The sequence below is a fragment of the Ostrea edulis genome, chromosome 8, assembly GCF_947568905.1.
Source record: "Ostrea edulis chromosome 8, xbOstEdul1.1, whole genome shotgun sequence".
NCBI classification, from domain to species: Eukaryota; Metazoa; Mollusca; class Bivalvia; order Ostreida; family Ostreidae; genus Ostrea; species Ostrea edulis.
Window position 1 is genome coordinate 37,366,340 of NC_079171.1, and position 60,948 is coordinate 37,427,287.

Here is a 60,948-nt window from a genome sequence, read left to right on the forward strand (position 1 = left end):
TTAGATAAAGAATATTTTCATGAAAATCGTTTATCGGAACTGTCTATATAATGCAAAGACCGACCTGTGTAAAACTTGTGTATTCTACGCAAATTACAAGGTCCTTTTTTAAACCACAATAGAGGTCAGCTAATCCGGGTATTTGAAATTAACATTCGCACAGAAGGTATGAAAATCGGCGGGGGCAATTGAAATATAAAAGGTGTTTATATATTTTGTCTCTCAAAAATGAATGCAGTTTAGTCTATAGGTTTAACGTAGTTCCACACTCCTGTGACGTCATAAGATTGTGCAAAGTCAATAATTTAATGACTGGAACATAAATTTTTTTGGAATCTTTTTCAATAGTTATTGTAAAAAATCTTGTTAGCCATAAAATATTTCAAAAGTCTTAGTTATATTTGAATAGTCAATGATGCGTTTCAAAATATTGACTCCAAGGACAATAACTCTGTTTTCATTAAATTATTTATCAAGTCCATTATGCAATAGATTTCCTATATTTTTTACAAACATTTTACCAAGGTGATAAGGAATTATTATCTGTGTCTTTTCATGAAATTACATAAAATTTTAATCCATGAGTGGTTTTGAATAGCTGAGTTGTATGGTGCCAGACTTAGGTTGGGTTTTTTTTTTGGGGGGGGGGGTATACATACTCTGGAAGCTATATATTTGAAATTATTAAGGAAAGGTATGGATTTTTTTTTCATAAATAACTATAACAGATGTACATCTACTAATATAAACAGAAAAAATGATATGTAAACCATGCTATAAGGAAATTGTGTCCATATTTGTTTGTTTTTTAACATTTTGGAGAATAAGGCTAATTCAATAATTTTGCACTTATTATACTAAAACTTGATGAACATATTGAAAATGACATGTGTTTTAGTTATTGACATGTTTCCTGATAAATAAATGCAATTTAAAAATTTTGTTGTTGTTTTTATTTTAAAATAACAACAGATAACTGTTTCCAATGAATTTCATAAAAATCTACATAGGGGTACATTACTTCAGTAGTGTCTGTTATGAAAATAAATCTGGAAATCCTTAACTAATTTGCCTTTTCTCATTACTCTGCATGTTAATCTATTGATTCCAAACAAAACAATGCTACCTAAACCCCAAAAATCCAGGACTAAGGACCCACCTTAAAATTAAGGCAAATGCAACAACCTAATTAAAATTGGATGTTAGATCCACTCGCATATCTGTTAATCATTACTGTAGTTAGTCATTATTTCTTTTATCTATTCATTTACATGATTTATTTCTCAATCTTTTTCGATCATATTTTGATTGTTTCTTTTTGTTTTGTATATTCCCTTATTATCCAAGGTGACAGGTTCTTATCGACTATCACGATTCAACCTCCTCCAGCCCGAGAATATGTTCCAGTCTTACGAGAATTTTTTAAATCATTTTATCTGTTGTCATACACGTATGTAAAAATGTATAGGTTTATTCAACATCTGTCTTTGAGAAGAGGCCTGGAATATACAAATTGCACACGTGTTTAACGGCACTCAGGTTGAATGTACAAAATTAGCTATACAGACGCGACTTTTTCAATGAATTTGATAGAGCAATGAATAAATAAAGTTGAATTATAAATATTCCAAGACGATACAATTTATGCATCTTTTTCCTTTATTTCCGAAGTAAAAACGATTCATTTCCTTTTATTCCAACGTGTTCGTAAAGTCATTCAATCATTCCTTGTTTAAGCTAACCCCAAGATGAAACAAATAATGCCAAAAAATCAAAGCGTGCAGGTCATGCCTAGCGTTTCGTGCAGACCGTTCACAACCCTCTCCCTGCCCAAAAATATTTCAATCTTTCCTGACGGGAATTTTCTTTAAATCATTTTATCTGTTTTCATACACGTACACATGTATATAAAATGTATTGGTTTATTCAACATCTGTCTTAAGGAAGAGGCCTGGGATATACAAATTGCAAATGCATTTTAACGACACCCAGAATGCATGTACAAAAATAGCGAAACAGACACGACCATTTCATATTCAGTTTCAATGAATTTAATAGAGCAAAGAATCAATAAAATTTGATTAATCAATATTCCGTGACGATATAATTTTTGCATATTTTTCTTTTATTTCCGAAATAAAAAAAGAGAATTCATTTGTTTTCATTACAACGTGTTCATAATTTTTGATCTAATAAACAAAAATGAAATTTACTGCGTCGTACATGGGCAATAATTTTAAAATGAATCATCATTTCTTTTTCAACCCTTTTTTTAAATATCTAGAATACTACAATTATATTGAAACTATCTGAACCAAATAATACCGAAAAAAATCAAAGCTTGCAGACCACGCCTACCGTTTGGTGTAGACAGTTTACAAAGCGTGCAAGCAAGGCCTACAAAGTGGCCGGTGTTTCGTGCAAAGCGTTTCGTGCAAAGCGTTCACCTTTCTGTGCAGACCGTTCAGCGTTTTGTGCAAAGCGTTCACCGTTCCGTGTAGATCGCTCAGTGTTTCGTGCAAACCGTTCACCGTTCAATGCAAGAATCGTTTCGTACCGTCCCATGCAAGTGGTGTACTAGTACGCTTCAGGGTATGTAGCAAGACATTAACACATGATACAACACAATACAACACAATATAAATGTCTGTATTTTTGTGGTAGTTAAGACATCGCTATCGTTGCCGGTAACGTCCTTTGTAATTCCGTCCACGCTTCCTTGTGTTACCAAAGTATCTAGTCAGCACCATATCCCATGGTTCAGTGCGACAGACAACATTAGCAACATCACTACATGTAACATCCCTACAACTTTAAAAACGATAGACAAAATCGCTATAACATTCAATAGCGAGACAGACAACATTAACAACATCACTATAACATGTATATATAATGTATAATATTCAGCATCTGTCTTTGGGAAGAGGCGTGCAAAATACAAATTGCAAAGACACTCAGAATGAATGTACAAAACTAGCGAAACAGACGCGACCATTTCATATTCTGTTTCAATGAATTTAATAGAGCAATAAATCAATAAAATGAGATTAATCAGTATTCCGTGACGATATAATTTTTGCATATTTTTCTTTTATTTCCGAAATTTAAAAAAATCATTTGTTTTCATTCCAGCGTGTTCATACCAAGTGTAAAGCCTTTTTCGTTATGAACACTTTCACTTTATTGTCATATGTACTCATATGAAATTCACACGTAGTAAGAAACTGCAATAAATAAACAAATTCTGAATACAATGCCAATGAAAAAAATCATACACATTGTTATGAATTCTATAAACCCAGTTTGAAGGTACAAGAGAGAAAATTATTGAACATCAATAAGCCTAAGTTTAGAGTTCACATCTAGACTGATGTACTGGTATTTGAGCAGGAAATGTAACATAATGTACTACACATTGACAATGTTAAATAAAATGTGGCTTATGCTGCCGAAATGACTAGATTTGGAAAATTAAATACTGATATCATGACGTAGCACATAAGTATAACAAGTGCAACAGACATAAACATGTGATAACCTAACTATGACACTTGTGCGCTACCATACATATATAAGATCAACGAACATGTAAACATCACAATTCCTATTTTGTGAAAGCAATGAAAGAACAACATGAAAATTATTTAAACCCAATATAAACACAAACAATATGAGAAACTTACTCTATGTGGGGGTAAGTTGTGCAAAAATGGTGAAAAGGCACCTCTATTTACTAAAACCGCCATGCAGTGATTCTTCAGTTGGGCGGAAACAGTTACTAAACGTCAAATTGGCAACGGACTCAATCCTGAAAATACATACCTTGACTATAACGAACAAAGAAAGACAACTCAATGTTGTGACATTACATGAAGTCATTGATCTAATAAGCAAAAATGAAATTTACCGTGTCGTATTATCATTTCTTTCTCAACCTTGTTTTAAAAATCTAGAATACGGCAATTATATTAAACTTATTTGAACCAAATAATACCAAAACAAAATCCTAGCGTGCAGACCCCGCCTACCGCTTCGTGCAGACCGTTCACAAAGCGTGCAAGCCACGCCTACAAAGTTGTCAGCGTTTCGTGCAAAGCGTTTCGTTCAAACCGTTCACCGTTCAGTGCAAGAATCGTTTCGTACCGTTCCGTGCAAGTGGTGTGGTAGTACGCTTCAGGGTCTGTATCAGAATATTTGATCTCCTATTGTGGCCAAACTCTATCACCGGGGAACATGATTTGAATAAACCTGAATCTATACTACGGCAAAAAGCTTTCGTGCAAATTTCACTTTTTCTGGTCCGGTGGTTCTTAAAGAGGTTCGAACATGACATTTGGCGTAATGTCATTTTTTGGAAACTGTATTCGCAATTTCTACTTTGAGGGGAATTGGGAAACTGAAAAGAAAACCTGGGGTTGCAATGTTTGTTATTGAGCTACAGTGTTCTAAACATGGCCTTTTTGCACTTCAAATTTATTCAATTAAACTTGATTTGTCAGTTGGTATCAACACAATATAAGAAAAAGAAATCAATCAATACATGAAATAGACTACATAATCATGTCTTCTAACACTACAGATAAAAAAGTTTAATACTAGTAAAGGAAATAAATAATTACCTTTTTGCACTTGATATACGAAAAAATTCATGATATCAAATTTGAGATACACAAGTAGTAATGTAAACTAGAATTTCACATAATTTTCAAAGTCTTGTTTTCAAATTTAAAATGGAACTAAAAAAGTGGGAGTTGGAGACCAATTTTTTTTATTGGCGAAAATGTTGAATTTTTATACAAAATTGCGAGTAAATTAACTTAAACTTTTTTAAGAATCGGTGTTCTATTTGGAAAAATATATCAACCACATTAATAAATTACAACATTTGAACTAGTTCCAAGTCTCAACTACCTGTATCATAAATTATAAAACTGAAATACACGTATAGGAGTATGAAAATAGAAGATATAATAGATGAACCAGAAACTGTAATATCACGCAGATTTAGAACTTTTTGATTAATCAACCCTTCCGTTACAAAATATAGTCACTGCAAAACCCTTTCAAAATCTGAATCGACACATTTTTTTCAACTGGATAGGGTTCAGTAATAGATGTGTAATGTATTAGCACCAATGGGATCAGTATTGAACCAGTAGATACTTAGTTGTAGCATCCTGCACAGTTGTACTCGAAAGCTCGGGATCTATATTCCTTTAGAAGATTTTTTAAAGATGTTCTTTATATTCGGATATAAAACTCTGATCCCCTATTATGGCATAACCATCCCCCAGGACCATTATTTTAACAAGCTTGATTCTACACTATGTAAGAAAGTTTTCATGTAAATTTCAATTATTCTTCCTCGGTGGTAGATTTTTAAATGTCCCCTCCCTATATTTGTCTTTAATTATTACCTCCCCTTGGAAAGAGGTATGGCCCTTCATTTGAACAAATCTCAGTCCTGTTCACCCAAATATGGCATATACCAAGCTTGATTGAAATTATCCCGGTGGTTCTGGAAACAAAGATGATAAAAGTGAAAATTTTAAAGATAGACGGACGGATATACCAATGACAAAAAGTGATCGGGAAAGCTCACTTGAGCTCTCAGCTCAGATGAGCTAAAATGTAAAATATTACTTTAAGTTAGTTGCCACTGTCATTGAATATTTGATTTTCATTAAAAAAAGCGATGGAAACTTACTAAATATATTTCCCGAATGAGTAACCGAGGAATACGACACTTGACGCAATTATTCAACCCCATTTCATTCGCAACAACTATGACATCACAAATATTGCAAATTCTGCATACCTTACACACTTCAAATATTTTCCAAGCATTAAAACATATTCATAAAAAACAATTGAACTAGTATATAACTATAAATTCAAAAACGGACCCTGGACAAAACAGAGGAGGGATCAGATTTAAAGGAAGAGTAAGATTTCCCTATTGACCAGTCATGTTCGCCGTGAACTCCTATATCGGATCAATCCATAGTCAAAATGGGTATGTAAAGAACAACCTAGCAATTGAAATGAGACAGGTCAGACAGTATCTGATCCAGTGATCGCTTGTAATTGCAAATAAGGCTACTATAACGACCCTAGAATTTGTGAAATGATGACTTTAAACCCGTAATATCAAATTGTTTGTTAATACACTGCCTCAATCTGAAAATTTACCATACGCACTACATGATATCTAAATCCGCAGGGCACACATATGATAATATAAAGAACTCTTAGCCAGTGGAGTAACCCCTAGTGAACTTTTTGTATAAAACCATCTAATTCATAGGACTGTAAATTATCTGGAAATCAAACAAAATTCTTCAAAATTCAGTAAGCAATTCCTTTATATCCTAGCGTTAAACGGATATATACCTCATCTGAAATCAATATTAAAAGCCGTTTATAAAACTCTTTTCACCGTGACAGACAGCTTGTAACATTAGTATAATCAATTTGTATACTGTATAAGACACAATAATCGTTTTCCCTTAAAGGCCGGCAATTGGGTATAAAAATCCCAATCGTTGAAAATGGTAAGATATGAATTTTCTGATTACATTCAGATTGCAGCACTTATTTTGCAAAAATAAAGATTAAGCTGTTGTAGTGAAATTTTAAAATGGGTATGCTTGTTCCCCTCATAGCTGTGCATATATTGGCGATATCTATTTTAGATATAAATTCTCATGAAGTTTTAATTTTGGCTTCAACAATTTGAAGCAGGGCTAAATTTGTATTTCAAATTAGATATTGGCAGTTTGTGGGTGTGATTATCTTTTGATATTGTTTAAACCAGATGTTGACTCACATGTTGTACGAATATTCGTGTCTAGTTCTAGATAAGAGGATTTGCATCAAAGGAAACATGTAATCAAATCACTGTATAACGTGGGGAAAAAAATACTTACTCACATGTCATCGGTACAACCAGATTTTAATTTTTAATTATATATAATCACATTCCTTTAAAAACTTGGTTAACTTTATGAAAATAACTCATTAGGACTGTTCAGTCTGATCGCTGTTTTAGAGTTATGCAGGATTGCCGGTAGCTTTTTCTCGAATAATATCAAGCATGATGTTTGTCTAATTAGGCAACAATCTCCTAGGCCAGTTGTGTAACCCCCATTGTCTCTCACCAATAATGACAAATGTCTAATTGATCAACCATCACTCTAAAATTACTCTCAATCTGGACTCTTACATGTGAACATTACAATGCCAAAAGAGACAATCACAGATAGTAGGTCACCAAATATTTTATTCCCATTGGAAATAAGCTGATTTAAGCTTTTATGGGTTATGCTTAGGTTAAGATATCATCATTTGTCATGTTATTCATACAGTCACTTATTCTTTAACTGTTATAACCACATAGTGCCATAGATTATATTAGACACATTTAATATTCCAGTCAATGGGTCGAATGAACATGAGTTACAGTACCTATACTGGATTCCTAAACTACATAAAAACCCTTACAAACAAAGATACATTGCTGGATCCAGTAAGTGCTCTACTAAGCCCCTATCTTTCCTCCTCACGAAAATGTTAACAGCTGTGAAGGAGAAACTTCAAACTTACTGTGCGACTACATATGCCAGAAGTGGTGTTAATCAAATGTGGATTCTAAAAAATTCTAAAGAACTTTTAGTAAACTTGAAATCACAGAATTTTCCCCAAATCAATAGCATTAAAACCTATGACTTTTCAACACTATATACGACCATTCCTCACGATAAATTAAAGACTAGACTTTTTGACATCATAGACAGTTGCTTCTTCAACAAAAATGGAAAACGGAAATATTCTAGTGATCAGTCATTCAAAAACTTACTTTGTTAAACACCACGCTGATTCCACGCACAAGTACTCTGAAGTTGAAATAAGAAATATGCTAGAGTTCCTCATTGACAATATCTTCGTGGTCTTTGGTGATCAGGTCTTCAAACAGTCTGTTGGAATTCCCATGGGCACGAATTGTGCTCCTTTGTTAGGTGACCTGTTTTTATATTCATATGGAGCAGAATTTATTCAAAACTTCTACGTGAGAAGAAAAAATCTCTCGTTGTGAACTTCAATTCGACTTTTAGATATATCGATGACGTTTTGTCTATTAACAATGATAGCTTTCATTCATATGTCGATTTGATATATCCCTGTGAGTTCGAAATAAAGGATACAACAGAGTCGTCCACTTCTGCTTCATACTTAGATATTTTATTGAAAGTAGACATTAACGGCAAACTGACAACTCAACTGTATGACAAACGGGATGATTTCAGCTTCTCCATCGTCAACTTCCCATATTTGTGTAGCAATATTCCATTATCACCTGCATATGGTGTTTATATATCTCAACTGATTCGATATGCAAGAGCTTGTTCTGGATATAGTCAGTTTTTAAATCGAGGTAAGCTTCTGACAAACAAGTTGATGGTACAGGGATTTCAAAAGTCTGGATTGAAGTCAGCATTTCGCAAATTCTATGGTCGTTATAACGATCTAGTTCCTCAATACAACCTCGCATTTGGGTCAAATGCTGTCTGACGTGTTTCATACCGATTGTTAAGCCGTTCTTGGCACACTGATTTTGACTGCGGATAACTCCGTTTACCTGATCAGGATATAGGCCTCACGGCGGGTGTGACCGGTCAACAGGGTATGCTTACTCCTCCTAGGCACCTGATCCCACCTCTGGTGTGTCCAGGGGTCCGTGTTTGCCCAACTATCTATTTTGTTTTGCTTGTAGGAGTTATGAGATTGATCACTGTTCGTTATCTTCACCTTGCACCAGGTTTCAATTTGTTATTTCAAATTTGCAATCATGACATTCTGTGATATTTTATACCTGAATAAAATGAAATGGAAAAAAATGGACAAAGCGTTTCTTAATAATCCTCCAATGTACATGTCCTCCATTGCACAGCTACACTTCCCACCCCCAAATTCTTCTCATAATTGAATACCCAAGAGGAAAATCATAAGTATTATATCATATATACCAATATGTGTGTATATCATAAAAAAACTACATGTTTTAAAAGACATGGATAAAACAATGATTAATTCATTTTGTAGTTCCTAGGGTGAAGTTTGTTAAAGTATAAACATATCCTTTCAATGTCTCACAGATCGAGCAGAGTGGTAAAAACATGCGGGAAAACTTTAGTTTATTTTGATATAATCATGCCAGTCTCCTTGTTCAAAATATCGTCTGCTACAGAGCACGTGTATAGTCAAGCATCAGACTACTGCTTATTCTGATAACACTGCTAATCCCTGCCCTCTTGCGATATATGCTTAATTGCTGCTAGAGTGTGTAGATTTTTCTAGGTTACTCCCAGCCTTTAATTTCATTTCTTTCTTTTTTATTCATCAACCGTTTTGAAAAGCTGTTGTACTTGACCTCTGATAAAAACAGTTAGAAACTGCAAAATATGTCCTTGATGAAAAATTATACCTGCTATGTAATTGTTGTCAACTTTATCGTGGTAGTTTGATTTTCAGTCTGATATCCCAATTTCCTTCATTTTATTGAAGGTTTTCAGATTGTACACTGACACATTCTAGACATAGAGAAATACGACTACAAACAAAACCAAATACAGTGTCTTATTTGATATCGGGGAATTCATCAAATAAATCATATGAAAATAATCAAGTTCAGGTGTTTAGAACAAGAAATCATAGAAGAGAGAGAGGGAGAGACATATATAAATTACAGGGAGAGGGGGTTAAGAGATTTTAGGCAATATGAATGTCACGATAAACATTTTATCCATTGCTCGTATACGAAAATGCCTTTCGTCTTGCACGTTATAGTTCAAGTACTGGAAATAACTATTGCGCAACTCGAAAAATTGAAGTTATTTTTGTCATAGGCGTGTTTCCGGCATTCAACAATATGCGTTAACAATTGAACAGCTTCAACTTCGTCTAGATAACTACACTTCCAGTTCTTTAAGATAAAGGGGACATACATATTAGATTTTGGGACTCCTGCAATCCCGGGACATATGGAACAGGGCAACAATTGTCATAATCTTACAAATCTTCTCTACAATCGCGATGTCAGTAAGAAATACTAAATGCTTAGTTACAGCAGGAACGCTTCTACCAAATCTTGGTTTATAGTGTTTGTGTATAAAAACATTAATTTGAATAAAATTCTCTTCAATGCTATTAATACTAGATTGAAACTAAATGGGTGTTTAAAAGGAGGATGTAGTTCTTTACCAAAATTGTAAAGAACAAGGTACGATTGTATACATAAAAAGGCCAAAAATTTTCTCTGTATAAAATATGTCCGAAATTAACCTTAAACAGCGTTTTAAGAAAGTAAAATATATGCCAGGTATAATATGTCAACAAAATCAGAATGATATTCGTAACTGGATAGCATTATGACATCATGAATAAGACATTTCCCGCCTTTTTTCAAAATAAGCCTGAAAACTGTCAAATGTCATACAGATTATTGCTCGGGAAAAGATATGCGCATTTGTCGAGCAAAATGAAAATGGTATATATTGTGTATTATTTTAAGATGAAAAACATACTTGAATATGAATTTGCTTGACGCATGCGCTGTATGTTTTCTGAAAGGAAAACCACCTGAATTTGAGGATATTTTCATTGAAAATGGCATTTCAGCAATTTTATGCCAACTTGTATGCTGATCAAACTGAGCAGATTTTGGGTTTGGGTTTGCTAATCCATTCCTTATTTGAATACCAGAGTTGAGCTCAAAGTGAAATCATCGATATTTTGGGCCAAGAAACTGTGCCTACTTCTCTCATGATGTCAGGGCAAGGGTTTTGGTCCCAGGGTGGGGGATAAAATCACTATAGTAATTATGGTATTCATCATTTGAAAGACGTCGTTTTCTATTTTGCTGATACCGTATAAAAACAAAATTTATATTAAGGAAAAGCAGAAAAAGTTGTACCAAAATTGTGAATTTCGTAACAACAGAGTTGTAACTATAAGTTCAAAATAACCATATAACGTATAAAATCTTTTATCGGTATCAGAAGTGGATGGCTTTGTGGTGTTTTTTATTTCAAGTTCACAGACATATTTCGAATCGACGTTTGATTAACAATTGGCATTGTTAATAGATAGAACGTCGTCGATATATATATATATATATATATATATATATATATATATATATATATATATACAGTGAAACTTCTCTAAACCGGTCGGCTCTCGGACCGGAAAAAACGGCCGGTTTAGAGGGATGGCCGGTATACCGAGAATTTAGCAATTATAGCCATTTTATCTCAATATTCACAAAGTAGATACTGTTCACCTTGATCTGGTGATCTATGATCAATTATCGGTGGAGATTAAATTAGTCCGCTTTTACCTAAAGATAATTATGAATTACAAGAAATATTCTCGCTGAAATCATCTAATTTTAAACTGAAAATCTTTAACAGGATACATAAAGAAAACACAGAGGCCTATTATTGGAATTCCTCTTACCTATAAAAACTCTGTTTACATTCGTCGCTTATGTCATTAACAATTTTGTTTTGACATTTTTAAAAAGTACAGGAGTAAATATGAAATTGTAATTTGAATATTTCTTTGGAATTTTAAGTCTATGAAAACCAAGAAAATTAATATATCTTTTAATAATTATCATTAATAGTCATGGGTTTGTTCTTTATTAACTACCGCTTATATCCATACGAAAGTATGGTGAAACAATATGGCGTTTGATATGATATTCATTCAACAATTTCCCAACATTTTGTACAGAATTTGGAGGGGTCTCTTGGATTAGCTAAGTGTCAATTAACACCCTTGACCACACAGGTAAACAATAGAAATTAAAGAGGCCACTAGTGTTTTTCACACCTCCGATGGATAATTTCATACCTGGCTGGTCGGTCAGTCAATTTGCACACCTGGACGATCTTAATTAACCTTTGCCCAAGATTTTCTTGTCTTCAAAAAGTGGCCGGTATGTTAAGGGTAAATTACACATGTTTGTTAACAAATGTACTTTAAAAAGTGGCCGATGTCCGGTTTTCAGGGGTGGCCGGTTTTGTAAGACTTTCTTTGTAAGGAAATGTTAAGATTTCTGCCGGGACTTTGAAAATCGGCCGATATTCAGGGAGAACCGGTATTCTGAGGGGCTGGTTTGGAGAAGTTTCACTGTGTATATATATATATATATATATATATATATATATATATATATATATATGTAGTTTGTAAATAAAGAATTCGGTATTTGATACAGTAAATACATCCAATAATAAAAGTTAAGAAACACAAAACTCGAATAACATTTCACTGTTAGCGCTTTCGGCTTTAATGCCTCTTCAGACAGTTATAAAATGAAATAATATTTCATTTTATAACTGTCTGAAGAGGCATTAAAGCCGAAAGCGCTAACAGTAAAATGTTATTCGAGTTTTGTGTTTCTTGACTTTTATTATTGGATATATATATATATATATATATATATATATATATATATATGTCGCATTGAAGGCCACAACAAGAGATGATTTCTTATCACGTAGAACGTTTTGAACAAATTCTGTTTCATATGACTTTAACAACGGGTGAGCTAACAAAGGGGCAGAATTTGTGCCTAAGGTATTTCCAACAATTTGTGAGAAGAAACTCGATATAGACCGGGTACATAAACTTACAACAATTTCCTTGAAAAAGAAAACAATCTTAGAATGAATCCAAAGTTAGTGAATCAAAACTCTAAAGCACGTGGATGTGCATGGGTGCATATTCAGACAAAATGACATTCGTTCTTTAGATGTTATGCTATCATTTTACAGGTTTTCAACTTAATGTCTTGTGTAGTTTCTTAGAAAACTCCCGGAGAAAAAATACTGATAAGAACAGGAAACAGTAAAAGCAGTTTGTCTCCAAACTACTAATAAGACTAACGAATGTCAAGGTGTTCATACATTTGTGTGTTGTAAATCCAGTTCAGACAAACAAGAGAAACAAAAAAAAATCGTGATAGTTATCTACCAATAAATATCCTTATCCTCAACAGCAGATAGATTTAAGGTCAATTACAGCTGCTTTCAACTATCAGGAAAAAAATGTTACACCACATTGAAATAGATCACGTGGGTATGTTTGTTTTCTAGACAGCTTAAAAGCCTTTTATACCGTAAGGATATCACTATGCAAAGTCAACAATATAGGCATTAAGGGAAAGTTTTGGACATTATTAGATTACTGTCACATTGATATCAAAAGAGCTGCAATTGTGAATTAGCAACAATCAAACTGAGTTCCGGTTGATCAAGGGATACGTCAAGGAGATATCTTATCTGGATTTCTGTATACAATATACTAGTATATGAAATACTTAATGAACTCGGTCAATAGATGACACTGCCTGTTTATCACCAGGTCCATATTCACTCCAGAATATATTGGATGTAGCATATGATTTTTCTAACAGACAGAAATTCTCTTTCAATGCTAACAAAAATCAAAAGGCTGATATAGGCTCTGTCTGATAGGTAATCCTACTATGTTATCCATAATATAATATGTTTTAATTAATTCTTTTAGAACCATTCAAAGAAAGATAATGTTCAACCCAATTTCTGCATTGATAAATTCTATATTAAATAACATTTATACATGTATATTATATTTTTCATAGGTATAGGGGCTGTAAGTCTCGTTTCTCGTCACTTCCGGTGAAGCGTTTCCGGTGACAAACAAATCCGATTCAGTATTACGAGTATAGAATTGGGCTAACTACACGTCCGAAAAACCAACGCTAATGCGCAAATCAGAGAAGGCTATGTACCACAATCATTTGTTATGTTTTTTAGAAAAAAAAAATTCAAGCTGCAAAAGAGGGCAGCCAGAATACTTTTAAATATTCGAGATATCAGGACCTCTTCTGGCGTTTTATTTTCTTGTTTGAACTGGATGCCAATTAAGGATTATTTTATTTTTAGAAAGGTTGTCTTTCTGTTTAAAGTTTTAAATAATCAAATGCCAAATTACCTAAATGTGTTTAAATATACAGGAGATGTGAGTTGCCGCCAAACAAGGTCAAATGATTATATGTCTAATTTATTATATTTACCAAGAGCTAAAACTGAACATTTTAAACGTTCATACAGCTACTCTTCTGCATTCCTTTGGAACAAACTGTCTCAAAAGTTCGAAGATCTGGTTCGGTTGACATTTTTAAAGCTATGTATTTGATGGAATATTTTCATAGAAGTAGCACTTAAACATAGTGCTTTCCTCTTTTTGTTCAGGTGTGCCAAATGTAGTTGTGATATGACACTGCGTGTGCGTGTGTCTTATGCTATTTTTTTCTTCTTTCCTTTTATGTCATGTATTCATATTTAGGTAATAATTTTATCACTAGTTAGGTGTATCTTATGCTATATTTTTTTTACCTTTTCCTTTTATATCGTATTCATGTTTAGATGTAAAACTTATACGCTACCAATTTTGATGCACCAGATGCGCATTTCGACAAATAATGTCTCTTCAGTGATGCTCAACCGAAATGTTTGAAATCCGAAATAACTATGAAGTTTTAGAGCTAAATATAGCCAAAACCAGCGTGCCAAAAGAGTGGAGCCAAATTCGTCCAAGGATAAGAGCTCTGCATGAGGAAGATAATCCTTAATTTTGAAATGAATTTCTAAATTTTATAACAGCAATTAAATATACATCCGTATTTTCAAGCTAGTAACGAAGTACTTAGCTACTGGGCTGTAGAGACCCTCGGGGACTAACAGTCCACCAGCAGAGGCCTCGACCCAGGCCTCTGCTGGATACTAATTTTAGATGTTTATTTTATGTTTGTGTATGCAAGGTGAAGATAACGAACAGTGATCAATCTCATAACTCCTACAAGCAATACAAATTAGATAGTTGGGCAAACACGGACCCCTGGACACACCAGAGGTGGGATCAGGTGCCTAGGAGGAGTAAGCATCCCCTGTTGACCGGTCACACCCGCCGTGAGCCCCATATCCTGATCAGGTAAACGGAGTTATCCGCAGTCAAAATATATAAAATAATATATAAAATGTATATGTTTTAATGCAGGACAACAATGGAAACTAGCTATATGCTAATTTGTGTAATCCCTAATAAATAAAGGCTATTAGTATGTCCCTGTTTAACAAGTTAATGTACGTTGCAAATGCAGTGGTTCAAGTGTCGATGGATAACACGTTGTATGAATTAACCAGATAACTGTGAGTATACGTTCATCTTCAACTTCATGAATCATTTATACTTTTAATTCAACTTACTTCTTCTCTTTTAATTCAAACAACTAGGCCTATTATTGTTAATAATTAGACATACAAATATACAATGTAACTCAAGTAGATAAATTTGTGATGTGGCTAAAATTGAGAGGGGGGGGGGGTGTTATGGTGATATTATGGCCCATTACTTCACTGGTTTTTATTATTATTATTTAAGCAATTTGGAGAAATTGATAATATTAAGATAACTCGATTATCTATGACTTGATTAAGTTCGTATATATTTAGGAAGAAATTACAGGGGGCACTTCTTGTCTAAAGATATCAAGAGGCAAACACCATCCAATAATGTGATAGAGAATTTGTAGAATGTGTATCTTCTGAATAATTAACGCCTGATTGTGGATTATCTTTTCATAAATCTTCACTGAACATTATATATATATATATCCCTCATGCATAGCTCTTATCCTTGGACGAATTTGGCTCCACTTGTTTTGCACGCTGTTTTTGGCTATATTTAGATCTAAAACTTCATAGTTATTTCGGATTTCAAACATTTCGGTTGAGCATCACTGAAGAGACATTATTTATTTGTCGAAATGCGCATCTGGTGCATCAAAATTGGTACCGTATAAGTTTTACATTATGACCCCTGGATCGAGGCCTCTGCTGGTGGATTGTTAGTCCCCAAGGGTCTCTACAGCCCAGTAGCTAAGTACTTCGTTACTAGCTTGAAAATACGGATGTATATTTAGTTGCTGTTATAAAATTTAGAAATTCATTTCAAAATTAAGGATTATCTCCCTCATGCAGAGCTCTTATCCTTGGACGAATTTGGCTCCACTTGTTTGGCACGATGTTTTTGGCTATATTTAGATCTAAAACTTCATAGTTATTTCGGATTTCAAACATTTCGGTTGAGCATCACTGAAGAGACATTATTTGTCGAAATGCGCATCTGGTGCATCAAAATTGGTACCGTATAAGTTTTACACACACACACACACACACATATATATATATATATATATATATATATATATATATATATATATATATATATTGTTACATTTAGGATACAGGAAGAGTATTTTCTCCCTCAAGTCCAGCCATCCTTACCATCTGATACAGGGCCAGCTTTTGTGCAATATGAATTACTGTGTTCCGATTGTTTGAACTACAGCCGACTGCATGCAGAATTATGCAGATCATCAAGGACTCTTAGTGGACAAAGAACATTGCAAAGTGATATAATTTCATTGCTGCAACTTGATTATTTGGACAACAGCTGAAACATGTATTGATAGAATATACATAGTAAAACAATAACAATCAGTAGTACATTTTTTTATTTATACTAAACTATTTGACACACAAGTTTTATTTTATTCATAAAAGATTTGCAACCTATAATAATAGATGAAGAAAATTATATCAAAATTAAAAAAAACACAAAAACAAACGAGTGCTTAATTCCCGAAGATATCAACATGTAGAATATTGTACTTTACAGTCACTCCAGCAAATGTTTTCAAAAATATTATAGTTGAATAAACAGTAATTTATATTTAATATACTGTTTAATGTACATATTTATCTTGGTTGATATTGGCTCGACTGCTGGTATATAGATTTTATCCAGGAACTTTGCTGTTTGTTGATCCTGTATTCAAAGTTGAAAAATAAGTGATTGCACCATTTGGTGTTACACAAGTCAGAGCTTTGACGGCATGTCAGCGCTTACAGTAACTGTATGTCATGGCCTGGGTATCAAGGTGTCCGGGAATATTTCAAGAGATTAGTCTCAATGGCATCGATCCATCTAACCTAAATTTAAAAAATTGGACGAGAAATCAGTTTCATGCAAGGTGAAGATAACGAACAGTGATCAATCTCATAACTCCTATAAGCAATACAAAATAGATAGTTGGGCAAACACGGACCCCTGGACACACCAGAGGTGGGATCAGGTGCCTAGGAGGAGTAAGCATCTATCAAATGTTTATAGAGGGAGGAGCATGATTTTACGGTCTATAGAGACATTTTTTACGAAAGACATTCCTAGACACACAAATTGATTTCCATGCTGTAAAAACGCTAAAAATATGAACGTTGAAATAAGAAATAAGTATGGTCCGCACAATATCACCATCGTAATTTCTTGTATGTGAAATACATACACAGAAATGTTTTATGTGTGAAAATTTCAAAGTGGTGATATTATGCGGACTTATTCAAATATCTTCAAAAGTGGTTAAAATTTATGAAATTTTCCGGAAATATCTGTTCCGTACGTATTTTGACTACGTCAATGTAGTAGAAATGCGACAGATTTTTAAAGTTTCGGTTTCTTTTTTTAGACAAGTGTATCTCTGTCAGTATTTTGCAATGTAGAAGTTTGATTTACAATGTAACATGTACTTCATTTTTAAATAATTCAGGGGGCCAAATATGATATCAAACGAACTTACTCATATGAATATATACATGTATGTGCATATATATATATATATATATATACGACTTGCCTAGATGGTCGAGCGGTCTAGCGCGCTGGTTACATGCTGCTAGGAGTTCAACCCCGGGTAGGCGTGGAAGTGGGTATCCAAATAAAGTGAAATTTTCTGTGCTTTATATTAATTATTTCTTCACTTCGGGCAGTTATGTTCATTTAAGAGTTCATTGATATTTCTGTGCTTTATATATATATATATATATATATATATATATATATATATATATATATATATATATTGTACAGTGTAAATTCCATTTTTTGGACTTCAAATATAAAGATTTACTATCAAGAGCCTTTATCAATATACCTAAAACCTCTAAGTTACCTGTACTGAAATTGTATGCATGTACAACTATTTGTGTGTGAATATGTTTGAATGGGTGGTGAATGTGAAATGTGAATGTGTCATGCAAAATTCCATTGGTTTCAAACTAATTTATTTGATAGTACATGCATATATGTTTCAATGAAAACATGCAAAAAAATAAAAACATTTACAAAGCAATAAATCCCCAATGAGAACTAAAGTTATTTAAAATTCCTCGTAAAGATATTCCTCAGCTTCTTCCTCATCTTCCTCTAGAGACCAATCTGGATTTCGTGATGCTGATGAATCCACCATAGTAAATTTGAGGATCTTCCAAAAGTCGACATCCAGTGTTATTCTTTCAATGTCACCAGAAGAAAAGTTATCGAGTTTGTATTCAATTGAATTTGGGTATTGTCGCATTTCTTTTAAGCTGTTGCCATGTGTAGCATTGAAAAATATAATCCCTGGCCTTGCACCTAAGTTGTTTGTTATTTGAGTTTTGATTTTTTTCAATAATTCTATTCGTCTCTGAACTTTCATTTCGGAATCCTCAACAGATTTCAGTGTCGTCTGCTCTGCTTGTCTAAGGTCCCGGATTTTTTTCTCTTTCATTGCTGTGTATCTTTCAATCACTTTCTCTGTGTGATCCTCTATTTGTTTTTGCACTTCGTCAGTTCTCTTTGATATCTCCGCTTTCATCAATTTCTCTTTCGCTAACAATTCTTCATATTTTGGCAGAAGTGTTTTTTCTATCTCCTCTTTTTCTATTTGCTGTTCTTTTTTGATTCTATTGTAGACGGTGGCCAGTGTTTCGACTTTATGACCATTATGAGTTTCAATAATACATCGGGTACAGACTGGCTTCTGACAGGGAGAACAGTAACATTCTAGCTTTTTTGTTCTGTGCTCTGAACAATACAAAAGTTCCATCATATCCCCTTTCTCAGAGGCCAGGTGTATGATATCGTGATTTTGGGTTATTTTTCGCCTCTCGTGCTCCGACTTGCATGACACACAAAGATGACCCGGACATGTTTTACACAGGAACTTTGCTGGATTTTCCTCACAGTTTTCACATTCAATATAGTGTTGGGCAAACGAGGAAGCTGTTGCCATTTGTATTCGTGATCTGCAAAAAGAGTCCATTATATGACACAGTTGCCCAACGTGTTTTAAAATTTTGTACATTTTGAGACAATTATACCTAAGACCACAATTATGAGCACACATCGTAACAAAATGTTATTCGCCATCTTCGCAAGTCAAGTGTCCGATTCGCTTACTTTAATCTTAGGAATGCTTGAGAAGATGTCAATCCATATGAAACTATGAACATATCTCCTTAGAAGTAAAACGCTTTTGATATGTACAATTTTTATGTGGACATTCTCTCTAATGAATACATGTATTCATAATGTTTATAACTTGCTACACCTATGACTCAAGCAATACAAAATCATTGCAAAAATTGCCCGTGGACCACATCGCTCGCCTGGGTTACTTTGGCCCTGTTGTTGTTCAACTGTTGTGATGTTGTTTTTATGCCATGTCGTGGATATATCCGGGGAATATAGTGTTTGTCATGTCCGTCTTCCGTCGTTCTGTCCTTCCGTCACACTTTGCGTTTAGCTCAGTTTCAAAGAAACTGTTCAAGGTATTTTTATCAAAACGTATATGCTGATATATATTGGTGACATCTATATAACTGCATCAATAGTTTTGGACCTTGAGATTACCTTTGACTTTGACCTCACTTTTCTCGATTTGGTATTAAGCTCAGTATCAAAGCAACTACATGTATTGATAATATGTTTTATAAACCTCTGACAATGATACATATTAATGGTAACAATTCAACTGTGGCATTATTTTTTATATTGACCTTCCCTGTAAACTCATATTCCCTATTTGATACTCTTTTTTTGTCCACTCTGAATATGACCGGGGAATATAGTGTTTGTCATATCCCTTTGTGATAACCATGCATATAAATGAGGAACCGCCTTTCATGTGAGTATGACTGGATTTGTTTTCTTTTGTTAGAGGTATTTTTGATTAATGATAACCTTTCCATTGATAGGTAGGCAACATGTAATTCAAATTGTTATTTATTTTATAACAATTTTTTTTGAATTTTGTCAAATTTGAATAATATTCTGAGAGAATTGGGCGATACTTTAGTTAAAACGTTTAAACATGAAAAAAAAACATTTTGAAAAAAAGTTATATTTTTAAGAAGAAAACTGAGATTTTTCTGTATTAAAGCTTTTAGGGTAAATAACAACAAACAAGAGTGTTTTAAAGGTTCTCCTTATTTTGTATACATTGAACACAGCTCAGAGTTACCTGTATAAAAAGCCCCACACCAGATTAAGTTCACTAAAGGTTTAAACCGTGGTACTAACACAACAAAATGAATATCCTTTTGATAGAGCACTGCATTTCTCTTCTTATTTATTGATAAGGTGAATAAAAGAATAAAAAAAAAAACTTTCTTTTTCCATTGAAAAGGTATTATGGTTTTTTTCACAAGAAGGAGACATTTCCCCTCAATCACCCCTATGGTCATCTGTTTTAAATTCAAACAGTATTTTATTATGATAATTCATAAAAGGACTGGACAGCAGACACTGACTATATAAGTCCTCTCCGTAGAAGGTACAAGGTCGTACAAACTTTAGAATATATAAATACAGTGTTACACAAAGGATATATTGATTTGAACATCGCAATAATATGGGTTATTTATTAGATGGTAGCTTATAATTAATTCTACTATCATATTGTATGAAATTATTAAATAGTTTGCACTCTAATTGTTTGTATAAATACTATAAACAGAAGACACAAAATAGGAAAAACAAAAAGGAAACATGAAAAGAAAGAAAATTGGATATTGGTTCTATGACAATAAAATGAAATTGGTTACACAAATCCCTTTGTAGATAGAATAAATCCATGCACAATTTCAAATTCTGCAATATTTTGTTTGAATGAGATTGTTATCTTCATTCAAAATAAGTTCAAAGGATAACTGTAACGACAATAGCAAACTAGTTCTAATTGTAACGGGGACCATTACATATGTTTCCCAACCCCCCCCCCCTAATTAAAAAGTGATGTCATTATAAACCTATAACAAAAAAGCATTTTATTTTAGCCTTTAATTACATGTAGTACGTTCAATATGGTCATTTCAGTACCAAGAAATGAAAGAAAGCGTTGCACGTGCATACATGCACACGCGTGTATGATTCCGTACTTTGTTTGTGTCATTCAACAGGCATTTGTATCATATATTCACAGTATGACTTTCATAACGTTTCCATCATATATAAGGAAGTTATAGCGATTTTAAAATCGTCCAATCAGAATTCAGCACACGTGCATGCACGTGATGAGCAGAAATTTTAACCAAATCAACTTGTAAGGAGTACCGAGACAAATCTAGACCTTTAATAACAGTAGAATTTGATGAAAAACAAAAATATTATCGTCCTTTAAAAATTGAACATTTGAAAAACGATGCACACGCGCATACGCGTGTGCGTTAGCATGTTTTATTACGCTAATATATAGATAAACATATTATCTACCTATACTGTGAATATCAACTCATTCGCTTCATAAATAAGATAGTTACAAACGTTTTAGTATTATACATTCAAAATGAAGCACACGTGCATGCGCGTGGAAATTGGAAATTTTGACTATGCAAATCAGTTAAGGGTCACAATATCTACCTATGATATGAATATCAAGCCATTTCAATGAACAACAAAAAAGTTAGACTGATTCCAAAGTTAGTGTAAAAATATTGTAATACACGTGCATGCGCGCGCGTGCAGACAAAATAACTATCATTCTTCATATCTACAAATGATATACTATCATCCGATTTAGGTTTCATATCGATCCCTTTAATACTCTGATTTTCCATTTTATGTACCAAAATTACAGTGCACGTGCGCTATCGTGCATGGACATGTATACAAAATGACTATCACTATGCACATCTACAAACGCTATACTATCATCCTGGAAAGTTTCATATCGATCCCATTTGTAGTTTCTGAGAACACTACCGGACAAAAAAGTACCGGAGAAAAAGAACAATAAGAAGAAACAGAGTAAACACGATATGTTCCCAAACTTTGTTTGAGGAACATAATTACTAAAACTTTAGATCAGTTTCTGTCTTTGTAAATTGTATTTTGGACAATTCATGAAGAAGTGAAATACAACTATAACTACATCAGCATGTAAAGTATTAGCATTATTTTGCAGTTGACAGGGAAGTAGATTTGCTTTTCGATTTCCACAATTAAAATATGACCTAGGTTTTAGGCAATAAAGTTTTTTATTGCTATCTTAAATGCTGATAATGTTGGAAGAAAGATGAAGACAATAAACAGCGATCAATCTCATAACTCTTACAAACAATACAAAATATATAGTTGGGCAAACATGGACACACCAGAGGTGGGATCAGGTGCCTAGGAGGAGTAAGCATCCCCTGTCGACCGGTCACACCCGCTGTGATCCCTATATCCTGATGAGGAATACTTCTAATTTCAAGAGACCGTTCATGCCATAGTTTTATACTTGAAAGAATAAAGGTATTCATGTATGAAGCAAATTTAGGTAATGGAACGTTAAACTTAAGAGAGTTCTGATTTCTTAGGGGATAAGAATTCAAAGGTGGGAACCATGGTTGCAGAGAGTCTTGTAAATATTGGAGTGTTAATCTATAAACTATTTTATAAAATAATAAAAGTTTGTGTATTTTTCTTCTAGTTGCTAGAGAATCCAACCCACGCTCATCATATTGTTATCATTATCTTTGCATTTCAGGGTATTGATCTTGATGAATTTATTCTTAAACCAGTTACTGTTCTTACAGCTGCAATTTGAACATCTTCCAGTAATTTTGCATCTCTTTCTGAACAGTTATTCCAAACAATATCCGAGTATGCGAGTATAAAACATACAAAAGCAAAATGAATTTTTATCTATGAATCCCTTAATCTATATATTCACTATGTGTGTTCGCCAATTACTATCCTATTGGAAACTTAGTCCTAAAACCATATGAGTTTCAACATTTTCTATAACGGGTCCATCTCTGCCAAATGTAATTGCAGGATGACTCATATTTCTCCTGCTAAAATCTATGTTTACAGTTTTTCTGGGGTTATACTCAACAGCCCAATTATTACATCATGAAAAGTGAAGATGACGAACAGTAATCACTCTCATTACTCCTATTAGCAATACAAAATACAGATTTAGGTACACACTGACCCTTGGACACACCAGAGTTGGAATCAGGTGCCTAGGAGGAGTCAGCTTTCTCTGTCGACCGTTTACACCCGCCGTGAGACCTATCATCTATCAACTGATTCGATACGCAAGAGATTGTTCTGCTTATATAAGTTTTTAAATCGAAACAGGCTACTGTCAAACAAGTTAATGGTGCAGGGGTTCCAAAAGTCTCGTATAAAGTCAACATTTTATAAATTCTATGGTCGTTATAATGATTTAGTTTGCCAGTACAACTTATCATTAAGTCAAATGCCGTCTGGCGTTTTTAATACCGATTGTTAGACCGTTCTTGGCACACTGACTTTGATTACGGACAACTCCGTTTACCTGATCAAGATATAGGACTCACGGCGGGTGTAACTGGTCGACAGGGGATCCTTACTCCTCCTAGGCACCTGATCCCACCTCTGGTATATCCAGGAGTTCGTGTTTGTCCAACTCTGTTTTGTATTGCTTATTGGAGTTGTGAGATTGATCACCGTTCAGGACCTTCACCTTTATCGATCTTATATTTGATTGTTGATTCCTTGAATAATATATCTTGGTAACAAATAAAAATAATGAAATAAGTATGTTGCGGTATTAATACATTTTTATCACATAGTACCCATATACCTATTAGCAATGTCAGAAAATTGCGATTTTCCTTAAACAGCATTATCAATATTTCACAAAATTTGGTGAAAAAAGATATGATAGTATTCATAACAAGTGCATGAAACTGTCGGCTGACGGAATATCGGGCCATAAGAAGGTACCGATAATCTAAGTTCTGAATGGAACTATATCTTTCTTCTCTATTTGTCCGTCTGCCTCTCTGCCAGCCTGTCCCATACTGGTTTTCTAGACTTTTTTCCGTTATGCTTGCGAGGATTCGTTTGAAATTTCCCGTGTAGTTTCACTGTGACAAACTACAGATCAATTTCGTAACGTTTGATGGACAAGTTTTATAGGAATTAACTTCTATATTTTACTTGTTTTATTCATTGGGATCAGGATTGTGTTCCGATGGAAATGCGGTAAAAGTAGGACGTCTGAAATAAGGCGGTCGACGAGCCCTGTTATGGCCCGTTTTGTCACCTTGGTACGTTCGGTCGCTCAGCGACGATACGTGCGGCACGAATGGCCGCCAGCGACCAAACGTGCCGTAACAGAGTCTTAAGTGCTGATTTTGTGATTTTACTAATTTTACATTTTCAAGCTCATTAACCAGAAAAGGAACATATCAATGAAAATATATATAAAATATATGAATTACGCAAGTATTTTTTTTTACTGTTTTCATCATTTTCAAACACAAATATACATACACCAATTATTCACACTCTCATACAGATTAAAGAGAGCGATATAGAAAATCACATGTATAATCTAGTACTTATTGTTAAAAACAAAAATACTGTTATCATTAATTGAAAAGACATTTCCATTTACTCCAATTTGTAAAATATTTGTTCTGTAAATTTTCCCCCCAAAATGTAGAATTATGTAAAACTTATACGGACCCAATTTTGATGCACCAGATGCGCATTTCTACAAATAAAGTCTCTTCAGTGATGCTCGAGCCGAAATTTTGGAAATTCGAAATAAAAATAAGCTTGTACGAGCTAAAAGGAAAACTAGAGTGTCAAATTATATAAATAAAGTATAACAGCTATAATGGATGTAAACATGTTCTTTTTGCACCGAAATTATAGTAAACAAAAGCCCTCAAGATCGATGACATCTGAACAGTTACACAGTTTATTTTATGTCCACTTGTTCCAAATGGAAAGGGGGTAATTACCAATTCACAACACTCGTCGCCATTAGTCTCCGAATATTTCATAAGAAACACCCGGTAGTATAAAGACTTTTCACCGTTTGTTCTTAATGACAGAAAAACGCCATTATCATCCCCATAAATGCACCTTCATAACTGCCAATGTTAAACACACGTGTACACAATGATTTTGCGTTTGTTAGTGAAAGAACAAGCGTTCTGATTGGTCAGAGTGATATAACCGCATTCTATAAACAGTTTAAATATCTTATTAAGTCCTACTCGGAAGCTCGGTGATTGGCCGAATCACTCATGCATATTTATGAGAAACGAAGAAATTGTCACGCAGAGAGCCACGGGTGAAAGGGAAGAGGAACGTACGTTTTAGCAGTGGCGTGCGACGATGGCAAATAGGTCGATGCTGTGATTTTGATACTAAATAGTCATAAATATTCCTAGAACTTTTTTTGTATTTGCACAGAATTCTAATGAATGAATTCTAATAAATTTTAATGGTTGAAAAGCTGTATCGTGTATAAGCAGTTTGATATTCGGCTAAGAGTGCACAATAACAATCCCTGATGTGCAGGAAATCAAATCTGAATTGAGTAATCATTTGTGGTACTTTGATAGCTGATAAAGGTGTCTTGCGTATCTACTAAATCATCCATTATATGAAATGAATTGTCATATAATGTCTTGCAAAATATGTATTCATTTTAAATCTTTATTTTATCATTATACCATAGGGGTTCAGACAAAATATGGAAATATTTCATCTCAAAACTTTCCAAAAATTCTGTAAAGTAAAAATAATTTTGATTTTGATTAGAATTTCGTTTTGTTTACAGTTAACAGGTCCAAATAGTTTGAGAGACTTGATAAATGTTTCTATATTAGCCATCATGCAACCAATTTTATTTATAGAAATTTCTAAAATTTTCTCCATTTTGTTTCGACTGATAAACTTGAAAAGAGTTTTTATAAGTTGCTGTATCCACTGTAAAATTGGTTTGGGAAGCGAAATGAATAAGTGCGTGAATTTTGATAGAAATAAACTTTTTTTACTACTGTAATTTTTCCTATGGGAGAAATATTTCTTTTTGACCATTAGGTTGTTTCTTTCTGGATTGCTGTAAGTTTTTCCATGTTCTTAAGGTTTACAGTATATGTAATATCTAGAACTGTAAATGGTTCTGTTGTCCGTTGTAATCCAGTATAACTACAAAAAGTATCTTTGGTATTAATCTTAAAACCAATCCAAATTGATTTGGTTTTGGATATATTGGGTTTAAAACCTGAAAATTTTGAAAATTGAAAGAGGAGATCAAGAACACTTTTTATACTTTTTTTCAGATCCATCCAAAAATAAAACTGTGTCACCTGCATATTGTATTAAACAAATTCTTTATATATTTATTTTAATAAAACCGGTCAACAGGGGATGCTTATTCCTCCTAGGCACCTGATCCCACCTCTGGTGTGTCCAGGGGTCCGTGTTTGCCCAACTATCTATTTTGTATTGCTTGTAGGAGTTATGAGATTGATCACTGTTCGTTATCTTCACCTTGCATGTCCCTGATGTTTTTGTTTTATCGAATCATATAGCCTAAAATTTCGACACAGAGGTTGAATAAATAAGGAGATATTGGATCAACTTGACGACAACCCCTGTCAATTTAAAAGAATTGTTAAAAAAACATCATTTTGAATAACACATATTTTGGCCTTATTGTATAAGGATCCAAACATGGCGCCGTTCACGGGTGGACACGCGACCGGCCGGCCAAGTTAACGAGTTTACTTGTGTCTACCGGGTTATGAATTATTGTGAACAAATCAACGAATGTTCGGAGCATTTGTAGTATGAAATTATGTGCATGGTACATTGGTGAAGTGATATTTTCTATTGGAAGAAGGATTCGAAGCGAACATTACTGGCGTGAGTACATCTCTAGCACAAAATATATCAGGGTATATGAATACACTAGACAAATATTTCGAAATGCCCATGCAACCACTCGTAACAATGCTACTTATTAGTAAACCTATATGGGCCAAACAATGATGATCCACATTTCTTTCAATCAATATCGGACAACATCTCAAACTTTCAAGGTCATTATTATGGTTGGAGACTTTAATCTTGTTCAAGATGTAAATTTCGATTACTTTAACTACAATAATGTTAATAACTAAAAGGCGAGAGAAAAAGTCTTGAGTATAAAGGATATACACTGTTTGAAAAACCCTTGCATTGGAGAGTGAAATATGAACAAAGGAAAAGATACACATGGTTTAAAACTAATCCCATCAAAAATGCTAGACTGGATTTTTTCTTAGTATCAAATGAATTAATGGCTTTGCTAGACAAAATTTATATTAATCCAGGATATAAATTTGACAAGTAGATGGTTTAGATGGAAATTAAATTAACTAAATTTGAAAAGGGTAAAGGCTTCTGGAAGTTTGATAGTTCACTACTCAAGGATCAGACCTATGTAAACAGTATCAAAAATATTATACGTAAGATCAAAGAACAATATGCCGTCTTGCCATATAATCCTGCCTGCATACATATTATCAAGAACGATGAATTACAACTACTCATAGATGATCAGTTGTTTTTTTATCAACTTTTGCTGAGCATAAAAGGTGCTACTATTCGTTATTGTTCCATAAAAAAGAAATTGAAAAACGAAAAAATACATTCAATTGAAGAAGAAAGAAAGCATTTAAAATTACTAAGGAACAATGATGATTCCACAGAAATTGTACAAAAATTAACTGTTGCTCAAAAAGTGTAGAGCAACTCAGAAAAGACTATATTAAGGGTATTTTGCTAGAACAAAGCTTAAATGGATTTAACAAGGTGAAAATACAACGAAATATTTCCTCAGCCTATAAAAAAGAAATTATATAAATGAACCTGTAAACAGACGTATGCTCAGCACTGGTAATACTATTTCTTCACAGACAGATATTTTAGCAGAAATTGAGAAATTCTACAAAAATCTGCATTCTAGTTATGATTATAAGTTATAAGATGTGAACATTCATGATAAGAATGATGATAGAATACATACTTGATGATAATATGTCCAAAAAAATTAGAGGGATATATAAACAATGAAAAAGCCCTTTTAGCACTAAATAATATTTCTAATGGTAAACGTTCTGGAAGTGACGGATTTACTGTAGAATTTTTTTTTAAATGGAAAGATCTTGGATGTTTTTAATTAGGTCAATACATTTCGGATTTAATGTGTGTGTGTGGGGGGGGGGTCTGTCTGTTACACAGAAACAGATCATTATATCTATATTACCAAAAAGAGACAAACCCAGGGAATTACTTACAAATTGGCGACCAATATCACTTCTTAATGTAACGTACAAAATTGCTTCTGCATGTATAGCAAATAGGATAAAAAATGTCCTTGGTTTTCTAATACATGACAATCAAAAGGGCTTCATCAAAGTTAGGTTTATTGGGGAAAATACGCGACTTATTTACGATGTAATAGATTCTGTACATGAAAAACACATCCCAGGTATGCTCTTACTTGTGGATTTTGAAAAAGCATTTGACTCTATATCATGGCAATTTATGTACAAAACCTTATTATTTTAATTTTGTCCCTGATCTTATCAAATGGGTATCACTGTTATACAATAAGGACAAATTATACGCAACTATTTTGGTGTAGTTGGTGAGCGAAGTCTGATACGTCCGCAGTTCTCAGTTTATCGCATTCCTGCAGTCGTGGGTATTCGAAATCGGCCTTCAAACAGTTGAGAGTAAGCAGCATTTTGAAGTCCTTTGTAAGTGTTTATAACATTTAGATATGAATGTTATATTGGTGTGTTGTTTTGTGTCCCATTTGCACGATTATGTAGATATTTCCCCCACGTATTATATGCAAAACTTCTACTTCTTTCCTGATAAAAACCTGCATGCGTCAACTGAATGAACAACGAAACATCAAATTAATTCAACACTTATAAACATGGTGACTTGGTACCAATGTATCGAGTCAAAGTTCAAGGTCAAACAACAGCAAATGAACATTTCTTCGAATATTAAGTACAGTCGTCAATTAATAAGGGCACCAGTAGGGGACATGTATTGCTTATGCAATATTGTCAAAATGCTTGTTAATTTTTGTATATTCCCATTTAAAAGTTTGATATCCAATTGTAGTCCCATCCAACCCCTACTGTCTCTGAAATGAACAACCTTGAATACTACCTGAAAATATTAGGTACGACTAATCATGATCTTGCTTTTGTTGAGTTACAAATTTCCCCTAACATTTACCATGCAAAACTTTAATACCCTATTGTGGTCCACCCTCTTTCAGAGGGCCGCAATTTGAACAAACTCGAATACGCACTACAGATGTAACTAGTGTCCTGTTGTTCTTGAGAATATCCCAAGATTTGTTTTCCAATATACTCGCATGTAAAACTTTCATCCCCTTTTGTGGGCCCACCCTACCACCGTGGGCCACGATTTGAACAACCTGTACTCTTCTCTATGTAAGAAAACTTTCTTTTAAAGCTCAACTGCCCAGTGGTTTTTGAGAAGATTTTTAAATGATCCGATCCTTAGTTTGCCTTTTCTTGAATTGACTTGAATCTCTTTCACCCAAGGATCACTTGTATCAAGTTTTATTGAAAAATGCCCAATTTTTTTCTGGAGGAAAATATGAACAGTTTACAAACACACAGACAGACGCATAGACATAAAAGGCGATCAGAAAATCTCGTTTGCGCTTTCAGCTCAGGTGAGCTAAAATAAAACGATAAAGAAAATTTAAATATTTACATGTGACGCCGACATAGACCTCATATTCTGGTGATTGCTTGATAAACTTTTATTGATTGTCTGTATAAGTTTTAAAAATATATTAAAATATTTCCATCCTCTGTTCACCTTACGTAATACAATTCAGTCATCATCAAAAAGAAATAGAAACCAAATCGGAATCAATACTTAGTGGAATTAACAAATCCATTATGTGATTGGAATGTTACGGTCATACAGGGATCTCAATATGGTGGAAAATATTGGCTGACCTTCACTTTTCTTTGAAATAGTGTTGTTCTCATTCCTCTCTAAATAACTGCTAAATACATTTAACTTACAAAATGCATTGATCTAGAAAGTGTTGCTTCAACAAAGTAATATGTGAAACACAGTTCAGTAGTATTACAAACTATACCTGATCTAGGCTAACAGCTGTGATCCAAAAGACTTTAAAAAACTTCTGTTGTGGGCGTGCTTTCTAAATTCTATGTTACACGAGTCATTCTATAATCAGAGGTCGCGTCATCATCGATATGAGTAGCACGTGACCTGTGTGTACACAATGTTACACGAGTAACAACAAAACGAAATTAGATAACATAGAAACAAATAACCAAAGTACTGGAAGTACTGAAACGCGGTGACCAACGATACAAAATATCTTAAAGATACTAATGCTATACATGTATATACATGTACTGCATATCTATTCTGTTTTAATTCCTATGCTGCTCCAAACCTCTTCGAAATCGATCATATTTTATTTAGTTAACCGCCATGAAATGGCTAAAATATTGCCAATATGGTGTTAAACTCCAAACAGTCAATCAATCAATCCATGATGCATGGGGAAAATTGGTGCCCTAGAGGTGCAAAAAGAAGTAGATGTAAAAGTATGTTTGAAAATATGCATACTGCCATTAAAACAGAGTTACAGTTTGGATTAGCATTTAGCTTCACTGTCACATGATTGAGGATCAAATACATAGAATTTTAAATACACGGTAAATATAGCAGCTGAACTGTCCTTACATGAAAAATTACGCCAAATCCTTTGTTATCTGGACATTAATTTATAAATTAACTCCGTTTACCTGAACAGGATATAGGGCTCCCGGCGGGTGTGACCGTTCGACAGGGGATGCTTACTCCTCCTAGGCACCTGATCCCACCTCTGGTGTGTCCAGGGGTCGTGTTTGCCCAACTATCTATTTTGTATTGCTTATAGGAGTTATAAGATTGATCACTGTTCGTTATCTTCACCTTTCATGTAAATACCACCGGAATTGTCATAGCTAAACTAGGGATCAGGCTATCGTTATACCTGTATGCAATCATCACGATATGATTAATATATATGTAGATCCGTCCTAGAGTCAAAACATTGTGGGTACTAGGATTCATAATTTTGTTACATTCTTTTCTGCTTTTCCTATATATGAATTTATCTTTTATACGATATCAGAAAACTTAAAGAAATTTTTCACAATAATGACAATAATAATTGTCGCCCCATCCTGGAACAAAACCCTTTACCTATAGGATCATGAAATTTACAATTGTGGTAAAGGGATACTTACTCAAAGAAGATGTTATTAAAAAAGGTGAAGATAACGAACAATGATCAATCTCATCACTCCGACAAGCAATACAAAATAGACAGCCGTACAAACACGAACCCTTGGACACACCAGAGGTGGGATCAGGTGCCTAGGAGGAGTAAGCATCACCTGTCGACCGGTGACACCCACCGTGAACCCTATATCCTGACCAGGTCAACAGAGTTATCCGTAGTCAAAATCATTGTGCGAAGCAGACGACACTGGAATCTCCTGAGGATTCCAAAATGAACCTTCAGAGACGAATAGAATCATCAAAAGAAATCAAAACTCAAATAACAAACAATTTGTGCGAAAAACCAGGGGTTACATTTTTCAATGCTACAAAAGTCAACAAGCTAGACGAAATGTGAAAATATCCGTACGACATCAAATTCAAACTTGACAACTTGGAACCCCTTGACATAGATATTATCACAGAAGAAAGTTTTACAGACACAATTTCGGACGAGAGAGAAAGTCTTGCAGAGGTGTTACATAGACTAGATTGTGAACACCTATACAATGCCCCGAGCGTTGCTTCAGATTGTATGTCCTGCTCTGAGGGATCAATCCAAAACTGATTTTCCCTCAAATCCCATTATTGAAGGTCGAGATGCAAAAGAAAACATGATTAGCTATATTAAGGCCACCAATAAGAAAGTACTATAGAAATTCTCAACTTTTATATTAATGTTAGAGGATAGAATGTAAAAGTATATATGTATATATCAATTTTGTTCTACACAAACTTCGGTATTTGTGTTCCCAGATGCTTATATTGTAATACGTCATAGGCAACTGCGCCTTGTGATATAAGACCCTAGGAAATAGCCATATCTTGTGATCTGTCATTCAAATACTTTGTTACACATCATTCTGATTCTAATCCGTGGGGATACTGTTAGAATAGGTCCTCAGTGCCCCTTACTTCCTTCGGATAAGACCGTAGACACCGAGGCCCCGTGTCATAGCAGGTGTGGCACGACAAAGATCCCTCCCTGCTCAAAGGCCGTACGCGCCAAACATAGGCCTGAATTTTGCAGCCCTTCACCGGCAATGTGACGTTTCCATATGAGTGAAAGTGGAATAATATACAATCAATCAATCATTCTGATTCACCGGTCGTGGTAGCTCAGTAGTAGGGCGTTTATTTCGTAACCGAGATGTCGTGAGATTGAACACCACCCGTGCCATGACAGCATCAAACCTCAGGAATTTTTTACCACAAGAAATAAATGTTATCTCAGAACCTTATATATGATTTAACGGAGCTTGCAATACATATAAATGAAAAGGTGAAGATAACGAACAGTGATCAATCTCATAACTCTTACAAGGAATACAAAGGTGAGAATAGAGCAAACGCGAACGAATACCAGACGTGGAATCGGGTCCCTAGGAGAAGTAAGCATCCCCTGTCAACAAGTCACAACTAGCATGAGCCCTAAGTCTCGATCGGGTAAACGAAGTAATCGGCAGTCAAAATCAGTGTTTAAAGAACGGCCTAACAATTGGTATGAAACACTTTAGACAGCATTTGACTCACTGACAGGTTGTATTGGCAATTTAGATCGTTATAACGACCATAAAATTTGTGAAATGCTGACTTTGAATGAGACAGAACAAGCTCTTGCGAATCGAATCAGCTGAGAGATATAAACACTATATGCAGGTGATAATGAAATATTGCTACGTACATGTAAATATGGGAAGTTGACGATGGAGAAGTTGAATTCATCCAGATTGTCATAAACTTGATTTGTTAGTTTCTCGTCAACATATATGTTCAATATAAAACATCCAAGCATGAAGCAGATGTGGACGACTATGTGGTGTCTTATTTGGAGTTCACTGAAATATATTGAATTGACATACTAATTTTAGATGAGATAAGGAAGTTAAGCGATGTTAAGCCATTCTGATTTTGCGAAAACAATACTTCGTTTACCTGATCAAGATATAGGTCTCACGTGAGTGTGACCTGTCGACAGGTAATGCTTACTCCACCTAGGCACCTGATCCCACCCCTGGTGTGTCCAGGGGTCCGTGTTTGCACTACTCTCAATTCTGTATTCTTTATCATGTTTTTGTGAGATTGGTCACAGTTCATTACTTGACTTTTTCTTATATGATATACACATTTTAGTAAACTGGGAAACTTTCTCACTTACCGGCGCGAGCGGGATAAGTTTACTTTCGGAGGTCGATGGTCTCTTCCCAGGTACATTGTATCTGGGTTCTCTCTTCCACCAATAAGAACTGGGCGCCAACAAATAGCTGAAAAATTGTTGAGTGTGGCAAAAAACATCAATCAATCGGTTCGAAAAAAACGTAAACATGGTGTTTTAATGTTTTAATATGAAGGGTATTGAATAAGGATGCATTATAAGAATTGTAGGAAATTGAGATTTCGTAATATACAACACTTTGCACTCATTTACTGTTTATAGTCATGGACGTATGGTTAAAAAGCGACTACACATGGGATAGGTGAGGTCAACTCTTCTGTGATGAAGATCTGTTTAGTATTCCCTTGAATACAGGTACTAAATGTTTGTGTATAGTATGGACAGGTTATACATTGTATGTAGACGAGGTTCATAGTAATGAAAACTGGATCTTAAGCAGGGTTTTGCCAACAGCAGAATCATGGCTGTAGACACGAAAATCATATATTTACTATAAATAGATAAACAAAACAACCATAATGTGAAACGATACTTTATTAATTGTGTGGATGAAATTGAGGGGATATTTTATTGGGAATAAAATAAAGGTGGAAATATAAATTATATATATTCAAATAAAAGGTAAAAAAAACCACACACAACTAGAAAACATAGTTTTAATGTAGCTATCGGACTGTTATTTTTTGGTCGTTCTTCGTCCTCATTTTGCTCGGGGGCATCTAATAACCATTTCCAACTACTTTTTGGAAGGGACAAGACTTCTCTGCTGTGTTTGTTGAAGAGGGTAGATGCTGACTCATCTGTCTTCTCAATAAGTAATTTCTACTGACCATGTACATGTGCCTGTTGCGCTTGTTCGAGGCCATTGCGAAATTCCCAAGACCACCTTGCTAATTCTGTTATCGAGTTTCACGATTCAGTGTGACGTCATCACCAGTGTGGTCAGGAATCCTACTTCAGTTGCCGGTGGAATCCATGGCTTCGAAATTCGAAATTGTCTAAGAATAATTGGGTCGGTCGTCTCATTTTCAAAGTAGGCTGATTTTTTTTTTTCATGTCATTTTTTTCTTTTTTGGATCAGATCTTTGTGTTGAGATGATTTAGAAGTTCCATCTCTGACCCCTTCTTCCAGTAAGCCGTTAAGAAGCCCGGATCATAGAATGCCCTCGTCTCTCTGTATTTGACAATGTCGATATTTCTATTCAAATGTGCTAGTTATAGGTTAATGGAGGCTCGCAAATTAATCAATGTATCCTTATGATATAGTTTCCCATTTTTCTCTGCCCTCGCCAGAACATGATTAAATTCTTCTGGTGACATCGCTTCACAGCCAATATGTTGGCCTCTTTTCCATGTTCCAGTCTAATGAAAAAATCAAGATACACGTTTCTAGTTAATTTACATTTTAATTTTTCTTTTTATTTAAACTGTCAAAAAAATAAAAGATACTTGTAGCATAATATTTCTAGGATGAATCAATTAATGTTTACTATAGCATAAGAATATGTCATATAAAGACATCTAGCTAAAAAGAAACCTAGATGTGTAGTAATTTCAAAATTGTTTTGCTGGATTATGATTTTAATCAGTGCATCACAGTGTATTCAATCTTGAAGGAACTAGGATTGGATCTTGATTTTCCCCAAATGTATGTTTTTCACTTTTGATCATCAAAATCTTCTATGTAATGTGTTTAAAATGCTTCACAATATTTTCTAAGGGATATACATTATGCCAGATGCTCATTATATAAAGAGTTTATTATTTGTTGTGTAAACAAAGATAGCGGTACGTTATTGTTTACAAAGCTCTTTTAAAAAAAAATTGTATGGTTATCGATATAATTATGTTTATGATATATATCACATTTCAAGTATTCTTTAGGCAAAATATACCATTTAAAAGTTAAATTTGTATCTGTGCAAAATTTAAATTACAAAATAAACAATTCAAGGGAGATAAAGTTTATCACAATGAAAATATACAATATATATTATGTATTCTGTTCTTTGACCGTAGTACCTAAATGTCATCGTCCATTTTGTAAATTTAAATAAAAAAATCTACACAATATCGCCATTTATTTCCAAATGAAACGCACAATTCTCTATATAGTATTTTTACAATCACCACCACCACCCCCTAAAATCTATCTATTTTTGAAAATGGGTTAGATTATCCGCGGTAGTTTAAAAACAGTTGTCAGCCATACTTGGGTTAAAAAAAATTAACAAAGAAATCAGACAGAGGCAGTGCATGTCAAGATTAGACCATTTGGTTGTACTTCATCGACATAGAGGGTTTTACAAAGATTGCATTTTGTCTGTGGGAGTTGTCCTTCTTGTAATACATCGGCGACGAAGAGAGAGAGAGAGAGAGAGAGAGAGAGAGAGAGAGAGAGAGAGAGCTCTTTTGAAGTGACGTCAGACTCTAATGAGTACAATGAACTAACACTCAACTGCTTCAGCTAAATGATACTGCTGTTGTTGATACCCACCTTTTATCACCTTTTATCACGAGGAAATGAATATTTTTCAAATAATGTATTTTTTTTTTCAGAGCAGTTTAGAAGTTTATTAGAACTCTATTAGACCTATATATCATATTTTTGGAATATGTTTTGCATGTTACATATTATCATATATGAATATTATAACGAATATTATATTTTCTGTGGTACGACAATCGTTATTTGTACATGTCTAACAATAATATATTTTGTATACGGGAGAGGTTGTCTAAGTTGCTAGAACTGGTATATATGTATACAATAAAATATGTTCAAATCAATCAACAGTTTTTTCAAATTGATCATATTTCATAAAGAGAATTGATCTTATTCTTTCAGAAAAGTACAAATGCCACGGATCCTGTACCTTCAGCAAAATTACATGTCCACGGTTTTTGGTATTTGGAAGTAAAGACAAAACTACTTCTGTCAGCTGTCATTTCCTTGCATTAAATGCAATGTGTGACCATATTTAGATGATTGTATTTCAGTCGTATAAAAACAAAATTCGGTGACTTTCTTCTTTTTTTCTGTTCTGTATCACAAGCACATACACATTGTCCATCATCAGAGAATAATTCCAATGTTATTTATTACAATTGTTTTGATTGGACGAAAATAAAGCTGAACAAAAGTTTACACATCAATAAATCCGAAAATGCGATGTATTCATACACACCTGAAAACAAATAACATAGTGCGGGGAAACTATTCAAATTTTTGGAATTGTTAGTAAAGTGAATGAATTGGAATTATAAGAATCAAACGTTCTTTTTGAAGAATGTATCGATGTGTAAACTCCGGACATTTTACTCACAAACTTAACATAAAAGTGCTTCGCACTTTTATTCAGTTTGTGAGCAAAATGTCCGGAGTTTACACATCGATAAATTCTTAAAAAAGAACGTTTAATCCTATAATGAACATCACCGCTACACGCCGGCTAACGTGCTTCGTGACGTAAGCACACGTGATGAGTCGCAGTTCACACCCTCGTGTATATTTCAGAACGCAGCAGAATAGGATACAATTGATGGTTATTTGTCGTGGCCGTGACGTGCTGCCCAGAATCCTGCAGATCCTATCTTATGTGCACATGCACTTTCAAAATTAATTACGAACTTTATTGATGGCTTATTGATGCAATTATTTTTCAAACTACCAATTAACAGGAGAAAAAGATCCTTTTAGAATTTTCTATTAGCTGATATGATGCTAGTATTATGAGCTTGAATGTGATCAGGATTTTATATAAGAAAAAAATGTTTGTTTCATGTTATTATTATACAACAAGCCTGTCGGTAATTTTGTAGATAGTTTTATGCCCCCCATAATACTAGTTTTAAACACACATTTACTCCTTATATTTTTATTTTGCCATTTACCATTTCTGTATTTTCATTCAATTATGCTGCTGTTTTGTTTATATAAATATGATAATATAAATTTTAGGGGTTTTTTTTCACTTCATATCGAGTATGATAAATAATCTTACAACAAAGGTTTGTCATTCACAAGGCACCGGTAAATATAAACATTGCATTCATTTCTATAGTTGTTACACCTTACACATTGAAACAAAGTTTTGCGGACATAAAATTCCGTAGCTTTGTCACAAGATTCACATAGAGTTTCCTTAGATATCGTTACTTGTATTTTGAGGTAGCTTATGTTGTGTAGTTCATGTATAAAAGCATAAAAGCTTAATTACTCACTTTCGTGAACTACACAAAAATTCCCAAAGTTATTTTTCAACACCTCAGAGGAATGATAAACATTTATCAACAATGCTTATGCTAGGGAAATGAAAGTGATGAATTAACGCCTTACTGGTGTCCAGCAATATTGCAGTGTACAGCTACTACACGTTACATGTGATCACAAAATTTTCCTTCAGATTAGTCATTGTATTTCAGCTGTACGTATGTGTATATCAGATTACAAATGGACACAAAGCCAAAGTAAACATTGAAGGCGTTTGAACATGCCAGACAAAAATAAACATGTATCAATCATGTTTATATCGACTCGACCATTGATTGTCCTGGGTTTGTAAAAACTCTCTCTCTCTCTCTCTCTCTCTCTCTCTCTCTCTCTCTCTCTCTCTCTCTCTCTCTCTCTCTCAATTTACGAAAAGGATGAAGAATACCACCCCAGTTTTCAATGAGGTTGGTTTTCTTCTCTTTTTTTATTCTTTTTTTTTTCTCTGTTGCTCTTCTTTTGCTTGTCATGATTTCAAACTTCTTTAATTTGAAATTCGGCAATACTCCCGGATTTATTCATTCAAACACTTTGTTTGGGGACACTGGTACATTCTGTGATAGTGTTCTGTTTTGTGTCAGTACTATGTTTTGTGGCAACATTACGTTTTGTGTCAATGTTATATTCTGTGTCAATGTTAAGTTCTGTGTCAATGTTAAGTTCTGTGTCAATGTTAAGTTCTGTGTCAATGTTAAGTTCTGTGTTAATGTTATGTTTTGTGTTGGTACTGTGATATGATGCTGTGTTACTTTCAGTTTTATGTTAAGGAAACTAATTCTCTAAAAGTATGGGGTTAGATGAAATGAAGTGTTCTTGTCTGACGTCGTTTTTGTCGCGCTAGGGGGGTGGTGGGTGGGGGGGGGGGGTAGAAAATTCATCCAAATGCCTTAATTTATTGTTGAAAGTAAAAGAAGCTAAATGAAGTTATCATTATATGACAATATTGGTTTTAGAAATGCATATCCCCAGTTTTCTTAGTGTACGGCGAAAGGGGGAGAGATGAGCTGGGGTACTCCCCTATACATTTACAATTTTTTTTATTAGACTGCGCATTGAGTTATGACTCAACATAGTAAATCAAAATTGGACCTACATCAAAATTAACAACTCCTGCTTTTCAAATGACGAATCAACTGGCAAAGACTACGGAGTCACCTCTACATTAACTTCAAATGGCCCGCCTCGATGTGAAGTGTTGTCTTGGTAACAGTCCCGAGTTTTCACGCGCAGCGGAGTACAATGATCAAAACGAGGCATTGTTTTTCGCACGAACCTGAAGAAGTGAAGAAAAATCGAAACCAATTAGGACCGTATCTTGAGGAATTATTCTCCTTTCCCGGTGGTCATTAATTTTTTATCACTCCCCGTAATTTAATCAATGTATTACACCTTATTTAGAACCAAATTATATATTTTACGACCGACTCGGTAAAATATTGATGCAATTTTCGCCCTTCTGTCGGACAATAAACTCCAGTTTTCTGACAGCGCCTGTGGGGGGTCACTTCTTTGAGCGAGGGCAGGATTGTTCTCCAATGCTGAACATTGCTCTGTGAAGAAATATTACACGTTTTTCTCATCCTGAAAACTCATAAGTCTTTCTTGAACTTATCTCCCTATTTCAGAAAATGTTTTCCAAGTCATTTTTTTCTTCCTCACTTTTTTTATAACTTTAAATGTATTTGATAACAATAGGCATTTAATATTGTCCGCATCAAGATGAATATAGACTGGTGTTTAATTATTGAAAATACATGAGGGTCTGAACTGTGACGCCTCACGGCAACGAACTTTATGAAGCGCGTTTTAGGAACTTCATAAAAAGTATGCCGGCATGAAGTGTTGCAATTCTTACCTCATGAATTTTTAAAAATTAAGTTTATTTCTTTTATCTTCAGCCTTCTTCAGTTCTGTCGGAAAGTAAAAACCAGTGGTCATAATGTAGCTAAAGGAAATAAAGAATGAATATAAAATCAAAATTCAGTCAATTCTTTTTTAATTACATTCCTTCATAAATTCCTGGAACGCATTCAGAAATTTTTAAACACAGGGGGGCCGTGACTTCCGTAAAACATCAAAACCTTGTTAAGAATCGGATCATTGAGCCAAACGCACAAAGATGTTTGATCGGAAATATTTTGTAAAATTAATTCGTACATTAGACAACTAAAAATAATATTGTCTTTTGTTAGAGACAGATGGATGATGCAAGAATAAACAAGAGGCCCGTGGGCCACATCGTTTACCTGAGTCACCTTGGTCCTGCCGTTGTTCAGCTGTTGTGATTTTTAAAAGATTTGTTTTTATCAATCCCATTTTGCCATTAAAATTTTGACCCCATATTGTGGCCCCAACCTAACCCCAGAGGATCACAATATAACTGAAAATGAATTCACATAACACAAAGATACCTCAACACCAATAAGAGTAGCATGATCTTGCTTTTCTGGATAAGAGCAAGGTCACAAGGTCATAGATTTCGGTATGATATGAAAGACCTTGCCATATATATATACAAAATATAAAAACCCACCTTGAATAGTTTAGGAGATAATGAATACGGCAGTGCTTTTTTTTAAAGTGGGTCAAACTTAAAAGTGAAAAACTCAAATACCATGGTGTACAAGGTCTTGCCAAAAAGAATCTTTATACAAAATATTAAAGCCCCACCTAATAGTGTTCGGGATATATTGAATAGGCTATATTTTTTTAAAAGTAGGTCAAACTTCGAGTCCAGTGTCATAAGGTCAAAAATTATATTATCATGAAGGATCTTCCCATAAGAAATATATATACAAGATATGAAAGATCTACCTTGAATAGTTCAGGATAATATATAAATAGGTCAAATGTTTATCAAAAGTAGGTCAAAATTCCAGGTCAGGGTCACAAGATCACAAACCATTGCATCACATAAAAGGTATTTCCATAAAGAATGTATATATAAAATATGAAAGCCCTAGCTAATTGCACAAACGTGGATCTAGCCTATGTCAGAAGATTTTTTAAAGATTTTCCCCGATATACGGTACTCACATGTAAAGAAAACTTTGATCCCCTATTGTGCCTCCATTCTACCCCAGGGGCCATGATGTTAACAGACTTGAATTTGCGTTACGTCAGGAAGCAGCCGAGTGCTTTTCTCGCCCACTGATTCTTGATAAGGTTTTTCAAGATTTCCCCTATATATTTGTATGTAAAATTCTGATCCCCTATTGTGACCCACCCTTCCCCCGAGGGTTATTACTTTTAGTTAAAAAACTTGAATCTAGACTTTCTCTGGACCAGTGACTCTTGAGAAGAAGACTTTTAAAGATGTTCCCTATATATTCCCATGTAAAACTTTGACCCCTATTGTGGCCCCACCCTTCCTCGGGGGGCCATGATTTAAAAAAAAAACCTGAAATTTGTACTATGTCAGGAAGCTTTAATGTGAATATGAACTTTTCTGGCCCACTGGTTCTTGAGGACAACATGTTTAATTGATCCAACCATATTTTAGCATTTTCGTACCTCTCTCGATTTTGAAGGTGAAATGGCCCTTCGTTTGAACAAACGTCAATACTATTTATCCAATGCTGCTTTTTGCAAAGCTTGATTGAAATTGGTCAAGTAGTTCAGGGAAATGTGAAATGTTTACAGGCAAACTGACGATGAACAACGGGTGATCAGAAAAGCTCACTTCAGCTGTCAGCTCAGGTAAGCTGATAAAAAGATGATATATGGGTTTCCTAAACACAACATTTAGCAATCAGGTTTTTCTTCTTCCATGTGGGGGTGTGGGGTGGTTGGGTGGATGTGTTACCTTCAATTTCCCCTTCTCCAGTCTATAGCCTAAACTTTCCCCATCCCCTGTCTATAACCTCCAATATCTCCATCCCCCAGTCTATAACCTCCAATCTCTCCACCCCCAGTCTATAACCTCAAATCTCCTCATCCCCCAGTCTATAACCTCCAATCTCTCCATCCCCAGTCTATAACCCCCAATCTCTCCAACCCCCAGTCTATAACCCCCAATCTCGCCAACCCCCAGTCTATAACCTCAAATCTCTCCATCCCAAGTCTATAACCTCCAATCTCTCCATCCCCTGTTTATAACCTCCAATCTCTCCATCCCCCAGTCTATAACCTCAAATCTCCTCATCCCCCAGTCTATAACCTCCAATCTCTCCATCCCCAGTCTATAACCCCCAATCTCTCCAACCCCCAGTCTATAACCCCCAATCTCTCCACCCCCCAGTCTATAACCTCAAATCTCTCCATCCCAAGTCTATAACTTCCAATCTCTCCATCCCCTGTTTATAAGCTCCAATCTCTCCATCCCCCAGTCTATAACCTCCAATCTCTCCATCCCCCAGTCTATAACCTCCAATCTCCCCATCCCGAGTTTATAACCCCCAATCTCTCCACCCCCAGTCTATAACCTCCAATCTCTACATCCCCCAGTCTATAACCTCCAATCTCCCCATCCCGAGTTTATAATCCCCAATCTCTCCACCCCCAGTCTATAACCTCCAATTTCTCCATCCAAAGTCTATAGCCTCCAATCTCCCCATCCCTCAGTTTATAACCTCCAATCTCTACACCCCTCAATCTATAACCTCCAATCAATCCACCCCCAGTTTATAACCTCCAATCTCTACATTCCCAAGTCTATAACCTCCAATCTCTCCATCACTCAGTCTATGATCTTCAATCTCTACAACCCCCAGTCTATAACCTCCAATCTCTACATCCCGAAGTCTATAACCTCCAATAAATCCACCCCCAGTATATAATTTACAATCTATACATCCCCAGTCTATAACCCCCAATCTCTACATCCCCCAGTCTATAACATCCAATCAATTCACCCCCAGTCTATAACCTAGAATCTCTACATCCCCAGAATGTAACCTCCAATCTCTTCATCCCCCAGTCTATAACCTCCAATATCTCCATCCCCTAGTCTATAACTTCCAATCTCCCCATCCCGAGTCTATAACCCTCAATCTCTCCATCCCCAGTCTATAACCCCCAATCTCTACATCCCCCAGTCTATAACCTCCAATCTCGACATCCCCCAGTCTATAACCTCCAATCTCTACATCCCCCAGTCTATAACCTCCAATCTCTACATCCCTCAGTCTATAAAGTCCAATCTCTCCATCCCCCAGTCTAGAACCTCCAATTTCTCCATCCCCAGTCTATAGCCTCCAATCTCCCCATCCCTCAGTCTATAACCTCCAATCTCTACATCCCCCAGTCTATAACTTCCAATCAATTCACCCCCAGTCTATAACCTCCAATCTCTTCATCCCCCAGTCTATAACCTCCAATATCTATATCCCCCAGTTTATAACCTACAATCTCTACATCACCCAGTCTATAACTTACAATCTCTATATCCATAGTCTACAACTTCCAATATCTACATCTCCAGTCTATAACCTCCAATATCTCCAACCCCCAGTCTATAACCTCTAATCTCCCCATGCCAAGTCTATAACCTCCAATCTCTTCATCCCCCAGTCTATAACCTCCAATATCTCCAACCCCCAGTCTATAACCTCTAATCTCCCCATCCCAAGTCTATAACCTCCAATCTCTCCATCCCCAGTCTATAACCCCCAATCTCTCCATCCCCAGTCTATAACCCCCAATCTCTCCAACCCCCAGCCTATAACCCCAAATCTCTCCAACCCCCAGTCTATAACCTCCAATATCTCCACCCCCCAGTCTATAACCTCCAATATCCTCATCCCTAGTCAATAACCTCTAATCAATCCACCCCGTGTCCATAACCTCCAATCTCTCCATCCCCCAGTTTATAACCTCCAATATCTCCATCCCCCAATCTATAACCTCCAATCTCTCCATCCCCCAGTCCAGAACCTCCAATCTCTCCATCCCCCAGTCTATAACTTCCAATCTCTCCATCCCCTGTTTATAACCTCCAATCTCTCCATCCCCCAGTCTATAAACTCCAATATCTCCATCCCCTAGTCTATAACTTCCAATCTCCCCATCCCGAGTCTATAACCCTCAATCTCTCCATCCCCAGTCTATAACCTCCAATCTCTACATCCCCCAGTCTATAACCTCCAATCTCTACATCCCTCAGTCTATAAAGTCCAATCTCTCCATCCCCCAGTCTAGAACCTCCAATTTCTCCATCCCCAGTCTATAGCCTCCAATCTCCCCATCCCTCAGTCTATAACCTCCAATCTCTACATCCCCCAGTCTACAACTTCTAATCAATTCACCCCCAGTCTATAACCTAAACTCTCTACATCCCCAGTCTGTAACCTCCAATCTCTTCATCCCCCAGTCTATAACCTCCAATATCTACATCCCTAGTCTACAACTTCCAATATCTACATCTCCAGTCTATAACCTCCAATATCTCCAACCCCCAGTCTATAACCTCTAATCTCCCCATCCCCAGTCTATAACCTCCAATCTCTCCATCCCCAGTCTATAACCCCCAATCTCTCCAACCCCCAGTCTATAACCCCCAATCTCTCCAACCCCCAGTCTATAACCTCCAATCTCCCCATTCCCCAGTCTATAACCTCCAATATCTCCATCCCCCAATCTATAACCTCCAATCTCTCCATCCCCCAGTCCAGAACCTCCAATCTCTCCATCCCCCAGTCTATAACCTCCAATCTCCTCATCCCTAGTCTATAACCTCCAATCAATCCACCCCGAGTCTGTAACCTCGAATCTCTCCATCCCCCCAGTCTATAGCCTCCAATATCTCTAACCCCCAGTCTATAACCTCTAATCTCCCCATCCCCAGTCTATAACCTCCAATCTCCTCATCCCTAGTCTATAACCTCCAATCAATCCACCCCGAGTCTGTAACCTCCAATCTCTACATCCCCTAGTCTATAACCTCCAATCTCTACATCCCCAAGTCTATAACCTCCAATCAATCCGCCCCCAGTATATAACTTACGATCTCTACATCCCCAGTCTATAACCCCCAATCTCTACATCTAGAACCTCCAATCTCCTCTTCCCCAGTCTATAACCTCCAATCTCTCCATCCCCAGTCTATAACCCCCAGTCTATAACCCCCAATCTCTCCAACCCCCAGTCTATAACCTCCAATCTCTCCACCCCCTTGTCTATAACCTCCAATCTCCTCTTCCCCAGTCTATAACCTCCAATCTCTCCATCCCCAGTCTATAACCCCCAGTCTATAACCCCCAATCTCTCCAACCCCCAGTCTATAACCTCCAATATCTCCATCCCCCAGTCTAAAACCTCCAATCGCTCCATCCCCCAATCTATAACCTCCAATCTCCTCATCCCCCAGTCTATAACCTCTAATCTCCCCATCCCCAGTCTATAACCTCTAATCTCCCCATCCCCAGTCTATAACCCCCAATCTCTCCATCCCCAGTCTATAACCCCCAATCTCTCCATCCCCATTCTATAACCTCCAATCTCTACATCCCCAATCTATAACCTCCAATCTCTCCATTCCCCAGTCTATAACCTCTAATCTCCCCATCCCCAGTCTATAACCCCCAATCTCTCCATCCCCAGTCTATAACCCCCAATCTCTCCATCCCCATTCTATAACCTCCAATCTCTACATCCCCAGTCTATAACCTCCAATCTCTACATTCCCCAATCTATAACCTCCAATCTCTACATCCCCAGTCTATAACCTCCAATCTCTACATTCCCAAGTCTATAACCTCCAATCTCTCCATCACTCAGTCTATAATCTCCAATCTCCTCACCCCCCAGTTTATAACCTCCAATCTCTCCATCCCCCAGTCTATGACCTCCAATCTCCCCATTCCCCAGTCTATAACTTCCAATTTCTCCATCCCCTGTTTATAACCTCCAATCTCTCCATCCCCCAGTCTATGACCTCCAATCTCCCCATTCCCCAGTCTATAACCTCCAATCTCTACATCCCTCAGTCTATAAAGTCCAACCTCTACATCCCCTTGTCTATAACCTCCAATCTCTACATCCCCAAGTCTATAACCTCCAATCAATCCGCCCCCAGTATATAACTTACAATCTCTACATCCCCAGTCTATAACCCCCAATCTCTCCATTCCCCAGTCTATAACCTCCAATCTCTCCATCACTCAGTCTATAATCTCCAATCTCTACATCCCCTTGTCTATAACCTCCAATCTCTGCATTCCCCAGTCTATAACCTCCAATCTCTCCATCACTCAGTCTATAATCTCCAATCTCTACACCCCCTTGTCTATAACCTCCAATCTCTACATCCCCAAGTCTATAACCTCCAATCAATCCGCTCCCAGTATATAACTTACAATCTCTACATCCCCAGTCTATAACCCCCAATCTCTCCATTCCCCAGTCTATAACCTCCAATCTCTCCATCACTCAGTCTATAATCTCCAATCTCTACATCCCCTTGTCTATAACCTCCAATCTCTCCATTCCCCAGTCTATAACCTCCAATCTCTACATTCCTCGTCTATAACCTCCAATCTCCCCAATCCCTATTCTATACCCTCCAATTTCCAATCTCCCTACCACCCCCTCGTCTGAATCCTCCAATTTCTAACCCCCGCCCCTATCTATGCAATACGACATTAGTACTCAATGAATCTTAGTGCACGTGAATACTGACGACATATTTATGATATGAATGCACTCCCACGTGTAGAATGCATCACCCACACACAGGTAAAAAAAAAATCTAAAACTTCATTAAAACTTCATTTGTTTTCAGTCGCATGATTTATATTTGTATATACTTATCGTCAGTAGATTTCCTCCACATTGACAGACACCTACTCTGAATGAGAACTGTCACAGGTCTACCCCCTCACCCCCTATGATAAAAGAGACACAGTACATGCAGGTCTATATACTTAACCCCCGGCGATATAAAGGATACAATGCAATATATAGTAGAGTGGGCCTTAAGCGTTACATAACGGACGTCACGTAGCAATTTCAGTCGAGATCTTTTTACTGTATTGAAGAAGTTATAAATCACACCACTCATTGCCGAGGACCTCTCTGTGCGCGCGAGGTGTTCCGAAGGACGCATTCGTTATCCCGCTTTCCAATTTCTAATGAGGAATGTCTTATCTAGTCATTATTAATTAGTTCGCGTTGTGTAATTTGTTCTTTCCTCGAGTCCACACTGGTTTGATGGAATTTCTATTCTAAAAAGAAAAAATAGATTCCCTTAGATCATTTGTCACTTGAACAATGAAACCTTCATTAGACGAAGTTTGATTAATCCTTTCCGTAATAACAGACTAAGGTTTTAATTTCTGTGTTGTCAAAAGTCGTTATAAGGTTTATCGACGTTATGTCAGGGTGACAAAACCAACAAAGCAAAAAAATAAATTTATATACTAAACGACTGATAAGATGATTTCTTTGAATAATTGATTAATTGGTAGAAAGTTATCAATGATTTTGGAATCTTTCTAACTTGTCATTTGATTGATTCGTTAATCTGTAAGACCTGATTCATTTTTATCGTATCGTCTTAGATGTACGTGATATAAAGAAGGTTGTATTCTTTCTTAGTTTGATTTTTAGTATAAGTACAACGTGTTATAAAAATTTAACAGATTTTGATTTAGCAAAGCCCCCCACCCCCACCCCATCCTAGAAAAGAATACATTATTATTATTATCATTTTATTCATTTATAGAGCGCAAAATTACATATAGTTCTATGCGCTAGTGGACAAAATGAACTAATCGTGGGTTGTTATTTTCAAGAGTTTTTGAATGTTTGCTCTTTATGTCAGTTTGTTGTTGTTGTTGCTGTTGTTGTTGTTGTTGTTGTTTTGGTTTGGTTTTTTGGGGGTGGGGGGGATCTTTTTTTTTTTTTTTTTTTTTTTTGGTTTTTGTTTTTTTTTTTTTATTTTGGTTGGGTTTTATAGGAGGGTTTGTTTTGGATTTTTTATTCATTTTTTTTTATATTTATTTTATTTTTAGGTTGGAGGACTGCTCAATCGAAATCCGTTAATTTTTTTTGCGAGTTGAATTCGCATAGGTACTCATGGTAGAGAGTATTAATACAATACAAACAAAATATGTAAATCAGAAATGTTGTCTCTTTGATTAGTCACAAGGGAGACAACTAGTGCGTCTGTAGAAGAGAATGGTCCTTCGACGGGAAAATTGAAAATTCTTTAAAAGTATGTATTTAACAAAGCCACAAGCCATTCTCTTCAAAAGTACCTTTTCTTCAAGGAGTGCGTAAATGTATGTCTAGCAGCTGTTTAACGATTTTCTGTAAAAATCAATATACGGCTGACTGTGCTGAAATAGATTGATAGGAACTAGCAGTCTATAGGTATGATCCGGTGTGTGATATATACCAATACTTTCCACGTAAATCTCTCGGTACAATTTATCATAAATAAAACACGATCATTAGTAAAACACTATCTCTTTTATACCAAGTCTTCAAGTGATTTATGCTACGAGGAAATGTAGAACATGTAACTTTAAAAAAAAAATGTAAAAACGAAAATAACGTAATATATTTTTACACGTGAAACACTCAATGTAAAATATGTAACTGTAGAACATTTAACATAAAACAAATAACATAAAACAAATAAAGTAAAACTAGTAATGGAAAATATGTAACGTCAACCTGGTGATGATAGAAAAAATTGTAACATTAAACTGGTAACGATAAAAAATGTAATGTCAAACCGGTAATGATAAAAAATGTAACGTCAAACCGAAAAAGATAAAAAATAATGTAATGTCAAACTGGTAATGATTAAAAATTTAATTTCAAACTGGTAATGATAAAAGTGTAACGTCAAACTGGTGATGATAAAAATGTAATGTCAAACTGGTAATGATAAATATGTAATGTCAAACTGGTAATGATAAAAAATACAATGTCAAACTGGTAATGATAAAAAATGTAACGTTAAACTGGTAATGATAAAAAAAAATGTAACGTCAAACTGGTAATGATAAAAAATGTAACGTCAAACTGGTAATGATAAAAATGTAATGTCAAACTGGTAATGATAAAATATTTAATGTCAAACTGATAATGATAAAAAATGTAACGTCAAACCGGTAATGATTAAAAATTTAATTTCAAACTGGTAATGATTAAAAATGTAATGTCAAACTGGTAATGATAAGAAATGTAATGTCGAACAGGTAATGATAAAAAATGTAACGTCAAACTAGTAATGATAAAAAATGTAATGTCGAACTGGTAATGATAAAAATTGTCATGTTAAACTGGTAATGATAAAAAATGTAACGTCAAACTGGTAATGATAAAAAATGTAATGTCGAACTGGTAATGATAAAAATTGTCATGTTAAACTGGTAATGATAAAAATGTAACGTCAAACTGGTAATGATAAAAAATGTAATGTCAAACCTGAAATGATCAAAAATTTAATTTCAAACTGGTTTTGATTAAAAATGCAATGTCAACTGGTAATGATTAAAAATGTAACGTCAAACCGGTAATGATTAAAAATTGTAACGTCAAACTCGTAATGATTAAAAATGTAATGTCACAGCGGTAATGATAAAAATGTAACGTCAAACCGGTAATGATAAAAATGTAATGTCAAACCGATGATGATAAAAAATGTAATGTCAAACTGGTAAAGATAAAAAATGTAACGTCAAACCGGTAATGATCAAAAATTGTAAACGTGAAACCGGTAATGATAAAAAATGTAACGTCAAACTGGTAATAATAAAAAATGTAAAGTCAAACTGGTAATGATAAAAATGTAACGTCAAACCGGTAATGATAAAAATGTAATGTCAAACTGGTAATGATAAAAAAAAATGTAACGTCAAACTGGTAATGATAAAAAATGTAACGTCAAACTGGTAATGATAAAAAATGTAATGTCGAACTGGTAATGATAAAAATTGTCATGTTAAACTGGTAATGATAAAAATGTAACGTCAAACTGGTAATGATAAAAAATGTAATGTCAAACCTGAAATGATCAAAAATTTAATTTCAAACTGGTTTTGATTAAAAATGCAATGTCAACTGGTAATGATTAAAAATGTAACGTCAAACCGGTAATGATTAAAAATGTAACGTCAAACTCGTAATGATTAAAAATGTAACGTCACAGCGGTAATGATAAAAATGTAACGTCAAACCGGTAATGATAAAAAAAATGTAACGTCAAACTGGTAATAATAAAAAATGTAATGTCAAACTGGTAATGATAAAAATGTAACGTCAAACCGGTAATGATAAAAATGTAATGTCAAACTGGTAATGAAAAAAAAATGTAACGTCAAACTGGTAATGATAAAAAATGTAATGTCAAACTGGTAATGATAAAAAAAAAATGTAATGTCAAACTGGTAATGATAAAAAATGTCACGTCAAACTGGTAATGATAAAAAATGTAATGTCAAACTGGTAATGATGAAATATTGTAAAGGTCAAACTGGTAATGATAAAAAAAAATGTCAATCTGGTAATGATAAAAAAAAATTGTAACGTCAAACTGGCAATGATAAAAATTTGTCAAACTGGTAATGATTAAAAATGTTATATCAAACTGGTAATGATAAAAAAAATTGTAACGTCAAACTGGCAATGATAAAAATGTAATGTCAAACTGGTAATGATAAAAAAAATGTAATGTCAAACTGGTAATGATAAAAAATGTATTGTCAAACTGGTAATGATAAAAATGTAACGTCAAACCGGTAATGATAAAAAAAAATGTAATGTCAAAATGGTAATGATAAAAAATGTCATGTCAAACTGGTAATGATAAAAAATGTCATGTCAAACTGGTAATGATGAAATATTTTAAAGGTCAAACTGGTAATGATAAAAAAAAATTGTCAATCTGGTAATGATAAAAGAAAAATTGTAACGTCAAACTGGCAATGATAAAAATTTATCAAACTGGTTATGATAAAAAATGTTATGTCAAACTGGTAATGATAAAAGAAAAAAATGGAACGTCAAACTGGCAATGATAAAAATTTGTCAAACTGGTAATGATAAAAAAAATGTAACGTCAAACTGGCAATGATAAAAAAAAATGTAACGTCAAACTGGTAATGATAGAACATAACTGGTAATGATAAAAAAAATTGCAAACGTCAAACTGGTAATGATAAAAGATGTAATGTCAAACTGGTAATGATTAAAAAAAAATGTAACGTCAAACTGGTAATGATAAAAAAAAATGTAATGTCAAACTGGTAATGATAAAAAATGCAACATCTCAAACTGGCAATGATAAAAAATGTAATGTCAAACTGGTAATGATAAAAATGAAACGGAAAACTGATAATGATAAAAGAAAAATGTAACAGAAAACTGACAAATGAAAAACTGATTATGAGAAAATATGTAACGGAAATCTAATTATGATAAAATGCGTAACGGAAAACTGATAATGAGAAAATATGTAACGGAAAACAAGTAATGTCAAACATGAAAAAGTGAAAATAACGAACAGTAATAAATCTCATAACTCCTATAAAGAATACAAAATTAAGAATTGGGCAAATATCTGGATATACCAGAAGTGGAATCAGGTGCCTAGGAGGAGTAAGCATCCCCTGTCGACCGGTCACACCCGCCGTGAGCCCTATATCTTGATCGGGTAAACGGAGTTATCCGTAGTCAAATCAGCGTGCCAAGAATTGCCTTAACAATCGGTATGAAACACATCTGACAGCATTTGACCCACGTCACGTAAATGACAAATCACGTAAAACAAGCAATGTCAAACAAATAATAAAAACATGCATCATAAGACATACAGTAATTAAAAACATGTAGAATAGAACTTGCGATGTGAAACATGGAACATGAATATGTAACGCACATTAAGTAACATACATATATGTAATGTAAAAGATTAAATGATTTTAATATTTTACTTTCTAAATGAATAATATTTTTCATCGTTTTCGTCGCTATCTCATATATAGGTCAAGCCTTAAGTTCCTTAATGATTACTTTCACCCCGGGGTATAAAACAGGTTTGTGATCTGTATAAAACAATCTCATGCGCGGATCCAGAAAGTTTTCTCGGAGGGGGGATTTTTTCGGGTAAAGTGGTCCAACCACTAGGGGTCCCAGCCAACACTTTCGTAATTAAAAATTCATAAGAAGATACAAAACATAGACGGCAGGCACCTGATCTGGATCGATGTTTTGATATTTTTGCATCCTCTGGAAAGTGGCACACGGGGTATTTTAGCAATGCATTTCCTGACTTTCGCTCCACGTCCTTAAATAAAAATCACACATACACGTGAATGTAAATGCTAAAATGATCGATATCTGAAATCGCGTAAGTCAGAACAAAACATTTGTGGGTTGATTCTGCAGACCAGTGTGGAGGTTTTGTATGTCTTCCTAATTGAGGACATGTCACTGCACTAAGATACACGAACGACTGAATTATACAGATTTCGTGATTTTCGTCTTTTCCGGAAATTTTAGGTGTATCCGTTTCCGATCTCGTATGTTTCAGACATAGCACGATTTATTGCCGGCGAGTTACCATGTATTGTTTTCTTTGAAATTTTATAACGGGATGCTAGAAAACTACATTTTTATCATGTATTCCAGATTTGAATTATGTAATCTGTAATGCATGTTTGTCATATAAAAAATAGATATCTCTTTATTTCATTGTCGAAAGAAAAGATCACATTATTTTCAGTCATAAAATGGAAGTTACAAATTACTGTACTGTAAAATCTCAGATATACGCGATGCATTTATTATTGCGTGAATTCGTGAAAAACGTCGTTCGCGAAATAAAATTACTCGCTTTTAATTTTATAATGCGAAATTGCATGCATAAACTCTTCATCAAAAGAGCACTCGCGAATATATGTTCTCACAATTTGATGTCCATGAATCATAAGTACTCACGATAAGTACTCACGTAAAATAAGGAATCTACAGTATTGTTTTGAAATACAAAAATAGTCACTCTTGGTTTGAAATATGATCCATTTTATATATTACTTAGAGAGCATATAACTGTATTACATATCAAAAGATACTTTGGTAACAATTTTTAGTCCTGAAATTTCAATATTCACCTATTTAATTGAAATTTTGTTATTTTTACTTGCTAAAAATAAAAATAAAAAACGAAATAACCCGACTATAGATGAAGGACGCCGTGCATTAACCAAAACGAATTTTTTGTACAATTTCCAAATTAACACATTTAAATTCCCTCGTGGGCGGTGCACAGCATCCACATTTTCTCAAGCCTTTGAAAAATAGCAAGATGTTATTGGTTGCGTAAAAGGGTATCTCATCCATTTGTATTTAAAATGTTTCTGTCAATTGTTTAGTTTGAAATCGGCCATAGATAAGGCTAAATTCCAATACTAGCGTTCATAGTTCTTCATGAAACCCCATCAAGCATTAGAGGAGTCTATATACTAGTTGGTATGATGAAACTATGGGACGTCTTGTAGATCTGTTTTCTCTCTCGTTCCAGCACCCCCACCCCCACTCCCGAGGCATGAGACTGTATTATTGTGTTATAATTATAGGAGTTTCAAAAGCCTCTTTTGAAGTCTGCAATTCGCGTCGTTATAAGGATCTTATTTACAAATACAACCTGTCGTTAGTTCGGATGCTGTTTGGCGTGTTTAATTCATACCCATTGTAAGGCCGTTCTTTACATATATTGAATACGCAATTTCCGAGTTGCCCAATAGTTCTTTCCCTTTGTGGAACTCTTGCGCACAGTGAGACGCAAAACATACTTTCGTCCACACGCGGTGGGTAATAATGATTATCGCTTTCCTCGTGTATTGCCTAAAGGATGATTATCAGACACCATGCAACCACCCAAATTGCTGGGACATACGATTTTAGTAAGTTTATTCGTATTTATTATTAGTATTTGATAATGAAATAGCTCAAACAAAAATCGATAATCGCCATCTTTTTTTTTATGAAAGACTCACTCGTGTAGAAGAGGATGTTTTTTTAAAAAGGGTTTGATTTAATGGCCCAATTGAAACAAACATAATTCTTGATATGGTAAGTTTGATGTATGCCAACGCCTGATATAAACAAAATTTACGCTTTTCTAACTTTTATCCTTATTTGACTACGGATTACTCCGTTTACCTGATCAAGATAGAGGGCTCACGGCGGGTGTGACTGGTCAACAGAGGTTAGGCACCTGATCCCACTTCCGGTAAGTCCAGGTGTATTGCTTATAGGAGTCATGAGAATGATCATTGTTATCTTCACTTTTCATTGCGCAATATCTATATTTGTTTTAGCGCCATTCATCCACTGGAAGTCTCGTCCGCCATCTTTACTATGCCAGAACACCAATCAGATCTCTTCGAATGTCGCGCGCATGACATAGATCGCGGATGTAATACGATGGTATCCATGCGAGAATTTCATGCATTGTAATCTATGACGTATTTAACATAGTGCAGTAGGCTGTGACGTCATACTTAACAATGCATCAAATTCTCTCATGGATGCCATCGTATTACATCCGCGATCTATGTCGAGTGCGCGAGACATTCGAGGAGTTCCGATTGACCAGGACACTCGTCCGCCATCTTTATCTTGCTTTCAAATTATCGGTCGTGTTCTGCATCTTTATAATAAAAATGAATACGTCTATGGAACCACGACGTGGGAATTCTTGGGAAGTATCTGTTTATTGTCAGGAAAATCTTTACCCGGGAAAGCGCCTATCGCAACGCGAGAATTGCTGATTGCTACATTGGAGACCTTAGCTCAATATTTGGTGACGATCGACAATTTAATGTCTTTTCCACTACAATTTATCATCTATTACTTGACCCCATTGGGGTTTGGACAGTGGAACCAAGAATGTTAAATTGCTCCATGTAAAATGCCAATCACTATAGACAAATATTCCACCGCACTTTGATAGATATCGAAACGGTTAAGATCACAGGGGAAAACCCCAAGGAGAATGTTTGATATCTCGATACAGAATTTTAGCGAGTATTTAATTTTGGAATTACTAGCTAGAGTGATGAGGACGCTAGAATAGAATATCGCTAACAATTTATTCCACATCATAGATCAGAGATAATAGTTTTCCCTCGCTAAAATATATGCATCCATTTTAATGGAAAAATCGCAAAATTTATTTATCGCTAAAAATTCCACTTATGCGGTATATCATGGGTTTGAAATTGGTTGGGATATCTTTGGAAGAAACCATCTTGTTCAATTTCCTCTGTAAACGAAACTAACACAGCAACGATCTATTCGCATTTAACGCTCCATTTTCATACTAACGAGTTATAAATGTTGTGCTCTCTACAATAGAAGTCACCATGTTTTAGATTAAGGTGACTAAATGACTGACGACAATGCATTAACAGATTTAATCACAGCGACGTTGTTAATCGGACGCTTTGTTTTAAGCTTGTCTAGCTCATTAAGATAAGATCTTGGACGATCTTCGGGTCTTTAACTGGCTTTGGTTCCGCTTAGCGCTATTTTATGTATCGATGACCCGTGATGCTCTTTACGAGGTCGTTTGGGTCTGTGATACGATTGTTGACGTGGAAGATTTCAAATTCCCCCGCACGTGGCTGATGAACGATAATGTCGCCAAACAAAGATCATGTCGGTATGGATAGATAACGACAAAGGAATTCCGAAAGTGACGACACGCTAGATTACGCAATGATACCACAGCAAAGTGCACAAAAAGTCGTTGGTTTTTATCTTGCCTAATTAAAACACAACAGCACACCCTGATGTAGATAATGTCTTATTAGATAGTAGGCAGAATTTCAAATGAGTTTTTCCGAGACAAAGTCTTGCATTACAATTCGCTATTGGTAGAAACACAATTTATTTTACTCTATAATTTAAGCATGTACATATGAAATATCATATCCATTGTGCATTGACGGGCTCAACAATCCATCTTACGAACTTTGTTAATCAATAGTACTTTAATTTTTAATATGAATACTTGGTAAGTCATTTATAAATCTGTTTGTATCCAATGGTGATACATAATATCCACCATTGTGTCTGAATTTTTTTTTATTTTTTTATTTTTTTTTTTTGACTGCTCAAATCTGTATCTAGGAAACAGATAATTATAACGACATTTTGATGTTATATAATAGTCTTAGCGCGGTCGTCGTCATTGCCCGTTTTTAATTCTGCGTAGGTATTGTATATCCTAGGCCTACCATGATAGCTATGTATCTGTTGTTGACACGTAACTAGGCAGATTGGAAGCAGAAAGATATGTTGAGTTGTCACACACACCGTGTTGCGGTCACCTCGTTCCCCAACAAGATTCGCACCTGCAGCCTTGCACCAAATAAAATGGAGTTTACTCTAACCACTGGACCATGGAGTTGAATACCTGCTTGCTTAAAAAAAAATAACCTATTGTCGTACATGGAACAAGTATGGGTCTCGAAAGTTAGATTTTGTAGGTTCAAATTTGTCCATAAACATGGATATTGTCATTTACAAGTTTCACTTTTTCAATTTTGAATTAAAGAACCGCAAGAAAATCAACCAATTGAGAGATTTATAATTATATACATGTATATACAAGTCCAAAAGAAATACAGTGATACAAGCATATCATATATACACAGTGATACAAGCATGTCATATATACACAGTGATACAAGCATGTCATATATACACAGTGATACAAGCATGTCATATATACACAGTGATACAAGCATGTCATATATACACTTTGAAGAGAGCTTTTCAGACGAGAGTTATGTGGGATCAGCAAAATCATAAATTGAAAGACTAAACAAGGGTCTTTCTATCAATGATATTCCTGAGCAATTCTCCAGTAAATTTTGATTATTCTCTCTCTCTCTCTCTCTCTCTCTCTCTCTCTCTCTCTCTCTCTCTCTCTCTCTCTCTCTCTGAGATTCTATAAAATTCAAGCCCGATACAAACAGCAGTTCATAAAGAAAAACCGCAAAAACCTCTATAAACGAAGATCTATATAGACTATAGGATGCCGCCAAGTTTTTTTTGTTCTCCGGTTTTGGACTATATGAATATTCTATTGCGGTTCGTCGGAGTATTTTTATCCCTGGGGACCGATCAGTGTGGAATATGGTATATTTTCCCTCGGTTACTAACAGGTCTCGTCAGGTTAAACTCCAACTACAAAACCTCGCGTGACCTCTGCACCTCCGCCATATTGATTGCCGACTTTTATTTGTTGTCACGGTTTAGTGAATGTTTTGTTGCTTGTCAGAAAGCTAGGCGAATGTGAAGCGTCTCAATGATCTCGAAAAGCGTTTTCTCTTTGCCTATTATTCTACAAGACAAACAAAAACATCCATTTAAAAGGTTTCAATGGATTTTTAAGGGAAAATAAAATAAACTATGATTAATAACCCTGTAATGCTATTGAACAAGGGGTATTGTGTTGACAGGATAAGACTATGCCCCGAGCAAACAAAATTTTACACCTATCCTTTTCACATTAATGTGTTTTAGACGTACAGAAAATCTCTAAATGAGCTTTTACGACACACTATTGATTCTACCTTTGACTCAAACAAGAACTCTCGATTTTTACAAACATCGGTCTCGTGGAATCGCTTTAGTTAAAACAATCTCTTTATACTACCAATACCAGAGCATTTTAGACCGGCGGGTCCTCTGTGATGGCGTCGATAGGGGACTCTTCAAATTCTTCACGATAAAGAACACAAGTCACTTTATGTAAATATATATGATGATTTATTATATTTGTTGTAGACAATTCTGAAGACATCTACTTCCATTGTAATCTTCAAACAAGATTTTGTGTTTAGTCAATGATAGGAAGCTTGTGGTGGCAACAACGATAAAGTTGAAAACATAGTCGGACTGGCCCTGGTAATAATAACCTTGTTTCCATTTCATAAAGTACTTGTTTCAAATGTGTGCATCTTTACTTTGTTGGTAGCATGATACTGCACAGGTGTGTGGGACTTTTTGTATGTGTTAATAGTGGTAAACCGACCCAATACAAAAATAGGAAACGAAAATTGATTTCTTCTTTGTTCAAGATAATTGCATATCAATCAAAGAGTCTTCGATTTCTTTAGAAGACAAATAGACTTCTGAATGAATTTCATATGAGTTTCATTTCTTGCATTTTGTGATAAATGTACATGTACCTGCGCAAAAATAAAAAAGAGGAGGGATACGAATACTCTACAGACTAAAATGGATGTAACTGATCATATAATTCGAGCTTTTTCTTTTCTTTTTGCAGGAATTGTGTTTTAAGAGTACGGAAATTCAAGTCAGCTATGCAGTTTGAGTTGCTTATAAAAAAAAAAAAGAAAAAATGTCGACTTTCACACGGTTCACGGCCAGGATTCGAGGTGTTGCCCATAACCAAGAGGACCAAACTCGGCCTTTTCTGAATAAAATCAATATTTTTTTTTTTTATCACGGACATGGTCGAGTGGTTACGATTGATCCCAAACATCTGTCACTCTCATTCTGATGAAATCAGTTAATCCTCTACGTGTATCGTTTCAAATATTTAGTTATGAACCGATTGGAGATGGAACCCGTAGAACACTAAAAATCATAGGCGGATCCAATTTTCTTTTTACGAAAAAGTACGAAGTTTAGAACACTGGGAATATACCCAAGCATATAGCCCCATGCCTCACAGATCGCCTTTAATTGTCAAAATGGACCCATGGAAAATTGTGGATATAATTACCCGTGATTTTCGTCAGGTCGTCAGCTGTCGGGAAAAGGTGTAGAGACGGACGAGGTGTTGAAATGTAATTACGGGTCCCAGGGCTTACCTGCTTTATAGTCCGCTTACTAAATAATTCAAGAGGGAAGAAAATTTTATCTCTCCCAAATAGGATAATTGTGATGGCACCCTGTAAACATGTGTGCCGTCTTAATTTCGCGAGAGGTCAAGTCTCACGAGAGACTTTTTCTTATTAGGTGTGAACGAACTGGTTAAATAAAAAAAAAAACCTACTACCTAATTAAAGAATCTGTGTAGAAAATTTGTTTTGAACATATCTTATTGATCAAATCAAAAGCATTCGGGACACGTTCTGGCAACTTACTATAGCCCCTCTGCTACAGGTATTACTATATGTTTTTAAAGATAATAATTAACAGGTAAGATGTACAATAATTGAATGAATCCACAAGTTTCATCTATAAATCTGTGAACAGCTGGAAAAATAAATATCGAAGAGACTGTGTGTAGATTTCATTTGGTAATCCCTCGCCACACACCCCGCCCACCCCGATAGGAAACCTACTTGTAGAATCAGCATTTCTTTCTATAGTTGTAATCAATTTCAAATGATTTTTATTATACAAGAGATGCATTCATTTTTTGAAAGGTCTCCAAAATGTAATCTATGCAAGCATCTACTTGATAGTTTTTATCTTCAGTACTATTTACGAAAATGTTTACCAGAAATTTTTACTATAATATTGCGTAAATTATTGATAGAAGGGGGTCGATACTCAAATTTATCAAGTTCTCAAAGAAAATGTCAGAAATGTGATTTTAATGAAATGGAAAACGAATATCATTTTCTTCTGCCATGTCCCTATTACTCCGATTTACGGAAAACATACATCAAACGATATTATTTTGTTCAAAATTGTACAACTTTTTTCAATAAGGAACAGAAAAGCATTTTGTAATTTTAACAATGTTTTGATAAAGGCACTGAGCCTAAGAAACTTATAAGATATTATATGTTTGTCCATCCTCCATATTTGGTCACATGATTCTTTTCACATGGTTATGCTCACTAGAATATATATTGTTACTTTGATTATGATATAACTGTACCATACCAATAAGAGGTTTCTCAAGGTTTCAATAAACTAAATGTATGGAATCTGTGAAAATTAAACAGTGAAATGTGTACAATAAAATCTGGAATTTTAAAACCGTAGTATCTGCGTGGTACCAATTTCCACGGGAGACCAGACTTTTACCAGCAAAGGATAAAAATCCGTGTTTGTAGCATTCCTCTAAAACCTGGTATAATATAAATGATGTGATTTATATATCAATATTTTGATTTGGGAGAAATACAAATGATTCATACACATGCCTTTTTTTTCATGATTATACGGCAATACAATTCCACAACACCCACAAGCATACATTTCCAAATAAATATCAGCTTCTTTGACAACCAGACCTGTTTCATGACGGTTATAGTTAACTTTAACAGACAGTTAACTTCCTAATAACTCTTACATTTATAGAGCATTAACTAAACGTTAGCTGTCAGTTAACAACTCACCTTCATGAGGAGGGAACAATAATAGGCACTGTGCCTGCTGTGTTCAATCCTATTCATGTACAGTGTAATTTTTTTTCGGGATTTTTTTTTTCTTCTTAATTATTTGGGGGGGGGGGGGGCATGAATAAAATATTTTTTACATCTCATTTTCATACATGTTACTGGGCCCTGGGTCTACATGTTGCTATGGACGCTTTATCACGCGTTAGTTGTTTGTCTCGGCTGTCTGAGATGTTGCCGTCTACATTGGATAAAGGGACGCCATGCACCAGCTGTTCCCTGAAGTGCCACAAACTGAGACTTGTATGTCTCTCTGATTAAGTTCTTTTCATTTTTCAAGTTCATTTATTACACTCGGATTCTTTGTTTCCTTAAGCTATGCAGATCGTCGGTTTATAAACAATATATTTACACCTATATGTAAATAAGACATACGGGTGCAATTGGCAGGATACAGAAACAATGCATTTCAACATACAAATAACAATACACGTAAATAATATGTCGTTACAAGTGCAGCATTTCCTAAATTACATGAAAATCTTAACTTTGCAGCCCGTTGTCGGATCACATATGTGATATATGAGGTTCTA

The 60,948-nt window shown here is 35.0% G+C and overlaps 1 protein-coding gene and 1 long non-coding RNA gene across 4 annotated transcripts; one reads left to right on the top strand and one right to left on the bottom strand.

Annotated features, from left to right (window-relative positions):
* Positions 1 to 16,609: 16,609 nt before the first annotated feature.
* Positions 16,610 to 33,929, bottom strand: LOC125662718 (tripartite motif-containing protein 45-like). Of its 3 annotated transcripts, XM_056146008.1 has the most exons (3): positions 33,779 to 33,929; positions 18,298 to 19,238; positions 16,610 to 17,108 (listed from the first exon to the last, which is right to left on the bottom strand). In XM_056146008.1, the coding sequence occupies exons 1-2, from the start codon at positions 33,913 to 33,915 to the stop codon at positions 18,332 to 18,334; spliced, it is 1,044 nt and encodes a 347-aa protein (XP_056001983.1). In that variant the 5' UTR covers positions 33,916 to 33,929; the 3' UTR covers positions 16,610 to 17,108; positions 18,298 to 18,331. The 3 variants fall into 3 exon arrangements, with proteins under 3 accessions (XP_056001983.1, XP_056001982.1, XP_048751003.1); XM_056146007.1 differs by lacking the exon at positions 16,610 to 17,108 and having other exon boundaries at positions 18,220 to 19,238; XM_048895046.2 differs by lacking the exons at positions 16,610 to 17,108; positions 33,779 to 33,929 and adding an exon at positions 30,422 to 30,516 and having other exon boundaries at positions 18,220 to 19,238.
* A 4,334-nt stretch (positions 33,930 to 38,263) lies between these two features.
* LOC125662675 (uncharacterized) lies at positions 38,264 to 59,993 on the top strand. The gene is made up of 3 exons (XR_007365473.2): positions 38,264 to 38,353; positions 57,819 to 57,938; positions 58,321 to 59,993. It is a non-coding gene; the product is annotated as an uncharacterized LOC125662675 (long non-coding RNA).
* Positions 59,994 to 60,948: the final 955 nt, after the last annotated feature.

What these genes read in the sequence shown, in the direction of transcription:
- LOC125662718 (XM_056146008.1), bottom strand. Translation starts at nt 33,915, where the DNA reads ATGTTTTTTGCCACACTCAACAATTTTTCAGCTATTTGTTGGCGCCCA. An exon ending in AACTTATCCCGCTCGCGCCG is followed by an intron (nt 19,239 to 33,778) that starts GTAAGTGAGAAA and finishes CTCTTTTTGCAG; the next exon opens with ATCACGAATACAAATGGCAA.